Below are 72,089 nucleotides of genomic sequence, written 5' to 3' on the forward strand. Positions count from 1 at the left end.
AGTGATTAAAGGTACAACGTGGTCAAAGGTACAACAGGTTCCCCTACATATATATATATATATATATATATATATATATATATATATATATATATATATATATATATATATATATATATATATATATATATATATATATAATATAATTTAATATTAGTTTATGTATATAATGTTATTATGTAAAATGTTCTTTTTAATAAAATTAAAAAGAACATTTAAAATTTTGTTTTAAAAATGCGATAAAATGTATAAATTATTAAAATTAAAAAAGAGTCTATATATATATATATATATATATATATATATATATATATATATATATATATATATATATATATATATATATATATATATATATATATATAGTTTAATTTAATATTAGTTTATGTATATAATGTTATTATGTAAAATGTTCTTTTTAATAAAATTAAAAAATTATGTACAATTTTTTATTTAATCAAAAATTGATAAAAATTATATGTATGAAAATGTATAATATTATAATGTATATAAAATTATAATTTTGACTATTATTTTAATAATTTATTTGTTTATTCCTATAATTAATATTAATTTTACTTTAGATCATCTCCGTAAAAGCTTTGACTTTAAAGATTTCTATCATTTATTCATTTATTGTTTTTATGAAAGTCAATCATTACTTACTGCTGATATAAAATCAATAGCTGATAATTGAGAGTGGTAGAGTATTTTGATTGACGATAGAAAAACTTTTTACAAAACTTCTTGCGAAAATTTTTTCGTAAAATCTTGAAGAAATTTACTGTGGTGACGTGTTGATAAATGTATTTTAAGTGATGAAGAAAAAAAACCTTTAACACATAGTTTAACTAATGTTTGCGGTTTAACTAATTTTAGCGGTGTCTTCATTTATCGTCCAATTAATTTCGACAGATGGAAACCAAAGATAAGATTGAAAATTTGAAGATATGGATTTCAAATTATTCGATAACAAAAAAAGATTTTGAAGAAAACTTCCTTCCTTGGTTTAATCTTAGTGAAGAAATAAATCCTGATCTTGAGGACGACATTGATTTTCTTAAAAAAATTTATGAATGGATTCGTTGTTCGAATATCGAGAAGTTTGAGATCAAGTACCGTCAAAATAATTTTTATAATCTTGATGAAGTAAAAAAACTTTACAACACGATAAAATAATTAATACCTTAAATATATTAAATAAAAACAATAATTATAAATAACTAATAAAATATTTAATGTACTAGTTTATAATAAATACGTTCATAAATATACAAATTAATTTCACTAGTTAATTAGATTTATTATTTAAAAGTTTAAATTTTTATTAATAAAATATCATATAAATAATTCGTTTTCAAATATATTATTAGTTAAAATTATAATATAAATTATAATTTTAACTAATAATAGTTAAAATTATAATTTATTAATTTTCAGCTTTTACTAATTATGTTATTAATATATAATTTTTTAAATTATATCGTTAATAAATATTTGTTAAATATTTTATGTATACAGTCGACTCTCGGTATCTCGAACACTAAGGGGACCGGAAAAAAAGTTTGAGATATCGAGAGTTCGAGATATCAAGAGAAGGGTTAAAAAGAAATAAAATTGCCCGACTTTCATTAATATTATTATTTATATAGATGTATTATTAATATTAGTATTTCATTAATATTTCACAATCTTATTTTTCTGACAAAAATCATTAACAACTAAAACTACAACTTTTGGAAAAAATCTGTTATCTGATATTGCTTTAAATTATCCATCTTTTCCATCTTCATTAAATCCTCAAGTTTTAGTGCTAGGGATTGTATTTCATTTCCGTATTTTGAGCTGTATAGCGAAGCATTTTGAATTGTTTCAAAAGCAATTTCTAATTGAATATCAGATGGGCGTGGCGGGGCTTCGACGTCAATAGCTTCGTCAACGCTATCTTCAACTTCATTATCGTCGTTTTCAAAATTAGGGTCTAAAATCTGAGCAATGATTTCAGCATCAGTAGCAAGTGAACCGGTGGTTACTACATCGCAATCTAAACCAATGTAAGATTCCGCTGAGAGATCTTCTTGGACGGCACGAGGATCTAACTCTCGCAAACGGTTAAGTTCTTCTGTCAAAAATTTAAAAAAATGATCATCATCAGCTTCTTCAATACTCTTGTTTGTTTTGCTGATACCAGCTTTTTTAAAGCAGTTGATGATAGTCTCCTTCGACACAGCATTCCACGAAGAAACAAGATCTTTCATTGCTTGAAGTATAGAAATTTTTGGCATGGGTTCGTTATTATCGACAGCCTTGATACACAAACGCACAATTTTGTGACGATAATGAGCTTTAAGATTTCGTATTACGCCTTGATCCATGGGCTGAAGGACAGATGTGGTGTTAGGGGGGAAAAATATTAGGTTGATGTTGCTTAGCCCTTCAATGTGTGGGTGGGCAGTTATCCACTAGGAGTGCTACTTTCCTGTCTTGAGCACGAAAAAATGAGTCAAGTTTCATTACCCATTCTGTAAAAAAGTCTCCGGTCATCCAACTTTTTAGCTGATTTTTGTATGGGCAAGGAAGTTGTTTAATGTGCTTAAAATACCATGGGTTTTTAGATTTTCCAATAACAAACATAGGTAATTTTTCTCCCGTTGCACTCCCTGCTGCTATGCCTGTTAGTCTGACTTTACTATTTTTTCCCCCAAAACATTATTCTCGTGATAAATGGTATGTTTTGTTTGGTAGGCACTAGTAAAATAATCCAAACTCATCGACATTGAAAATGTTTTCAAGCTTGTAATTCAAAAGCAATGTTGGAAGTGTAGTTTCATTCCACGAAGCAGTCATATTATTCGTCACGGCGGCACTTTCGCCTGAGATTATTTTAAAGCTAATGCCGTTCCTAAAAATAGGAACAGAATAATTGAATTTTAATTACACGTTTAAAAAACTAAATAAATTAAATATAAACAGATACATGTTATTTGTTTATATTAAAATTGAACAAGATTTGACAAAATTTAACTGACCTTTTTTTCCAAATATGAAACCAATAATCAGATGCTTTAAAATCCAACTCTCCTAATGCTTTTGCGAATTTTAGTGCCTTTTCTTTTAGTATGGTACCATCAATTGGTACTTGTTGACTTTTTTTTCAACGAAGCACGTGTATATGGCCTTGTCTACATTTTTGAAATTACCACTACGAAGTTTCTTCCGTTTAGATTTTGTGCCATTTTTTTCCAGTAAGGTTAATAACTTGGTTTTATTTTTAATCCAGGTTGATAATGTGTTCTTTGGAACTCCATACTTTTTGGCAACCTTTTTGTTAGACATCCCAGTCTCTCGGTCTTTTAATGCCTTGCATTTTTCTATTATAGATTTGTTCGTGAGTTTTCGTTTAACGAGCGGCATGTTGCTACGTTTGACAAAAAGAATAAATTATATATTAAAGGAAAACTTTTCAGAAATTCGATTCTTAAAATAAATCGAATTTAAAAATCGAAATAAAAATTTTTTTTTTTAAAAATTGGAATTTGAAAAAATTAAATTTTATTAAAACATTTTTGAAAAAAAAAATGTTGAAAAGTTCGAGATAACGAGAGAAAATTGCCCTGTGGACCGAAAATATTGTTCGATATACCAAAAAGTTCGAGATAATAAGGTTCGAGATATCGAGAGGATTTTAGCCTAAACTAGTACGTTATGTCCATGGGACCGCTAAAAAAGTTCGAGATACTCAAAAGTTCGAGATATCAAGTATTCGAGATGTTGAGAGTCGACTGTACTTTTTATAATGTTTAAGAATTTTTAACAAATATGCAAATTAAATAAAATATTCAATTTTTTTATTTTATTATCAATTTCTTTTCAAATAATATCGTACTATATTTAGGATAAAGTCATAAATTTTTGATTTGATTGATTTTTGAAAAAACTTAATTTTATAATGTAAAAAATAAAATTATTTTTACATTAAATTTTCGTTTTTTAAACACTTTTTACACAAATTAATGTTTATAAAAAATAAGTTTTTTAGGTTCTCGCCATTGTTTCTTTAAGAAATATTCGTAGTCAACAAAATAAATAAACTCGATGGTTTAGAAGAATTTTTCTTAAAAACTTTTTAGTTCGAAATTTCACATTTCATCTGACGTTTTTGCTTAATCGATCAAAATGTTTAAAATATAAAATGTTAATAAATAGTAAATCAATTATTTTTTTTAATGGTTTGTAATTTTTTTGTAAAAAGTTTTCTTTTGAAACAATTTAAGCATTTTTTTTTTTTTACCACTAACAAATAGACTTTTCATAATGTTTACTTTAGTCACTGGTTTCTGTTACATTTAAAATATGCCTTCGTTTTCTCTCTTCTTAAGTAGCAGAATTGAACCGTCATTTTAACGTCAATAATAAATTACAAAAAAATAATTTAAATTATTTTTCTTATAATCAAATAAAAAATATAATAGCATTACTTATAAAAATTATTTATAAACTTTCTAAAACTTGTATAGCTCTCTTAAATATAAACGTCTGGATTATAAAGATTTTATTAAAGAAAAACATCAAGAAATTATGTAAGGTTGTCGTGACTTGTTTCTATTTAATTTAAACAGCTTTAGTAAAAAATTGGACTTTAGAAGTAGAGATTAGTAAAAATAATAAGAAAGTTTAACTTTAATAGTAGTGTGTAATAATAGAGTTTAATAGAAAAAGTTTTAGTATTTTAAGTTATTTGATATTCTGTTTTCCCTAAGTCAATCCTACAATTTACAACCTTTGTTACGGGGAGAATTGTATCTAAAGACAAAATTCGTAACATATTTTGTGCGCTTCAAATCTTAAATTTTGCGCTTTAATTTTCCATAATGAAAAAAAAAATGCTTGCTGCCTCAACCCAAATCATTAGTCGTTGTTGCGGTACTCTTTGTACTTTAATTTGTACTCACTATTTCAGTATGTAGTCGACAATTAGTTACTTTCCTATGTGAATTCAAATTAGTTAACTTTTAAATGTGTTTTAAAAGTTTGATATGGTTTTTTTTATTGTTTTTTCTTTTGATATGCAAAATAAGCAAGTTGTAGTAAATGTGTTTGCAACATGTTAATAAAGTTTGACTTTGTTACTCCTTAAGAACAAATTATTAGTAAGCATGGGCGTTAGACGGTCCGTAAAAATCCGTTAATTTCCGTTGCGTTAAAAAAAATTAACGAAATTTCCGTTAAAATCTGTTACGTTGAAATTTATTAACAGCAGTTAATATAAACTTATTTTAACAACCGTTAAACTCCGTTAACGGCCGTTAATTAAAAGATACAACAAAACACATATGTATGTTTTTAAATGTAAACAAAGAAACATTGAAAATTAAAGTAAATGCAAATCAGATGAAGTCTATATTTTTAAAAGCAAACAAATAATATTAAAACACCAAGACAGAGTTGTCCATTGTAAAATAATAAAAGCTATTACTCTTCTTCTTTTTATTTACAGAATCGTTCAATACTCTCAAAGTTGTCCTGGTAAAATACCTATTGTCTTATTGTGTCAGTGCCAATGTTTTCTCTGCTAAAAGTTACGATATTTCCTGACGAACTGAAAACCTTTTCAGACGGGGAACTTGATGCAGGAATGCAAAATATGGATCTGGAAATTTTAGCCAAGATGGGAAGAACCTTTGAACTGTCTTTCCACCAGGTTAAAACGTTTGTGTTGTTTCTGGTGACAGGCTTTGGCATTGAAAAAGAAGAGGAAATTTCCTCTTTAATTAAAGATATATTTCCCATTGTATTATCTTTAACATGTATACATACTAGCAACACAAAAGTCAATTGGCTCCATGAACTGAAAATTTTCTGTGCTTGCTACAGAAATAACTTTCCCAGGGTTGGGATTGTAGATGGCCACAATTTGCATTTTGGATGATTCAAAACACTAAAAAAATAGCACAATGTCGTAATACTTTTTAAGCTTTTACATTAAAATTTATAGTTAAACTTACTTCAAATTTTTCTAAAACAGCTTCTCGATAATATGGGTGTAAAAAATGTGAAAATCTGTTACTAAAATCCTCTGAACCGCATTTCGGCACTTTATTTTCAATTTCAGTAAGCAAAGATTCAATGAAAACTTTTATGCTCAGTAATAAAGTAACATCTTCATTTTTTTTATTTGCAAGGTGCACGGTAATGTTATAAAAAGCTGCTATAACACTTTGACTCGTCGGAACGTTATCAGCTTAAAGCAAATCACTTATTTTTTTAAATTTTGTCAAGATCGGTAAAAGTTGATTCAATATAACAAAGTGTCTAGCATCATGAATTATTCTTTGTAACTCTGAGACAACTTCTAAGTCTCTAATAGACTCAATATCGGTTTCACCATCATGCTGTGGTTGTTCCATCGCGTTTTTAACGGGAGCGATTACATTAACATAAGGCACTATAAAAGAAGCAAATATTATGTTATATTACAATTGATTTAATATTATGAATAGAAATTTAAGCACAAAGTAAGTTAAAAAAACCAACCATCAAGTTTATAGCGTTCTTTTTTATTTTCTTTAGAAGTTTAGAACGATTGATGAATTTTAGAAGAAAGTTTTATGCAGATGTCAAGAGCATCTTGAATTTAATTAACCTCTTCAATTAAAATTTTGTGTCATTGTTTTTAATGCTCTACCTAAACAAGTATTATTTCTTTGATCGTAACACAAATTAGCATAAGTTACATGCTTTGAAAGCGTCATTGCTTATATCATGTTGCTTGCAGCACCAGTTATCATCACTTTTTGTTTCGCTTTCAAGCCGACTACTGACTCAATCATTTTGTCTATTCCATTAGCAATATGTTAAGCAGTATGGCGTTCTGAAACTCTTCTCAGCTAATAACAAACTTTCTTAAAGTGTAATCATCAGCAATGTAATGCAGACTTAAAGTAATAAATGAATCTACTGCTTTAGAGGTCCAGCAGTCAGTGGTAAATCCTACCCATTTACATTTTTTAGTTCAATAGTCAACTTTTTATCTAACGTTGCTTTCATATTCCGATACATTATAGGTAACTTGTACTTAGAAAATGTTGTCCTACTTTTATATTAGCACGGGGATCAAAACTATGAACAAAATCTTTTAAACCTGAGGTTCAACTATACTGAAGGCTAGAGATTCGCAAACCAAAAACTTTGTAATATTACAATCAATAACCAGCTGTTTTTGTTCCTGACTTTTATATTTTGAAAGTAGAGAAACTATACTGTTTTGAGACTTAAATACTGTTGTATTGTTTTGTTTGCCAATATTTTTTGAACAACTAGAGCGAGCTGAATCTTCTTGCATAACTCTTTTTATATTTGCTCCCGGACCTTGTATTGATCTTTTGATATACTAATCTGAAATTAAAAAACAACTTTTCAATTAAACTGTTTAGTTAAAATAAAACCAGTGAAAAAGTTTTTATTATAATTTACCTTGTGTCTCTGTAGAATTATTTTCCTCACCATCATTTTGATCAAGTGAATTTTTTAATTCTCTTAAATTAATACTTTATACAAAGATGAATGAGTTATTTTCAAGTGGTATCTCATACTAAATGTAGAACCTTAAGCAAGTTCGTAAACTTGTCGACATTTTTTGCAAATTGCCTTGGCAACTACTTCTCCATCTTTATAAGTTGGTTCTTTTTCAAAATAATCCCGTATAACATGTTTTTGGCATTTTACATACAATAAAGAAACAAATATATAAAAAAATTTCATTCAACTTTTACAATACCGAAAATATGCTTTAATTATTATAATAAAAAAACGACATTCGGAAAATGAATTAAATTTAATAAAGTCAACTAACTGAAAATTATTAGTTAAAAACTCTGTTTTTATTTTCAATTATTTAAACTTTTAATTATATATATATACTCTCAAGTTATAGGTTTAACAAGTGTACAAAAAGTTATAAATTTTTCATTAAAGTTGTTAAATATTTTTATAAATTTAATTACCATATTTATTATATTTTCTTTAGCAAAAAATTTAAAAAAATTTTCTGCTATATAAAATTTTTGCTAAAAATTTCAAAACCTTTAGTTCGATAATCGAATTGAATATTTCGAAATTTTTTTGCTCCTTGTCGTTCATTCAACCAAACTTCAATTAAATGAAACTTATTTTTAAACAATTTAAAAAAAAAATTAATATAATCTTATGAAATTAACGGAAATTAACGGAATCAACGGAAATTCACGAACAAATATCGGTGTGTTAAAAAAATTTAAACGGAATTTTTCTGTTAATACCGTCCGTTAAAATTTTTTAACGTAACGGACGTTAACGGTAACAGACCAAAACGGACGAATTTACCGGACGGAAAAAATCAAACGCCCTTACTTAATTATTAGAGACTAAAGGTATTATAGATTAAAAAAATAAAAAAAACTAGATGTGTATCTATTAAACAGCTGTATATAATAGCACTATAAAAAATATAAATTTATATGCTTAAAAAAAAACAATTAAGCCCATTATCTTTTAGTGCGTCACGTACTGTCATCATACATTCGATATAAAATTTTAGAAAAGAATTTTTTTTTTTATTAATTTTTTTTTATAAAAAGATTTATGAGAATAAAAGTCATAACAGTTAAAACAAGTTTAAATGAGTCAACTTTATGCGTTAACATGGAAGTATTAAAGAAGGAGGAGCAATGCTTGAAAACATCAAAGGTTCCGTGCCGTCATAAAAATCATGCGTGAAATATAAATAATCGGCAAACGAACGATTCTTTAAACAAATGACGTTTTATTAACTCCGATGAATTTTTTGAAATTTGAGGTTAATGATGTTTTAAACAGATACTTCATGCTTATATAAATAAAAAATAGCATAGAAGAAAGCTGATTAGTTGTCAATTAATAAGTTCTATAGTTTAAATGAAGATTTTTATGAGCAAAAAGATTATTTAGCTGATCGCTGTTGCTTCAAAAGTATATTTCGTCACATACCTAAAAGCCATACATATTAGTGTTTCCATTTTATAAATAAACTTATTTGTTTTTTCAATGTTAAAAATACCTTTCAAAATACATATTAGCACCATTCATCCCTATTCATCTCTATTCATTAAACTTAAAGTTCCTGTCAAAAACAAACTTTTTGAACTTAGACGGCTCAATTTAATTTTATTTGTCTCGATAAACACGCATCAATAACCATAATAATATAGGTTCATTACTTTGAAAGAACTTGTTTATAAATATATATAAAATATATTAACGTAAAATCATGTTACAATTTATTTTTATATATTATATTTTAACTATATATTTTATTTATATATATATATATATATATATATATATATATATATATATATATATATATATATATATATATATATATAATATATAAATTAGTAAAAAACACTTATCTAACTTTTATCTTCTACTTAAAAATTCACCATTACTGGATCATTAGGAAGAGTTCTCTCCCTGATGATCCAACAATGGTGAAACTTCAAGTAGAAGATCATCAAGAAGAGTTCTCTTCCTGATGATCCAGCAATGGTGAAACTTCAAGTAGAAGATAAAAGTTAGATAAGTGTTTTTTACTAATTTATTATTGTTCTGTTCTTTAAGAGCATTGAACACTCTATTTGTAAAATACACTAACATAATTTACATATATATATATATATATATATATATATATATATATATATATATATATATATATATATATATATATATATATATATATATATATATATATATATATAATATATATATGTTCTTAAAAAAACAGAGCAATTATAAATTAGTAGAAAATCACTTAACAAATTTTTTTTTTATTTAACACTGTTTTTCATTGAAGACTCATTTGAAATGAATGATCAAATTAATAAAACTTCAATTTATACAAAAAATTAAGTTACAAAAAGTCGCAAATGTCTTAAATATTGTAAATTTTAACACATTTGTAGAATTCGCTGACATTATTATAAAAATGATTTTTTAGAAATGATTAGTTAGTAATGCTTTTTTAAAAAAATATTTTTAATAAAGGATGGGGGTGGGAATGAGGTGGGAAGGCAAATGTTATTTGAGCTCACTTATTTTTATATTTTTTTAGGAGTAACTTATTTTCGTGCATGCATTTAGTAATCAACTCCAATTTTTTGTTATATAAGCATTTTCGGTTTGCATGTGTAATTATTTTAAATTTTTCTTGTAGGCATAGTATGCACTTTTTGCAAATATTGGTATAAGTAGGCGCTTTTCTAAAGATCGACCAATTCAGTATAAAATCATCAATATTTTTCCATTTTAATTCCCATATATATTTTAACAGTAGGGTGTCTTTTAAATAATTTTTATTTTTAAAAGATTGCTTATGATTGGCAAAACGTTTTTTCCATTCACCCTCTGTGATGCCAATACATCGTTTATCAGATTTTTTTAAAATTGTTACTATAAATATTAAAATTAATACTTTGCTTTGTTCTTGAGTGTCTAAAGTAAAATCAAATAAACAGACATTAACCGGACCCTTACGGGTCCTTTAAGGGTTAAGGGTATATTAAGAAAAAATTTTTTTTTGTTGTCAATATGCATTTAAAATAATTTATCTTACTTTTTTGATAAATTTTAGTTTATATTAATCAATTTTAAACATAACGGTTTGTATAACATTAGGATCCCTAAAAGGGATTGGTTAGGACAAAATCAGGGATTGCCCTTAGTTGACTTGAATTCTACGGAATTTTAAAACTCGGAAGGAAAACATTTTATGGAAGGATTGTTCTAATGGCGTTGATTTTATTAGCATGGTTTTTTCTATCACGGCGTGGTAATTGTCAAATAACTTATTGATATTGTCGAGGTGATTATATGTAAGAAACAATAATTTTATACATGAGCCCTTTTGTCGAACCAAGTTTAATCAGTTTTGTATTGCATATCGGCATCACGAAAAAAGAAATTGATTTAAAGTTGCACGATTTTTTAATAACGCCAGAAATTGCTCTGGTGGTTGGCTGCGGCGATGTAGGATAATAGCCATTTCGATTGACGCGAAAGATACAGACAGTGACGAGAGAAGTGAGGAGGACAACAAAGATGACAACGCTCCTCGATAAAAGAAGCGAAAGACTTCTTTAAATAGATATCTTGTATTTTGAATAGAATTACTATGTAATTAATTTTAATATATAACAGTTTATGCAATATAAATCGTAATAAAAAATAAAATTTAAAATTTTTTTATATTATTTAAAAAAAAAAAAAAGAATTTAAAAAAACAACCACGCTTTACTACTCATCTTTTGAGTGGTAACGCGTGGTTTTTTTCTGGTCGCTTTAGGGCTAGTCTTTCAGAGACTCTTAAATTCTGAGGTTTTTGTCAGGGTCCCTTAAGGGCATACCCTTAAGGGACCCTGACGAAAAGAGTCTCTGAAAGACCTCGCTCCTCAGTCTTAAGAGTCTCTGAAAGACCTCGCTTTAGGGCTAGTCTTTCAGAGACTCTTAAGACTGAGGTTTTCGTCAGGGTCCCTTAAGGGCATACCCTTAAGGAACCCTTAAGTTATTTTAAGGCGGGAATAAAACGAGTTGCTATTATATGTTGCGAGTTTTTTTTACTTTTTTTAAGATGCTGCTTCGGAAACACTTTCTTTATCTCCCCCTCTCTCTTAGATGAGACAAATAACAATTAGAACAGGGAGCATTAATAAAACTGAGCTCTTACGTATTTCTTAATATCAAAATTACTATAATAATGACCATTTTTCAGAAATATTTTATGAGTTGCTTTCGATTTTATGATATAACTGTTCAAATTGTTCAACTATAATTGCCCCTCGGTTTTTCAAATATTGTAATAAATCAAATCTTTTTAGTTTAAGTATTTTATTTCAAAAATATTTTGTTAAGTTGTGGTGTTATCTGCCGGTGATATAACATTGTGTTGTCTAGCGTCTTTATTATGTTAAATTTTTTAGTTATTCTGACACGGATAAATTTGCGCTTACAAATATATTTTGCTATGTGCTATTGTAACAGTGTTTTGTGTTGATAGAACTAGGCTGTTGTGACTTTTTTTATTCTCCGTATTTTTTGTTATATTATTATGCTAATTCTACGAACAATAAAATGCAAATAATACTTTTGTAATATTAATTGTAATTTTTTATCATTTCTTTTTTAAGGTATTGGCAGGCTTTAGTTGACTTTCCTTTTCTGGTACTTGGTGTGTTGTGACAGACTTTAAAAAGAACTCAACTGATGTTAATGCAGTCTTTATGTCGTTAACTATAAGTAATGACAATGCTGATAGAGAGTCAAACTAAAAATACTAATTATAGATAAACTTGTATTTAATTTTTTAGGTAATTTATCAAGTTAATAATGTGTTTTTATTGTTATTAGGGATTTAATCACTAATAAACCGTATTACGGGTTGCTTACTGCTAGTAAGTATAAGTGTTGTATAATCCAGCAGTGGTATAGTGTTTGATAAAGTTGCAAACACGTCGACCGCATTAAGCTTTTACTTATTATATAAGCTACGATACGATACGATTAAAACTACGATATATAATTATTAAAACAAATATTATTAACTAAAGCAGTAACATGCGCAGAATTTTTATTGTTTTTTTATGTTTGTTCTTGGCGCAGACCAAGACGTATTGTAGCCATTTTTTTTTCATATCAGTAAAAAACAAGTTCTTGCATAAAATCATTTTGTCAATCATAATTTAGTTTACTTGTTTTTATTCTATTGAAATAATAAAGTATGTTTAACTTTTTATAAAACAAAGATAAACATTAACACCATAAAAGGTAAATATTTATATAAAACAAAAAATAACGAAAAGCAACACTTTGTAAAAACGCTGTGAAGATCAGGTTGCTAAATAGTTGCGGATATTATTTCTGTTTTTTTAAGTTGAAAACGAACGCTTCAAATAAATTCGACTGTTGAAAAAAGTTTTTACAAAGTTATTTTTCAATATTTTTTTACATTTTAAAAAAGAAAACCGACATATATATCACCTCGTGTGGTTCAGGTAACTTTTTTTTTTAATACTTTTTTTGAATATTCAGCATAACATTTATATATTTAGCATAAATTAACATTTATTTCTTTAGCATTTTTTTTAAATGTAGAACTATTATTTGTTTTTGTTTGATAATCAAAAACTTTTAAATCAATTTTATGTTTTCAAACGTGAAGCATGTTTGTTTTAATAAAAGCAAAACCTTCTAAAACTATAGTTTTGTTTGTCTGATATTGTATTAGTTTGTTTCTTGTTGTATTTTATTCATGTTGATAAAAAAACCATCTTTACTTGGTTTGTGGAAGTTTAGTTACTGAGCAAATGAATAATAATTAAGCAAACGTAATAATTAAGAACTAAATATAATTAACAACTAAGAGCAAAAATATATTTTAGAGTACTCCTTTTTAAAAAGTTACCTCTGATAAAAAACTATTAACTCTGATAAAAATCTAATAAAAATTCCTAATAAAAACTCTAATAAAAATCTGTTTACACAGTTAATCTGTTTTATAAAAACATAAATAAAAGTTCATATGAGTAGTTAAATCGGAATAATAAAAAAAAATCTTGCAAAATTGAAACGGTTATAAAGCCATTAGTTTTTGTTTACATGTAATTATAATTACGTGTTAAAAATATATTATTTAAAATAAAAATTTCAAAAAATGCAGTTTGCTTCAATTTGATAAAATTCGATTATAAACACTTTACCATAAAATTTGAGACTGGCCTTAAAGTTTAATAAAAACTTAAAAAAATAAGATAAAAAAGATTTTTGATAGGGTAGTTTAAGGTAATATGAGTTCCTTAAGCAAAAATTGAAATAATTTCATAAATAATTATGCGTGGTCCAAAATTTTTGCGAATAAAAAATATTTAGGGACCACTACTTATGATCCACTTAGATATTTGGGTATCCACAATTTTTTCTTAAAAACACAGAAACTTTAAAAATATAGCAAATGTTCTCATATTACCCAGACACGTCGTTATATAAGCACTTTAGCTCAAAAAAAATAACATAATTAAGTAAAAAAATACCAACCTGACGAATAGAACTAATTTTCGGAATTTAATTCGTTATTAACAAAACTTATCATTAAAAGATCAAATTTTAGGCCACTCTTTATTGAAACCATACTACTTTGTTTATACAAAAAAAAAAAAAAAAGTTTCTGGTAAGTTTGATGGATTGTACTTTTTTTAAAGAAATGACATCTTGTTGGTTTTCAGCCAATTTTATACCGAATCGACATAGTAAGATGTTGCCAAATTGACCAAAAGATGTTCTTGGTCTCACAAGAATATTTATTAATAAAAGGTTGCAAGGGCTTTTGTAAGCACTCTTTTAAATAGATCTCTTAGTTTATCGCTTAGCCAAAAGGAACAATGTAATTTGATAAGATCCCTCATGGGGAGATTTCCATTCATACATGTAATTTTCTTTAAAATTTTGCAAGATCATTTTACTTAACAATGTTTGGTGTCAAATTTTGATCATTTGAATAATATGTACTATTAGTATGTTATTAGTTATATTGTTTATAATATTCATAAATTAAACTTAGATAAACTATAAAAATTTTCTTCATTCATTTCTTTGTTTATTAATCAGCGATTTTAGCAGCTTTATTTGGTTTATTTAAATAATAGATTTATGCTTGACACAGTAGCCCTCACCAAATTTTAGATCAATAGAAATGTCCAGGGAAACAGTTTGCGGATTCTTTTATAATTTATGCCAAAGTTAGCCTTTTAAAGTTTTTTTTTTAAGTCGTTTATTCTAAAAAATTATTATAATATAATAAAAGCTAAAATATAAATTGCAAATTTTGATGAAGAAATAAAGTTATTATCAGTGGAAGGATACTTCAGTTTCCTGCAATATTTTTTAAAGTTGGTATAACCGATAATGAGCAATAAAACTACGCTTCTGCATAAATCACGCTTCTGCATAAATTAAGTCCACTGGGAGAAAAGAATAAAAAAAGTATTAAAATTAAAAAAATTTATTTCATCACAATTAAACTAAACTAAAAGCATTCATAAAACAATACTTTTATTATTGTCATAGTATATACCAAGGCTGTGGAGTTGGATTCGGAGTCGTAGGGTCGGAGTTGCGACATTTGTAGCGGAGTCGCAAAACAAGATCGCGACTCCGACTCTAATAGTAAAACTTCTCGGTATTGCACGTGCATGTGCAAAATAATGCGAAGAAAAATAATTGTAACAAAAATACCAGGTGGCTTTAAATACATACTTCTTTAATAAAATTGTTATTTTTAATTCACACTTGTAATATCTTCATTAGTAACAGCCATTTAAATATAATAACAAAAACTTTTGTTTGTTTTTCAGAAATTTTCTTTTAGAAAGGCCGTAGTAAAGCCTTATACAAAAAAGTTTATGCTTCCTTTGTTACCGATGTTACAAATATGACCGGTGTATGATGATATAATTGGTGTTTTACTTTGAACTTTCTTAAATCCGAAACAAGCGTCCGATGGCAAACTAGTTAAGTGTGATAAAAAAAGAAACATTCTCAAGTTGCGCACAGTAGAACCATAGCAACAATTAAAGACTTTCAATTTTAAGCCTTTGTCTTTTATGATAAATACATTGTACCAAATAAAAAAGCAAACCCAGATGTTAACCTTTTTCATAATATGTACAGACAGTCTGTATCATCATCCCAGCACAATAAAATTTTTAAAATATTATTTTCAAAAATGAAAATGATTAAAACAGTGATAAATCCATTATAAGTTGTATAACTTAAAATACTAAAAACATTTTGAATATTATATGTTTTTACGAAAATTGGTGGTCTTTAAACAAGCTAAAAATGTTTCATAACTTTTTCTATTTCAATTTTTTTTTGCCAAATAACCAGCAATATTTTGTCTTTTTCGTTTTATTTTTCCTAAAACACACTCTTTTCCCTATTATAAAACCTAAAAAAAGTATTTACATCTCTAAAGCAAAATAAAGCTGAAGTTGAAAATAATATATTTAGACAAAATCTTCTGCAAACAAACGTATATATTAAGAGTTAAAAAACATAGGTAAAGTCAAAATGTGATGTATTTAAATTATCTTCATTTTTAGATATATTGTAGGAAATATTGAATTTAGGAATTTGTTAAACTTTTTTTGGAAAACTCCTATTAATTTTATAAAATGAAAAAAAACATGTACATGTTTTTACTTTATTTTATAAAATCATTGTATGCCAGAGCCTGAAAAGAATAAGATGCCAAAAATTGATTTTTGCGGTTAATGAGCTTTGTTTATTATTTATCCATATCCATACATTAGAACGCAAAAAAACTGCGTTTTGCGTTTGCGTTCCAAAATAAAAACTCTCACACTAACTCAAACGCATTTGACGCAATTTATTGCGTTTACTTACGTAAACGTAAACGCAATTTACGTAAATAACTGCGTTTACGCACGCATTTAATACGCAACTTACGCATATAAAATGCGTTTATAAACATAACTTAAACGAAACTTACGCGAATAAATGGGTTTGCAAACTTGATTCAAACGCGACTTACCTAATCTATTTTAAAAAATGTCTTTTTAAGAAAAAGCGAATTATTAAGTAGATATCTTTTTACTTTTTAATTCAAAGATAACAAGTTCTTCCTCTTCGATTTGCTTAAAACAGTAAAGTTTTTCTTTTTCTATTTCAAGTAAATAAAGTTGTAAATTAGGCTGCCGAGCTTCTGGGCAATAGTTATCATCTAGCATAATCCGCTGAGCGAATCAGTTTGCTGATCATTTGAACTCAATCGTTCTTTCGCTTGTGTAAGCTCACATCCTGGTTGCAATTCTAAAGCACTTTGATAGATATTACGTGGTGTAAAGAATTTTAGAACTTCGTGTAGCTTTTCTACTGCTCCTAAACATTTTTGGGTTGTGATACAAAACTTAATATAATAATATAATATATAAAAGTAGTTATATTTATAAATTAGGTTTTGAAGAACTATTTTTTAAACTAAATTTTAACACTTTATATTTGTCTTAATTAAATAATATAATCTAATAACTAAATACCTTTAACAACAAATTGGCAATCAGGTCTAAAGAACCATAATTTAAGCTTTGAGATATTCAACAGTGATACTACTTGATAAATTCCTGAGTTAAGTTTGTACTGAAACTTATAAAAGAAGAAATTAACAAATTAGCAAATTCTTTTCCATTTCCTTGTAATTCCATTCTACTCCATTTTGAAATCATACAATGAAATCATGCAGGCAAAACATCAGCAATCGAGGAAAGATTCTTTTGTACAATTAAGTTGAACTGGTATTCGGGAAGAAGGATTTATAGGTATAGTTCAATCTTATCTAATTCGACTGGGCATTGATTTTCCGGATCGAATTCATTTCTTTTATAAGGACTTTGAAAACTCAGTAACATTAGGAAAGCAGCTGCCCAACGAATTCCATCACAACTTGTTTGTAATTTAGCCTCTTTTTTATGTGGTATTGAATGCTATTTATAGATTGATTTATGCTTCTTGCGTACTTTAAAAGCGTCGAAAGTAACCGACACATATATTTTTGTTTCTTAATAGCGATTCGTACAGCGATGTTTGTTTTATGAGCTGCGCAGGAAAACCGCGGTAGTTTCGATGTTCCCAATTCAATTTCAAGATCTTTAATTAGCTCAGCACTATGAAGATCGTATTCGTTATCTTCGTGAAAGTCATAAGTGATGTTTACTTCCTCAGCTGTTTTGGCTAACTGAATAACATTTGTAAAAGTAAGCTTCCTTGATTCAGTTAATAGCACTTCAAGAAGTTCATCAGAGGTTTAAATTTCAATATTTAAGACTTCATCTTCACATATTTTTAGCTGCTCATTTTCTGCTTCTTCAATATAAAGGGCAACCTCTTGGTTCAGCAGTGGATCATCTTCATATGCACTATCGCCACCTTTCGTCTCTTCAACTCTATCTTCTTAAGACTTTTCAAATAATTGCTTAAACAGTCTGACAACCGAGCTCCCTTCATCACATGTGATAGCTGTTAAACAAATAAAACTTAAGTAATCAATAAATTCATTGTGTTTACAGTAATTAAAGCTATAAAATTTTTAAAAAATTACCATTTATTTTTGATTTATTGAAGGTAAAGGTATTTATAATCTTTTCAATCCCTAGTTTAATATTTTCTGCATTGTGACGTCCCGTCATCTGTTCCATACCAATAATTTTTTAAATCAATGCTCGTTAATGTTGCACCAACTGCAATAAAGTCCAACATTTCAGGAGATGTCCATATATCACTAAATAAAGTGACAACCAGGGCATCGTTTAACTTTACGTTAATTATGTTTGATAATTTTGCCATCAAGTTTTCTCTAAAACGTTTTGCACAAGGAAGTAGAACTTTGACTAGTTTCCTGAAAAAAGGATTATTAAATGCATTAATGGAGCAGTTTGATGTAAAAAATATCTTGATAGCGTTCAAAGTATCGGCATCTAGCACGTTTCGCTTTTTATTTGATTTGATTAGTGTGTCGTATGAGTCAAACCACTTACCCAAAATATCATGATGTTTTCTTCGTAAATGCTTCTTAATGTTGGATGTTCGACCAATACGAGCAGTAAACTTTTGATTACACAATATGCAGAAAAACTCAACATCATTTTGTGATTTATTTATTTGAGTATCTGATGTAGTGAAATGAAAATATGAAGTATCCTCCTAAAATATATAAAAATCATACGCTAAATTGTTCCTAATAACATTTTAGATCTAAGAAAAAATAATTTAAATACCCGTTCTGTTAAATTTACAATAAACTTCTTTTTTGGAAAAATGTTTCTTTGACCAAAATCTTGCATTTTGTTTATCAAATTACACGAGTCTTCAGATAAATTTGCCAAAAGCTATAACCCTGAAACCTTAATCTTGGGTCTTGCTGAATAGGAGGAATAGAAATATTGGAAACTAAAGTATTATTCGAAAACTTTCCCGATAATGATGTCAACGCAGCACTTGTTGTCTGCATAGTAGATTTCGTTTTTTTTGTAGGATTTACAGATCTTGTTCTTTTTGAAATTGCTTCTCCAGATTTAGATGCAGACGAACTTTTTGATAAATAAGGTTGCAATTGCAACTGTTGTGATTGCAATATTTCTTCTTCATGTCGTTTTTTTGAACAAGTCTTTATGATATCCTCATGATAGATCTTACTCTTGCGAGATTGATTGTCATATTAAATTAGATATTTATGAAACGATTAAGTAAAACTTGGTTTTGTTTCCTAAACTAATTTTTTTTATACTTTTATGTATAAGCTGCATATCATAAGGAAATGCCTATAGGAACTACCTTATGCTATAAAAAAATGCCATTAGACATATCCCTTAAAACCAATTATTACGTGTTTAACATGTTTTTAGGTCATTTTATAACGAATTTAAAAAATAATTATTAATTAAATTTGTTAAAAATGATATTTAGTTTCTCATTATAATGACTCCTTTTAAAATGAGTGTATTATGTTTTTATATTGAGTGAATATAGCAAGATTTTTATAATAATTGAAATGAGCTTACTAGTTAAAGGTATTAAGCTATACTTTTTTCTAAAAATAGTTTTGGTTAAAATAGTAGCACCGTATACAACTGAGTATTATTGTGTTCAATTTGTGAGCGGAAAATGAGTTTGCCTTTGTTTTAAGCAATTTTTAAAGTGTGCGCGTGTGCTGACCAATCACATAATGTTTTTGTGGTTGATTGCCCGTTGCAAGCGATCTTTTTTATATATAAGATGAAAAAACATACAACGGGACAATTACTCAAAGGAATTAATTGCCCATAGCTGGAAAAAGATCTACAAAACAAAAAGAAATTAGAATCTAGAAAAAAATTATACAAATAGAATAACACAGTATTTAGTAAAAAGAGGAAAATGGCCTTTTATGTGTCAGGTAAAACGCCCTGTATATATTTAGTGATAATATTTATGCTTTGTTTTAAAAGAAATAAACTTACCTAAAAGTTTTAAACACTAAATAATCACAGAAAGTTTTGCCCCCCACATATAAAGGCATTTTTCTTCATCCAAAACTAGCTAATTGCAAATAAACTAGTTTTATTGATTGAATTTTAAAATTTTTATACTTGGAATAATGTGGAATAAATTACCCACAAAACAAATATTTCTTTATTATAATCACACAAATAATGCAACTAATTTTCTGTAACTTTTAGTGGAGCAAGATCTTTCTAAAGTTAAGTCCCTTAGGTATTTGTGAGACCTAGGTAAATTGAAACCACCTTATCCTAAACTTGAAAAAATAAGAAAGCAAAAGAAGAGAATAAAAACAGTTGTTAAAAAAAAATGAAATGAAAAAATTATATTGTAAGTTGCAACGAACGAAGGGGGAGAAGACTGAGTCAAAGTAAGTAACTGTATATCCTGTATACACACGATATACATATACAACATATATATGCATATATACACAATCTTTCTTATTGTATATATATATATATATATATATATATATATATATATATATATATATATATATATATATATATATATATATATATATATATATATATATATATGTATATATATATATATGTATATATATGTATATATATATATATATATATATATATATATATATATATATATATATATATATATATATATATATATATGTATATATATATATATATATATATATATATATATATATATATATATATATATATATATATATATATATATATATATATATATATATATGTATATGTATATATATGTATATATATCTTTTAATATTTCGCTGACCTTTTGCGGTCAGCATCATCAGGTGTAATAAAAAACGTTACAAAATTGTTACAAAACTACATAAATCAAACCGTCAAAAAAGAAGACATTACAGGCGTAAAATAAAAATAGTTTTTATTAAATGGTATAATGGCGTCAGTTTAAAATTTTTTTTGAACAAAATAAATGGGTCTCCAAGTTCTCTTGTTTTTATTCATTTTATTTTCACCTTTCAATTTTCTATTCTTTTTTGAAGAAGATTTTTCGTTTGCTTTTCGTATCTTCATGTTTTTTGTTTTTTTCTTCGTTTTTTTGTGATTCTCTTTGCCGTAAAGAGCAGTAATAAAATCTTTTAAAAATCATATTCTTGTTATACGATATTTATAATTGTTAAATTTGATTAAAACGGCTGCGTATAAACATTTTGTTTTAAATATATTTCGATGTAATTATATATTTATTTACACCTTTTTGTGTAAATAAATATATAATTACATCGAAATATATTTAAAACAAAATGTTTATACGCAGCCGTTTTAATCAAATTTAACAATTATAAATATCGTATAACAAGAATATGATTTTTAAAAGATGTATATATATGTATATATATGTATATATATATATGTATATAAATATATATATATATATATATATATATATATATATATATATATATATATATATATATATATATATATATATATATATATATATATATATATATAATATGCGTATGTTCCGTTTCAGTTACGTTTGTAACATTTGCAACTTACGCGTATAAATGCGTTACATTAACATGTAACGCATTTATACGCGTAAGTTGCGTTTGAGTTACGTTTATAAACGCATTTTATATGGGTAAGTTGCGTATTAAATGCGTGCGTACACGCAGTTATTTACGTAAATTGCGTTTACATTTACGTAAGTCAACGCAATAAATAGCGTCAAATGCGTTTGAATTTGCGTGTGAGTTTTTGTTTTAGAACGCAAACGCAAAACGCAGTTTTATTTGCGTTCCAATGTATGTCCATAACAGCAGTGGCGACAGGTCTTCCATGAAATGTATAAGTTATTTGGCTTCCTTATACATAATTCTTCTTATATCTGAAAAAAAAATTCATGTGCTCAAGAGATAAAATGTCTACAAATATCCAAGATGTAATCTTTTTTTGTCACATTTAGAACTTACAAAATACCTTAGTAACGGTATAGATTTGCTTAGCAACGGCTACTTTACAACAATAATTAGTACTCTAATTAACTAAAACTAAAATAAAAGACATTTTTATAACAAAACTCAACAAGAGTGCTCGATAAAAACTTTTTTTTAGATTTTTCTCATCTAATAAAATACTTAACCATAGATTTAAGTAATGCGATGATAAAAGTGCATTAAAAGTAAACATATAAGACTACCAAATAATAAATTTGCGAAATGTGTCATCAGGAGTTTTGTTAATGCTGGAAACAATTTAACGACTGCAGAAGATCTTTATGGGACTCTTCATAATGGTCAAGGAACTTATTTATCTTTTGATCTCTATTTTATCAGGACCCAATGTGACCCAAAAACTAAAAGGTATAATACCTGCTTAAAACTTGAACAAAAATTTAATATTTTAGCAGTATAAAATTTTATACTTTTTAGTTTTTTTTGATCACGTGATAATGTAGAATATAAAATGCTCTAAAAATAACCATACAACCGTGACATTCCATACTTCAGTTAAAATTTGTAAGGCCTTCAGTTCAACTTGCAAAAAATATACTGCACCAACAAAATTCAAAGAACTGGGTGTTGATAGATGTGTTAATACTCTTAGATTTTGAACATAAGTTGATTGCACCGAATCATTTTTGATAATGAATCATAAGATGAACGCATGCTATTAGAAAACCGCAATTTTCAATCTGTGAAAATCTATGATTTCTAAAATCTGTGAAAAATTCTATGGTAGAAAGGGCAGATCTCATATCAATAAAATGAAAATCTTGAACCTAAATTCTTCTGATTATCTGCTATTATTACATTCTTTTATTAAAATAAGGATTGAAATCTTCATGAGATTTCAATCCTTTAAACACTTAAGTTAAATATTTTGGTATTTCCTTCATGTATCGATCATAATTTTTTCAGATAGAATAAACAAAAAAGAACAGGAAAGCTGATAACCATTTTTTATGAAAAGTTTAAAATATAATAAAATTATAATTAGAATATTTACTATGTAAAATAAAGTAAAATATTTATTATTTACTGTAATGTATGTAAATTATTTTTAATTAAATGTATGTTTGTTTGTATTGTCTTAAACAGTTTAGTGGGTTGGTTTTAATTAGTTTATGTTGATTATAAAACTATTTTGAACAATCAACTGAAAACAAAGTTTTAAAAAAATAAATAAAAATCCCTATACATTGGACAACGTTGGGTTTAGATTGGAAAAACAATCATTTTGCGATGCTTCTACATATGTTGGATCAATGTATATTTCCTAACTACTTTTAATCACGCCGTTATTAAGCTTTTCATGAATATAATTATAATAAAACAAACATTGGATCAACGTTGTTTTTGCATCGGAGAAAACAGCTGACGTTCGCGATGTATTTCCATACGTTGGCCCAACGTAAGTGTGCTAGCTGGGCAAAAATGAAATGTAAATAAAAGTTTATTAGTTTATTATTTATTATTTATCAATAATTTCTTTTTCTAAAACCACACTTTAAAAATTTTTCTATATTTTTTTTTTTTTTTTGTTTTGGTAATAGATTTTGGTAATAGTGCTCCAAGAAGCCCAACTGGTATTATAAAAACCTCCGCGGAGGAGGATTTTTCGAGGAAGTTCACGCCACTTTCTTAAATTATTTTGATTTTAGGGCTAGAGTTGGCGTTGAAACACGAACTTCTCGGTTCTGAGTTAGAATTATAGTAACTGCGCAAAAGCACTTATTATTATTTATTTATTATTTAACAATAATTATTGATTATAATTATTTATTTTAGATTCTTAGCATCATTAGCAACATTAACGGCATTAACTTAATGGCATTAAATCAGGAAAATTGCCATAAGTCTGATTTTATTGAAGGTACTTTTTAATTCAAAAGCCTGATAATTTTTAATTTTATGTTTCAATAGTTTTTACATTTTTAAGTAATATGATATAATTAAAAAAATCTATTTTATTTCGTTTATATGTATTTACTTTTAAAACCCATTAAAATAGGTTTTGGTGTCGTTTCAAACATCTGAATGAGCAGGTTTTTTTAACATTCGATTCAGCAGGTTTTTTTGCTTTTGTCACTTGATGGGTGTTGATGACTATATTTTGTGAGTGAAATATAGTGTGTAATATTGGTTGTAGTACAGGTTGTAGTAAGGGTTGTAGTAAGGGTTGTATTGTTTGATTAATAATTTGTTAGTGTTTTTTAACACAAAACATGGAATAGATCAAAATAATATTGTTGCTGGAAAATAGTAACAAGAGTACCTAATCTGCTTCATGACATATTCACGTTACCACTTTGCCTGCAATTAAGCTGTCTTAATAGGTTTGCAAGATTTGCAAAAAGTGGCAGCATGACCTATAGACATCCAAATAGGAACATTAAAAGCAAAAAAAAATTAAAATCATGACCTTTATTTACGAGTTTTGCTTATAGCTAGTCCACTGAGAAACGGGATTTGGATATAAGCCTGTAGAAGTTGAATTTGTTTGATTGTTCACTAAGAACAACAAAAGCTGTAGCGTTTAAAGTTAACACAAATTTGAAAAATGATGCAAAACTTTTTGATTATTTTAAAATGGTCACTAAGAATTCTTTAATATTCAATGACATTGAATGTAATCATTATTTACTTGCATTACATCTAATCAGCTAAACAATTTTAATTTTTCCAGCATTGCTTCTAAAATCTATTTTAGGAATTTTGTTTTAAAAAGCAATGTTGAGTAACTTTTCAACGTAATTAAAAACTCTATTCGTCACTATTTAAAAAGCAAACTCCAAAGAGTTTGTATAAGTTTTTGTATTTATTCATAACGACCTAACCCAGTAAGCACGCAATGTCAATCCAGTGTTGGATTGATGTTGGTTCATGTTGAGCGACGTCGACCAACTAAACCTAAAGTTGTATTAACGTTGGCTACACTGGTATTATTTTTCATCAAAATTACAAAATGTTAATAATGTTGAGCCGTATCTAGGCTCACCCACACCCCCTAATTAGTGGAGCCAAGCCATTTAAAATGACAATTTTGCAAACTTTTTGCGCTTTTTACAAATGTAAGTAGCAGTTTTTTTTAGTAATATTTAGCGGTGACTGAGACCCAGTACCCTGAGCAATTTATATATATGCAAATAAATAAATTAGGGGTGCACCAATGCCTACTTTTAACCAATTCCCATTGTTACTAGCCGATCCCGGTATATATTCTAATCTAAAATTTGTACTTATTTATTTTTTACTACCAGGTAAAGTAGGATTTTGTTTAAGTATGCTGTTAACAGTCATTTGAAATGCTAACTAATTTTGCAAAGTTGTTAAACTTTAATGCTTGCTGATTGCTAAAATTAATGCTTAGTTGCTAAGCTCATTGTTTTTTATCCTTTTTTTGATTTAGTTCTAAGTTTAATTCCTAGAAGTTTCATTTACCTATATTTTTATATATAAATTTTTTATATATATATTTTTATATATATATATATATTTCTATATATATATATATATATATATATATATAAAGATATATATATATATATATATATATATATATATATATATATATATATAAATAGATGTATATATATATATATATACATATATATATATATATATATATATATATATGTATATATATATATATTTATATTTATATATATATATATATATATATATATATATATATATATATATATATATATATATATATATATATAAATTAGTAAAAAACACTTATCTAACTTTTATCTTCGACTTGAAGTTTCACCATTGCTGGATCATCAGGAAGAGTATATATATATATATATATATATATATATATATATATATATATATATATATATATATATATATATATATATATATATATATATATATATATATATATATATATATATATATGTATATATATATTTATACACATATATATATGTAAATTATGTTAGTGTATTTTACAAATAGAGTGCTCAGTGTTCTTAAAGAACAGAGCAATAATAAATTAAAAAAAAACCACTTATCTAACTTTTTTCTACTACTTGAAATTTCACCATTGCTGGATCATTATGAAAAGTTCCTGACTCTTCCTGATGATCGAGCAATAATGAAACTTCAAGTAAAAGAAAAAATTTTGATAAGTGTTTTTTACTAATTTATATATATATATATATATATATATATATATATATATATATATATATATATATATATATATATATATATATATATATATATATATGTATATATATATATATATGTACTACTCCTGTTACAAAGGGAACTCATCCGAACTCGATTAGCCGGAACTCGTCCGAACTCGAATAAATGTATATATATATATATATATATATATATATATATATATATATATATATATATATATATATATATATATATATATATATATATATATATATATATATATATATATATATATATATATATATATATATATATATATATATATATATATATATATGTATATATATATATATATTAAATTTGGAATATTAAAAGTCGCATTACTTGTAATAGCAAAAATGTTATTTATTATTTAAAGTGTTTATCATGTAATGGTTTATCTACTTACACTGGAAAAACAAATAATTTAAGAAGCCGTACTAATGGTCATATTTCCAGTTGCAGAACAGGAAATTATACAGACCAATTTGACAATCATGTATTTGAATGCCAGAGATTGCACAACAAAACTATAGAACCTTTTTTCCAACTCTTTGTTTTCCTCGAATTAAAAAGTGAAAAAAATTTGTTGTCATATGAAAGTCATTTACATAAACAAAAACATGACACATTTAAATAAGACTTCCTTTTTAAAGAAATGTTACAATGGTAACTCATAGTTACAATATAGCAATTTAATTTTTCTATTATCTAACTTTCTACAGTAATATAAAAAAATTTGATAAAGCATTAAACATAGCACTATTGATAAAAATAGTAAAAGGCCTCTAGTGCTTTTTTATTATTTATATATTTATTTATAAGAAAAAAATCTTTTTTCAAATTTCTAAAATTCAATTATTGTTTTTTTTTGCTTGGCATACCTTTTTCCATTATATTGTTTATTATCAATTTTGTAGTTATATATATATATATATATATATATATATATATATATATATATATATATATATATATATATAAATATATATATATATATATATATATATATATATATATATATATATATATACATATATGTACTAGGCGCATGAGCGTACAAAGGGATTTCATCCGAACTCGATTATATATATATATATATATATATATATATATATATATATATATATATATATATATATATATATATATATATATATATATTTATATATATATAAATATATATATATATATATATATATATATATATATATATTCATATATATATATATATATATATATATATATATATATATATATATATATGTATATATATATATATATATATATCTATCTATATATATATATGTATATATATATATATATATATATATATATATATATATTTATATATATATGTATGTATATATATATATATATATATATATATATATATATATATATATATATACATATATATATATATATATATATATATATATATATATACATATATATATATATATATATATATATATATATATATATATATATATATATATATATATATATATATGTACTAGGCGCATGAGGGTTGTACCAGGGTACTCCTGGTACGAAGGGAACTCATCCGAACTCGATTAGGCGGAGTTCGTCCGAACTCGATTATGTATATATATATATATATATATATATATATATATATATATATATATATATATATATATATATAAATCGAGTTCGGACGAGTTCCCTTTGTACCAGGAGTATCCTGGTACAACGCTTCTGCGCCTAGTACATATATATATATATATATATATATATATATATATATATATATATATATATATATATATATATATATATATATATATATATATATATATATATATATATATATATATATATATATATATATATATGTATATATATATATATATATACTTTTTTTTTCTAAAAAACCAATGCTTTTAATGGGTTAGTGTCACATGCCCATAAATTTTTGACATAATGACAAAAAACTTTAGCTTGTCAACTTAAATTAAACCGAGAGTTAAATATAATGGGAAATAGACTGTAGCAACTGTAGTAAAAGTCCTTTTGTCATGTTTTGAAGCAACTCTATACATACCCCGTATAGTTTATTATATGTTTAGGCTATTTAGCTGCAATCCTTATATTAACAAGAAGGTATTACATTGTGACTAAAAGTTATTGACTAAGCGAGAACCTGTAGCAAAAAAAAAGTTGTGTAGCAAAGACAGAAATTCTGTTGTAATTCCCCTCACCGCTTTTAAAACTTTTTTTAATGAAGTGGATAGCAATCATTATAGGAAGAGGTTTTATAATAATAAAGACATAAATAGCACCATCTATTGCTTTCTTTATTTGGTCTATTATGAAAATGATGAAATTTGTTTATGTTTATAAAAAATAGTGAAATGTGTTTATTGCTGTTCTACAAGTTATTTATCATTGAAGAAGTCAAACCGTTATAAAACCGTTTTAAAAAATTTATAGATTTTTTTTTTGTGTGTAATTTATTTCGCCGTTAAAGAAAGTTAACATTGCTTATATATATATATTGAAATTAATGGTTGGAGCAAGAAGAAGACACAGTTTGCCTTATGGTCAAGCCCCATATAATAAAAAATTTCTACATAACCGTAACATACAAATATATATATAAACATTAATCAGAATTAGAACAGAAAATAACTAAGAAAATAAAGAATTTCAAAACAGCAAATAATTAAGAATTGTAAAGATGCTTACAACTTTTGAATGTTTAAGAATTACTTAAACAAAAAATTTTGAATAAAAAATTAATAATATAAAATTTCATAACTAACATAATCACAAAATGACTTTTTAATATCATCACATAAATTTCATTAATAAATTAATTTGTTTTTATTTGATAAAGCTTTCTTTTAAAGAAAAATTTAAAGTCGGATAAATTAAGATTCCTGAACAGTAATAATCGTTTTGATTCACTTTTTAAATTGCACTAATGTAGTCTTGTTTTTGTTGACAATCTTTGGGAATTTTTTCCATAGATAAGACCCGCGGTATTTAAATGTATAGGAGTTTAATTTTAAATTATATTTGAGAAGAACAAAGTTGTTATTAGAAAACTTTGTTGCATATTTATGATTAATTTAAAACAAGTTTGAAAAATTACGATTAAATTAAAATAAGTTTGAAAAGTTTTGAGTGACAATCTCATTTTTGTTTTAAAAATAATCAATAAAACTTGGTTAAATTGAGTTTACACATTTAAAGCACCAAGCGCACGTTGAAGTGGTTCGTAAAGAGTATTTCTGTAGGCTCCAAAATCTATTCTGCACGCAAGTTTTTTATTTGATGTACATTTTCTTAAGTTTTGTATAGCCAGTACTAGCCCACACAATATTACAGTAAGACAAATATCTGTGAATAAAGACAAAATACAATATTTTCAGGGATGTTACATTTAAAAAAGGTTTAACCTTAAACATCATCGCGATTTTTTTTTAGAGTGTTGATTCAAAACTATTTATATGTGAATACCACAGTAAATATTCTTCCAGATTTACTCCTAAAAAGTTTACGTATTTTTCCTCTAAATAAAAGTAATATTAGTTATAAAATTTGGTAATTTTAGAAAAATGTTTTCTGATTTATTTACTTTATGGAAAAGTATATATTTTGTTCTATCCACATTTAGTGAAAGTTTGTTACTCACGAACCATTCATTAACATTGCATAACTGTTCGTTAACTATTTTCAAAAGTGTTTTAATATCTCTGTGAAAAAAAAAAAGATTGGAATCATCAGCAAACAAAATTTGGTCTGAAAGATTTTCTGCTATCTTTAAGTCATTTATGTACTATAGAAATAAGAGTGGTCCAAAAATAGAGCCCGGAAGTTATAGAATATGGAAATGTGTTTCTTCGATCATAATATAAATATTGCTTCTGGTTTGTTAAATTCACCCTTTGAACCAAAGTTAATTTTTCTTTTTCACTCTGTAGTTTTCAAGTTTTTTTATTAGTATATTGTGATTTACGGAAATAAATACTTTTGACAGATCAATAAAAAACCCTAATGTAAAACAGTCATTATCAAAGGCGTTAGATATTTGATTTGAAAGTTGTTTAATTTTTTTAATTTTTGATAATAAAAATTAAAAAAAAAATCAACTATCTCATGTTCAGTGGAATATTATTTTTAAAAACCAAATTTACTTGCAACACAATATGTCGTTCTCAATTAGATATTTATGAAGCTTATTATTCAGTATTCTCTCTAGCATTTTCGAAAAACAAGGTAGTATAGATATAGGGCTGTAATTTAAAATATTTGACTTATCTCCAGATTTAAAAATTGGTGTTTTACGGGCAATTTTTAGTTTGTCATGAACGATACCTGTCGTAAATGAAAGATCAAAAACATGAGTTAAAGAAGGTTCAACAATATCAAATGATTTGACAATATCAATACTAACTTTCTCAAAACCTTCACTTTTTATACTTTTGAGACTCCTAAATGTAGCTAAGTTTTAAACTGGTTTCGTCCATTAGTTTATTGTAAGTCTTTAAATATAAATCAAAAGGAGTGGAGTTAGGTGGAATTTTAGAAGCCAATTTTGAACTAATATTAACAAAGTAGTTGTTTAGTTCTTTAGCTATAATAAATTTATCATCAACTAATTTTCCATAAATTAAAAGACTTTTTGGCAGAGTGTTTTTTTTTCTAATTATTTTTTTCCAATTAAATCCTTAATGACATTCCATAGTTTTTCCGTTGGTTTTTTTTAATAACTGAGCATAATAGAGCTTTTTTGAGTATCTTTTTGTTATTTCGATTATATTTTAATAGCTTTTAAAATGCTTTGAGGTGTTTTCATTGATCTGTCGCCGAAATATTGTGGATTTTTTGACAATTTTGTTATTTAAAATGTTATTGGTAGCTAAGAATGAAGGAAAATGTTCCGATATATCAGTCTGTCAGGGTTGTAAAATAAACCAGTCTGTCAGGGGTACCTGTGTAAAGAGGACTATTATAAAAACTGTTAGTTATGACGTCATCAAGTAGAGTAGAAAACTTTCTTTTAACTCTTGTTGATTGGTTTATTGTTTGAATAAAGTTATTTTCTAAAAGAGTATTTATAAAATTCTTAGCATTATTATTAGAAGCATAGTTGATTAGGATTATGTTAAAATCACCGACCAAATAAATATGTTTTCTGGAATTTTTAATTTTGTTTAGAAATGTTTTAAGACTAAACTTTAAACTTTTTCATATCAGCTGATGGTGGTCTCTAAATACTATTTATAATTATGTTTTTTTCAGTTTTATTTACTAATTTAATACATAATGGTTCTCAACCTGTTTCAACAACACAGTGGTCGTTACGTAAAATATAATTAAGTGAATTGTGGATAAAAAACACCTGCATTAAATTCACATAATTGATGAGCTGATATGTAATTAGCTAGTTCAAATTCATAATTTGTTTCACCACTTTTAAACCAAGTTTCTGTCAGACATACAACTTTTAAAATCTTGTTTAAGTTCATTTAATAATATTTTTAAACTTCCAATGTTTTTATTTAAACTTCGAATATTTAAAATTGAATAAGTGTTTTTATTTTGTTTAAGATGATGCGAACATTCAGAAACGGAGAAATATTTAGGGGTCGTCCATAAAGTACGTACGATCATAATGGGAAGGGGAAGGGGGAGGTCTTTGAAAAGCGTACGAAAGCGTATGAGGAAGGGGGGGGGGGTTCATTTTAAAAGTACGTACTTTGATTTCTAATTTATCACAATTAAACAGCTAATCAATAAAAAGTTAAAATTCTAACTAAAGATCCAATAAGTATATATCCAATAAGTAGATTCTATACTCTATAAGTATCTATAAGTTTGCCAACATAAAAAGATGTATGATATAGGGAGTAGAGAGTTATATATATATACAGTTTCTTACTATGCACACACTTGCATGAGTGCCCGCAGGAAGATACAAATTTTCTGGTCCCCCAAAGTTAGGGTGGAGGGAGTGTAAATTTTGAATTGTCACAAATTTTGTAAGTTATAATATTTTTCTAAGAAATTTAAAATCTGTCGACAAATTTAAATTTAGTTTTAGATAGTAAAGTTAAAAATTTTACTACATTACACAGTGTGTAGTTAACACAGTGTGGTCAAATTAATGTAGTTACATTACGCAGTGTGGTCAAAGTGTGGCAAAACCATACAAAAAAAATTTCAAATTTTTAAATTTAAAAAAATGGCAAGAATCGTATAACATATTATTAAGCCAGAAATAATACTTTATCGGAAAATATATTTACGATAAAATATCATATTTGTTATTTAAATATCACCTTAAAAACTTTTCATCAAAAAAAAAAAAAAAAAAGTTCAAAAAATTATCTTTTTTTACATTTTTTTAAAACTTTCATTTTTTATTTTAAGGAACTTTAAGTTTATTTCTTTATCATATTAATAACTTATATATTATTATGTTAATATTTAAATAAATTACAAAAATTGTTTTATTTGCACTTTATATAAATATTTTTAACAAAGAAAACATCGTTCATTTTGAGTGAAAAAGTAAAAAAAACTTTCAAACATACCATTTAAAACCAACAGGTCAACCTGTATAAACCACTTAAAGTTGTACATCATAAAACACCACTACTGTACTGATCTCGTGGTTCAAAAACCAGCTGTTTATAGCTGCCTAAACAAATAAACTTTTAAATTCAATTAACTACGTCCACGTATCTCGTTATTGCGATTTTATCGATAATAATAAATTTAAGAGAAATTAAAACAAAAAAACTGCGGTTTGAATTCATAATAATTTTTTTTATAGACTTAAGTTTTAAAAAAAATATTTTTTTATTTTTTTTAATTCTAGTTATCGCATATTATTCGCTCAATAAACATTTAGATCGCATTGAAACCATTATTTGTCATTTTTTTATGCTATCGATTTAAAGAAATAAAATGCGAAATTATGAACTTGTACTTTGAACAAGTTCATAGTTTCATATTTTACTTGTATCTATTGGTAATGTCTCAAACTTGTACAAAGTACAAGTTTGAGACATTACCAATATTATTGAGATATTACCAATATTATTTATTTGTAACTTATTTCAAAATTTCGAAAACAATAAAACTATTTGATATTTGATAAAAAAAACTAATTCGATACGTATTCGATAAAGTTCGCGACAACAACCAATAAGAAATAAAAGGGAAGGCAGTGAATTTACTTAGTTACGCCTCATGAAAAACCTTAAAAACCTTTTTACTAGCTTATTACAATATATTAATTTAATTTACTTTAATGCAAAACAACTAAAAGTTGTTAAATTGATAGACGGTCATATGAAAATAGATAGAAGATGTCTTATGAATTATATAATGGAAAATAATTTGCTGCAAAATGATGAAATACATGCGAAAGTTTTAGATTTTGTTTCTGAAAGCAATTTTGAAGAATCTAGTAATGGTTTGTCACTTTTTACGAAATTCATTTATTAAGCCATAAAAAAGTAGAAAAATAAAATAGAACGAGTGCAGTTTTTAAAAAACGAAACAAAATTTGGTTAGACGAAATTATATTTGACTATAAAAAACAAAAACTTGAAACGAAGATCAGTGGTATGCTTACTTTAACTTTAAATAAAATTTATTATAGTTTATACAATTTATTTCTTTCGTTATTATGATAGTTAAGTTATTGTTAAGTTATTGTTATAGTTTAAGGTGGACGCCCTTCAGATATGTTTGAAGATGCGTCTGTGCGAACAAAAGATCTCATAGTTTCCGAGCTTTTTGATAAATACAATTCGAATGAGCCTTTATATGCTGCAAGTAAAGCTGCTTTTATTTGCGCAGGTAAAATTTTGAAAAAAGGTAAAAAGTTAATAGAAGTAAAAGTTGTTTAAGAAATATGCAACATAGAATTATCGACAACATCACTTACGTCAGAACAGTCCTTAGCGTTATTCTTAGATGCAAATTTATCCAAAGAAACTCATTAGCATTTAAGAAAAAAATGCTCTTCAATTTAACACTCTATACCCATCATATCATGTAATAAAAAAGGCTAATAATAAATGTTACCGTGAAAACATTCAGGTCAGTGACTACTCTGCAGAGCTACCAATACAAGATCTTCTTTTTCATACTGCATCAAGATTATGTTCAGCATATTGTGTTGTGTTAAACTCGCCTGTGCTTAAAGATTGTACTAGAATAATTGGATTATACAAAGCTTGTTTTATTGGTGCAACAGGGCAATCTGTTTACAAACAACAGTCAGATGATACGAGTGACCTTAATACTGACTTATCGCTTTTCATAATTTGCTTTGATCCTCTAGAATTATATTCTTTTTAAAGATGAAAAAAAAACAGGTTGCTTGGAGAAATCCGAAATCATCGTCAACTAGTTACTGTAGGCCTTTCAGATTTAAATATAAAGAAGAATCAAAAGAATTAGTTCTTGCAGAATATGAGTCAATAATGGCTTCTATTAAAAATAAAACATTATCCAATGTATGTGTGTTATCGGAGGACGGTACAATGAAATGAGTTTAGTATAACATATTGTAAATATAACAATGATAGTTGAAAAAATTCAATCTATTTTTTCCACAGCTACCAACTCTAACCAATGTTGTTGAGTGTGTGGGGCATCTCCAACCCAAATAAACAATCTATTTTTTATAATTAAAAAAAAAAACATTTTAAAAGGCAACATAAGGTTTTTAGAATGTATGTTCCATATCTCTTACAGGATGCCAATAATAAACTGGAGGCTAGGACTGAAGAATAAAAAAGTAAAGATAAACTGAGAAATATTCAAACTCAAGCTGATTTTCGAAAAAGGATGGGTCTTGTCATAGACCAACAAAGAGTTGGTGGGGCAGGTACATCAAACAATGGTAACTCAGCTAGGCGATTTTTTCAGCAATACGATGTCTCAGCGAATATAATGAACATAGATGCAAATCTTATGAAAGGGATTCATATTATTCATACCACAATGTTATGTGATTATGACATTAGCTCATCAAAATTCAAAACATTCTTTGGGGAAACTGCTTCGCTATATGTACACTTGATATACTATGACTCAAACATTTCATAACATTTTGATTCATGGCAATGAATTCATTGAATTACTTACTCTTCCATTAAGTATATTTTCTAAAGAGGCTCAAGAAACTACCAATAAGAACTTTAAGATCTTACGTGAAAATTTGACAAGAAAATGCGTTCGGAAAAAAAAAAATTTAAACCATTTTCACCGTCTTTAATGTGCGTCTGATTCTTTAGCTTGCATATTTAGAAAAAAAATAACAAAAAAAGTCTACCATTTGGTGTCATTGAATTATTGCGTGAGCCAACAACAAAATAACCTACTTAAAGTATAAATTTAAATAATATTCTTAAGGTTAATTTCTTGGGCGATTTAACGAAATTTGTTAAAAATGGAAAAAGTTGAAGTTTTTTAATAATTTGCGTAATTATATAATAAAATTTAAAGTTTTTTTAAAACAAATGTTATTTTTTCCGCAGATTTTATTTTTCAATGTATTAAACTGTTACTAATAAAAAAAGTTAATAAAATTTTTGTTTTAGGGGTTTTGTGCATTAGTGCCCACACGTATGGGCAGAAGGAGGGGGTGGGCAAGTGTTTTAGGGTCTTTTTTTTCCAGGCCTCTACCATCCCATTCATTGCAAGGCCTCCTCATTTGGAATAGGTATAAACATACTTAAGTTTGGAGTTTGCACAATGTGTGAAAGTGTCCTATCTGGAACCTCAAAAAATCCAGCGGGTGCCCATGCACACCTGCCACCTCTTATATAATGGCCCTGAGTAAGACGTATTTCAGGCAACGTATTTTTGAGTCAACAAAAAACAGGTTATAGCAGTGCTGTGGCTAATGGTTTAGATCACCCTTTCCCCCACACACAAAAAAAAAAAACTTGTTATCTGGCTCTCAAAATGTTACAATTTTTACCGCAAGGTTTTGATAAAATAAAATGCTCCTTAAATTAGCAAAAGGGCACAAAATGTACTGCTTCTCTTCTTCCCTCTCCCCAATAATGGGATATGGGTAGCCTACCCTTGGTATTGGTTTTAGGCTATGTTTTTAATATTATTGATTACGACTCGTTTTTTACGGACTTTCCTCTTAAGTATATTTTATTTTTATTTGATTAGTCATTACAGCAAAAGAAAGTAGAATATGGCGTCAAACTGGGCATCGAACTCCGGTCCCGCTATTTAGAGTTATAACATTATACTCTTGTCCAAGGACACACATCAATATGGAATTAATTTTATTAGAATTAATACTTGTTTATATACTTAAAGACATTTTTTAAATTAGGACCCTGTCTCGCAAACAAAGAGCTTTGGGATCGTATAAAGTATCTTTATACAAGTAGGTACCTCCTCCATCTTTTTTTTCTTCAACGAACTTCTTTGTTGAAAAAATTATGGTGGTTAGGGTGGGGGGTATTTGAAATACGTACGTAATTTTAAAGGAGGCTGGGTACTTAAAAGTACGCATGGCAACAGGGAGAGAGGGGTAGTCAAATTTCAAAATTTTTGGCGTACATACTTAATGGACGACCTTTTACTTAATATGTAACAATTAAAACTTCTAACATTATTTTGATTAAAATAATTTGTCTCGATGTCATTATGACCGATAATGTCATTTTCATTTGAAAATTTAATTATGAAGTTTTCCTTCATTTTAAAAACAGTTTAATTTAAATTTAGTAATTGTAAAAAAAAAATTCCGCTAATTGATGACAAATATGATGAATTTTTGTTTTTCTTTGCAACCCAAACGCCAATTATCAGTTTATTATAAAAAATGTATGCAAACTTAACAGCCGCTCGTTTGATTTTCTTTTACTCCCTCAAACTTTTCCTGATTTGCGTTGTTTCAAAACAGAAATCCTCGTTTATATAAATATTTTTCTCTTTTGATTTGATTGCTTGACTTGCTTAAATTACCATTTTATCTTTAAAATCTAAAAGTTTTATCACTATTGTTCTCGGTTTATTTGATTCTTTCTTTCCAGTTCTATGGGCCCGTTCAATTTGGACATTTTTAAGAGATAACAGTTCTTCAAAAAAGTTTTTTTACCTTAAGTTTGCTTTTCTTCCAGCTTTTACATTCATTTTCATTAATCCAATCTACTCTTAAATTATTGCGTCGCGATTGATTTTCCATCTCCATTAACTTTTTTGGTATGCGTGTAATTTCTGATTTATCTTCCTTACTGAAAATATTTGCTTTTTAAACTTTTGCATCGATTAGTTCTTCATGAAAATTTAGGCTTTATTTCAAATCTTCTATGTCTTTTTTGACTTTTTCCAATGTGTCACTAAATATTTTTAAGTTCCCACTATTATTATCGATAAAAACTTTTTCCTGTTGATTTAACATCAATCTAAAATTTTTTTATAGCCCTTTTATAGTTTTGCTATTTCTGATAATGAAACAGCCATAAAAAATGAATTATTTTTTCAATTAATTGAGTTAGCATGCGGTAATTGGATTTGCCAGAGACAAAGAGAAGTTAACACGTTAGATAGAATGTTTACCTAACGCCAGTTTTAAAACGTCGAGCAGCGCTTTATTATATGATCTGATTGGCATCAATACTTCAAAAAAGTTAAACTAAAATAAAATTTTACACAATTTTCCTCTAAGGTAGACTTTTAGTTTATTCTAAAAATGTTAGGAACTTTCTTTTTCTTTTTTAATTTGAAAATTTCTACTAGGAAGTTTTATTTTCTGTGACAAGGTGTATGTTACAAAAATGTTATTGTATTAAGAAGTGACTGGTTTTGGAAAACTAATGATATGAATTCTGTTTCGAAAAGTGTTTTAGATGTTATGATAATTTGTAAGACAAGTTATAAGTTTGATGGTTTTAAATTTCTAGCTAATTAAAACTCTATTAAGAGAAAACTTTTGTTACAAATTTTTTATGTGAGGAAAATTTGTTACAGAACTACTTGAAACAGAATTTAGAAATTTAAGAAAAGTATCTTTAGACATATTTTTTAAATGTTCTTTGAAACCAAAGAAGTCTCTTGTTTACATAAACATGTATTTTGAAGTTATGATTTGCTGAACAAATATGACTCTTTGATCAGTATAATGTTTTATTTTTTTAAACTTTGGTCAATATCCAAAATCATTGTAAATAGGTGGATTAAAACGTCCTTTTGACAATACTCTTCAATTTGATTAGAGATAAAGTTTTTTTGTCTTCCATATTCAATACTTTTATGCTTTACTTCCATATTCAATACTTTTATGCATTCCATATTTTTATATTCCATACTTCCATATTCAAACTTTTATGCCCTACTTAATTGAAATTGAGTGTTATTATCACATCATACTTTTTATATTAGTTTATAAAAAGCCACTGAAAACTTTCTACACCAAAATCAAACTAAGAACTATGTTGTATTAAGCAAAGAACGACGATATTAAGTTAATCTTGTTAGGTTGACATTAATTCATTGACAGCTTTGTTTTTGTTATTTGCTGAGATTTATTAATTTTAATATATCTGATGTTTGCTGTTTTGGGAATTTAAAAGCAATTCTTATTTATTTAAAACAATATATTTTTTATTGAAAAAGTTTACTTTAGTTCTACTTTTTATTTAACTTGAAATCTTTTTTTTTTTTTTTCATTTTTGACAAAAAGTTTATTGTAATGAAGTAATGTAGTTTATTATTAAAAATATGAAAATTTTTATAAAATGTTTTTGTAAATTTATATAAATCGTTACAGTATTTATTTTAATTTTCGCATATTTTATAAAGTAAGCCATTAAATAAAGCATTATTCGTTTTATAACAAATTTTAATTAATTAAAAAAAATGAATTATAACCAAATTTAGAATAAATTTGTCTTTTTTTATTTTTAAATATCCACCTACCTCTACCTTTTTGCGCACCAAAACATTTAAACAACCACAAATATTTTGGTTGATTTAATTATAAAGATAAATTTATATTATTTAACCTAATATTTGGTTTTATATTTGTCCTATTCATATAGGCTTGAAATGGAAAAAAAAATTCATTTACATTGCTTTAATTTTAGAGCACTGTTTTGTAAAATAAAACAAAAATTTGAAAAATATTATATGCTTTGAATAATATTACCTCCACAGTATATCCAATATTCCATTGTTTTTCATATACAATAGCAATCCAATCATTCACTTTCCATACAAGACAAATTTCTTTTTCAAGGTAGGTGATGTCTTTCTTATATTGATTACTATTTTTATTGTCCCCTGTCTGGTTACAGTCATAGTTTTTGACATGAAATTCTATGTTATTGTTAATCTGACTATTTTCATCATTTTCTGCTGTCGGTTTCACCAGCATACCTTTTCTCTTCAGGTTACTAAATCTACAACAATATGTAAAACCAAATACTTTTGCCTAAAAGCGTTGGCTTTAACCAACAAATCCATAAAATTAGATTGTTCTGCTTGAATGTTACAATGTTCAAGTTTTACGTTTAGGGTTACATTACACGATTGAATATCTTTTTTTCTATTTCTAACACCATTAATTTCTTCAGTAATAAGCTATTTTTATGAGGTTTTATTTTTTCTTCTTTCTAAGTAAAAACATTTTCTTTTTTACTTTTATCCAAACATTAATACAGTGGAAATACTAAATAACTTGTAAAAAAATATAATAAGGCTAAAACTTGGTACAGAGATCCAAAATAATGTCAAGAATTATTAAAACGCCCTGTAAAATTAATAAATTATTTAATTTATATTATTTAGTCTAATATTTTGTAATAGGAACACCAAGAACTAAATTATAAGAAGTATATATATATATATATATATATATATATATATATATATATATATATATATATATATATATATATATATATATATATATATATATATATATATATATATATATATATATATATATATATATACTTCTTATAATACTAACACTTTTATAGAAACAATTATTTGGAACATTGAAAATTAAACAGAAATAATTATTTTATCCATAGAATATTACAATATACACAAAAATACCTATGCAGTTGTAAAATTAGATTTAAGAAAATAAATTACAAGCAGAAAAAATAATTAACTAACAAAAATAAAAAAAGTGAGATCGCAACTTTTTTTAAATCAAGCAGTTTTCTAACCATGTTTATGACTTTTTTCATTTTTAAAATGTTTAATTTATACTTTAATATGACTGCAATATTTGAATATATTTTTAATAATTCATAAATATCGATAAGTTTTTAGATATGTTGTTATTTGCTTTGTTTTATCAAAAAACAATTTAATTCATAAAAAAAAAAAAAAAAAAAAAAATTTTGTTAAAAATTGATATTTTTTTTTTTTTTAATAGCAATTTTTATAAAAGCTGATTGTAAAACAGAAATTTAAGCTCAAAAACAAAAATTAAGTTAAGCTAATATTAGCATTCTCAAAAAAAACAATGATTAATTTATGTTTTACTGAAAATCGTGTTTTTTAAATCCGTAATATTATTTTCTTTTATATAATATTTTTCGACATTTATAAAATTGTTTTAGTATTCTAATAAAGTTTATGGTAAAACCTTATTTTAAATAGCTAATTTGATTTTATAGCTTTTTTAAAATTTCGTTTTAAAATTTTCTAAAATATGAAAGATAATAAAATAAATTTTAATATAAGATTTTCTTAAATATAGCAAAAGTCGTTGCATTTTCAAAAGCTTTACTTAAAACATTTAAATAAACTTGATTTATTTAAACTTAGATCAAGGAATACAAATTTGATTGAGATATCATAATTAATTTTCAAATAAGTAAACGAACGTTTGCTCTTAGATGTTCAACGTGAAAAATTACTTAGTGAAGTTCATCGCTATTTTTTACATGATACAAAAAAGTCGACGTTAGTATTATATGGAATGTCGGGTGTTGGCAAAACACAAATCGCCAGAAGATATCGTGAAATATACCATACCTTTTACAAAAACATTGTTTGGATAGACGCTGCATTCGGAAAGTTACAAACTTCGGTTAAAAATCACTGTCAAATAATAAATCTTATCATTCATGATTCGAAAGGGGATTACTTTAATATTGAGGTTATTGTTGAAAAATTGCACAACTATTATAAAAATGGAAAAACTTTGTATATTTTTGACAATGTCGACGATGAAAGTGTTAAAAGTTTAGAGATGTACATTTCAACGAAACCGAATTCATTTACATTAATTACCTCTCAATGGAGAACGTGGTCAAACAAAGTAAATAAAGTGTTTATTGATGTTTTTTCTATTGAAGATGCATTTGCTTACGTAAAAAATAATATTAAAGAATACACGGATAAAAACATAAAAAACTTAATCAAAGAACTTGGTTATCATCCGTTTGCAATTACACAGGCAATAAAATATATAAATATACATAAAATTTCGATAGAAAAGTATATAGATCGATATAGAAGCAATCCCTTAGAAATATTAAACACTGATATCTTTCCATCCGAAAAAGAATCAAAGTCTGCAATAAAAGCAATCAATTTAGTTTTAATAAAATTAGAAAAAACTAAAGTTATTCCATTTAAAATACTAAACTGTTTATCTCATTGCGACGGACAAAATATCAATAAAAAGTTTATAATCCAAATCTTAAATCAAATGAAAATAGGCGGAGAACATTTAGTTGATGAAACAATTGGATTACTAATTAGTTATTCTTTACTAAATTGTTATAATAATGAAAAATATTCAATGCACGAACTGACGCAGTTGTCGTGTAGATGTTTTCAAAATAGAAATTCAAGTACAAATACCTACCTTGAATTAATCGAAAATTGTTTTAAATTTAAGTTAAACAAAATAAAAGATCACGTGGATTACGGAAATCATTTTGTTTTTCATTTTCTTCATATGTTTCGTATTAATAAAAAGTTTATGTCAGAAACCTTCCATCATATGACAACTTCTATTAAAAAATTGTTAGTATGTAAAGGTTTATTTGATGAAGCAATCGAAATATTAAAAGCAATTCAAAACTTTAACGTAGAAACTTATGGAGAAAAAAATAAACTTACGACTAATACAGAATATAATATCGCAGACTGTTTTTATGAAATGGGAGAATATAACAAAGCTTTAGAAATTTTTAATTTTGTTGTTAAGATACAAACTGAAAGTTTAGGTATTAATCATTCATCAACAATGGAAACAAAATATAATATAGCTAGATGTTTATGTAATATAGGAAATTTCATCGAAGCGTCAAAACTTTTTAAACTTCTTGATAAATCACAAACGGAAGTTTTAGGTAATAATCATCCAGATACAATGAAAACAAAAAATAGTATAGCAAACTGTTTGATTAAAATGGGAAAATATAACGATGCTTTAGAAGTTAATTATTCTGTTGAGAAAATACGAACTGAAATTTTAGGTATCAACCACCCAGATACAATGATAACAAAACATAATATTGCAATCTGTTTGAATGCTCTGGGAAAATATAACGAAGCTTTAGAAATTTATTATTCTGTTGAGAAAATAGAAACTGAAATTTTAGGTAATAACCATCCAGGTACAACGAAAACAAAAATTAGTATCGCAAACTGTTTGAACGATATGGGAAAATATAACAAAGCTTTAGAAATTTATTATTCGGTTGAGAAAATACGAACTGAAATTTTAGGTATCAACCATCCAGATACAATGATAACAAAACATAATATCGCAAACTGTTTGAAAGCTATGAGAAAATATAACGAAGCTTTAGAAATTTATTATTTTGTTGAGAAAATACGAACTGAAATTTTAGGTATCAACCATCCAGATACAATGAGAACAAAGTATAATATAGCAGTTTGTTTGTACAATATGGGAAAATATAACGAAGCTTTAGAAATTTTTTATTCAGTTGAGAAAATACAAACTGAAATTTTAGGTATCAACCATCCAGATACAATAAGTACAAAAGATAATATCGCACTCTGTTTGGACAATATGGGAAAATATAACGAAGCTTTAGAAATTTATTATTCTGTTGAGGAAATACAAACTGAAATTTTAGGTATAAACCATCCAGATACAATGAGAACAAAACATAATATTGCAATCTGTCTGGACGATATGGGAAAATATAACGAAGCTTTAGAAATTTATTATTCTGTTGAGAAAATACAAATTGAAATTTTAGGTATCGACCATCCGGATACAATGAGAACAAAAAAAAATATTGCAATCTGTTTGAACAAATTAGATAAGAGGCTAACAAAATTATTTAAATTAATAAAAGTTTGTATTTTAGTTTTGTTACTTATTTTTAATTTAAGTTTTACTTTTCTGTTGTTACAACATATAAAGACTAAATTTATTAAATAAAAGTAAAAGAGAGCCGTATATAATTTATTTCATTATGTTGATTAAATTCTTGTTTTTTATTAGAATTTTAATTGCGGATATTTAAGTATGAAGGAATTACTAAGTTATCTTATATTAAATAAACATAAAATCTTTAAATTCAATTGTATGTATTATTGATTAAAAAAAAAGGTTAAAAATGGTTTATAGTTTTACATATATGTTATAATTTAGTTAGTTATAACTAGTATATCTAAAAGCAAAAGATTAAGTGTTTTACTAGGCGTTGTATATGTATATATATATATATATGAATATTCATAAATATATATATATATATATATATATATATATATATATATAAATAAATATATATAAATATATATATATATATATTTATTTATTTATATATATATATATATATATATATAAATACCGGATAGTTAATTACTGTAATGAGATATGATATATATATATATATATATATATATATATATATATATATATTTATTTATATATATATATATATATATATATATATATATATATATATATATATATATATATATATATATATATATATATATATATATATATATATATATATATATAAATACCGGATAGTTAATTACTGTAATGAGATATGATATATATATATAATATATATATATATATATATATATATATATATATATATATATATATAAATATCTCATATCTCATTACAGTAATTAACTATCTGGTAGTGATGACGATATAAATCGTTTATTCTTGTTCATGAATTTTTTGAAAAACTTTTCAAAAATGTTTAATTAATGTATTTAGTTATATTATTGAAATTATACAATTCAGAATTACTGATCCTTATTGACTTATTTAATAAAGCATTAATCAAAATCAAACATATTTTTATTTTGCTTAAGATTGTTTTGTTTTTATTGTAGTGCTAAATGAGTAAAAAAAATAGTCTCTAAATTAAATTATGCGTGTAAAAAAATTTTTAAAAAATTGAAATAAGTTTCGTTTTTCTCTCTACCTTTTAAATGGTTTAATATAAACTACGGCAAGTCCTAATATTTAAAATTATTACGATTGAACTTAAAACTTAACCCTGAGTTTTTAGAGCTTAATTGCAAAAAATATAAATTGATGAGATTCGGCAATCAAAATTTTTTTGAGGAATTAATAAAACATACTTAATGAAAATTAATGGAGTTATTTATGAGCGCTCAAACAGTGTATTAGAGAAAGATCTAGGTATTTTTGTACAACCGGATATGGGCTGAACACATTAAACACAAGTATGTGTTACCAGAGTATCAAAACTACTAAGTTTACTAAAAAATGCATTTGAATGTAAAGGAGTTCTCAAACTTAAAATTTTTGTGCTTGAAAGATTTTAAAAAAGGACCACAAAAATATTATACTCAAATCGACTGCTTAGAGACGAAAAGCGACTAGTTAAAATGGGTCTAACGACTTAAAATCTAAGAAGAGAATGAGGAGACTTAATTCATTTATACAAGATATTGAACCATTAAAAGTTAGTCAAACCAGTCTTTAATTCAAGTATTGAATTAGATGGCCCATGTTCTAAAACTAAAATATTTATATAGGGTACATCGTACTTTATAATAATTTGTAATTTTTTATATAAAATATAAAGGGGAGGTTAGGATAATATGAGCACCTTAAGCAAAAATTGGAATAATTTAAAAAAAATCTAAGCTGGATCCAAAATTTTTGCGAATAAACAATATTTAGGGATCCCTTCTCATGATCCACTTAGATATTTGAGCTCCCGAAATTTTTTCTTAAAAACACAGAGGTTTTAAAAAAGTTACAAAAATGCTCATATTACCCAGACCACAGATCACAATATAAAAAAGGTAAAATTTCCGTATTCAAAGAGATCACAATATAAAAAAGGTAAAATTTCTGTATTAAAAAGCAAAAGGAGGTTTAAAATGATGTAAAAACGGAATCAAAGCTGATACCTTCTGAAAGCAATTTTTGTTAATAAAGACTAGCCACTAGGTCTTGAGCTATATAATTTACTTGACTATTGGTTAATTTTTGATAGTCTATGTAATAGTTGGAAAAATCCCTATGGATGAGACTCCCTCAGACTTTTTGGATAATACAGCGGAAAAAGCAAAATTAGCCTCACCTTTATTTTTCGTTCTAATTTAACAAAAACGGCAGTGAAACAGTTATTAAGTCTACTTTATTTCTTATTATCTTCTACAACAGCTAAAAAGTTTATGAATTGGTATGTTTGATTAATTACAAATGGAAAAGAAATTAAAAGTATTCAATTTGTGGAGTAAATAGAATTAGTCTCGTTTACATAACATACAAGAAAATACAGAAAACGTTTTGTTTTTACAATTATTTAATATTTACTATTGCTTCCTGAATTTTAAATGACTTCAAATATGCAGCTTGACATACTAGTCACGAGAGTTTGGATAGTTTTTATAGATATTGAAATATCAATAATTCTTTCCAAGCTTCTCTGATACGAGTTTTTAGCTCCAAGGTAAATTTAAAATGCTTACTATTTTCCAGGCTTGGTCGGCAAAGGCGTGCCATTGTACTCTAATCTTGACTACGCACACAATATTTAATTGCGACAACCTGCCCACGGCTTCATTAGATGTTGTGAGAAAATTCAAGTTTAAGTATGTTTCCATGTTTGTCCGCATAACAATAAGTTTTTAACACGTTCGCTGCCAACAACGAGTATAGTCGTAGTAAGTTAGCGTCATTTATTTGCCAACTACGAGTATACTCGTAGTTAGCGGAACTTTGATATTTCCCAACTACGAGAATACTCGTAGTAAGCCGGCATCATGAGTTTACCAACTACGAGTAAACTCGTAGTTATGCTAACTTATTTCAAATAATATTTGTACATGACTGGCTTTGTCTATTCACTTTTTTTTTTTTTTTTTTAGCCTCACATTTGATTTCTTAAATATAACATTAAATTTTTTATTTTAAAAACTTAAAGAACCTAATTTAAATGCGGATAAAACAGAAATAGCTTAAAATAGATAAAAGTAAAATATTAATAATGCTTTAATTTTATTTCATGAAAATTAAAGTGTAAACCTATTCTTTTGAATGATACATTCTGAAATATTCGCAAATACATAACAGAGGTCTATTTTTACAAACAGCACATTCATATCGTGTTTCTTTACGTTTTATTTTAGAGCAGACTCGACATGGTTTTGTTGGGAATTTTTTTTTTACGTGGTGGTATTGAAGACAAGAAGTGAAAGCTATTCTTTGTAATTCGAGGCACAATTTCATTCAAACGTTCACCCAATAAATCCGTAACAAATAATTCTCTAAACTTAAGTAAGGAAATTGTTTTATCTTGTCCATAACTGCTGTTTAGACAGTAAGCATTAAACAAAAAAGGTATCAAAGAGATGAAGTGCTACATTTTTATACTATCTAATTGTCTTTTTCAGGCAATCATAATATATTAATATTTTTTCCTCCATATCTACTCCTGACATACATTGATTGCAATCTTTAATAATATTGGGTTTCATTTTATTCTCTCCTCTCCTGTTTGTCACTTCAATCATTTGCAACAAATGCAAGTTTCTAATCATTAGCACGTCTCTTTTGTCTTTCCATTTAGCAACCACTACACCCTCTCTGCTTCTGCTTATAATGTCTCCCTGTTTTTGTTTTGCTTTTGTACATTCTATTGGATTTGACTTTCTATCAGTTCTTAATGTACCACAAATGTATGTTTTTTAATTAATCAAGTGCTTTGTTAACTCAAAGGAATTGTAAAAGTTATCGGTGTACAGGTGATAACCTTTTTCCAGAATCTTTTCCATAAAGTCTACAACAATAGCTCCCGTTTGACCCAACAAATATTGACCGAGAGTTGTCTCGCTAGAGTAGATTTTTACTTTTAGTACAATACCATCTGATTCGCAAAGCTCATAAAACTTGATACCATACTTTTACGTCTTATTTTTCACATACAGCCTGAATACAAGACGTCCCTTCCAAATAATCATTGACTCATCGATTAATACATTTTTATTAGGACAGTAGATGTTATCCATAGTATTATTTAAGTGACCGAGAAGTCCAATAATTTTACACAAGCGTCCACTGCCTGAATCTTCGTTGTTAAAAAAATGTAAAAACCGTAACAATAGTTGGAATTATAGAGACTGTTCTTAGACCAATAGTGTTCAAAAGTTGTCATTTTGACACACCCCATATGAAGAAGAATTCAAAGAAACTACCACATATCTTCTGATTTTATTGAAATCCAATCTTTAAAACGTGAGCTTCTTCTGAGGTGATGCTGCTTATTTATATCTTGCGTTGCGTAGCGATTACTTTCAACCACCATAGTATTTATAAGCTCTTCTGTAACAAAAAGTCTAAAGAAATCTAACGGTTTCTTACTCACCATATTTATCTTCAAACCAGGATCGGCAGTAAGTTGAATTTGTTCTACAATATTCGGCTCATCTTTCCATTAGTTTAAATTTCTTCATAGATTTGTTTCAGAAGTTATTTTGTCAGGCAAAATATAACTTATAAGATAAACCAGTTGAGCTTTGTTTTGATTTTGTCAAGACCACTCGCTGTTCTAGCTCTTTTTGACGGAATTAAAAAATCATCTACAGTGGTAGCTAGATGAACGTCTGTAAACTGATTGCCATCATTTTCTTCAGTGTTATTATCTTCTGAACCTGATTCTGATACAGTTAAGCTCGAAGACGTAGTAGTATAAGCGGAAAATGATTCCGAATCTTCATAGAATCATCTTCACTATCCTCACAATCTTCCATATGTGCTGATCTAATTGTGGAATATCTGTGCTGAGCTAATATGAGATAGATAAATTTGTAAATTATCTATTTATAAAAAAGAAATTAATTACCTATAAAACATATTAATTAGTATACTGTGTGAAAAAATTCGAAGTGCACACTAAAGTGTTTTTTAATAAATTAAAAAACATTTTGTAAACGTTGTGTTAGTCAAATTTTTTTCACATTTTTAATAACATGGAGTATAATGTAGTTATCAAATATATTTTAGCTTCTAGTCTAAAAAACACAACAATTTTAAGAATTAAGAAAACAAAAATTAAATTACCTTTTTTACTCATGATAACTTGCAATATGCATGCGCATGTACAAAAAAATTGAAACACTATTTATAATAATATTGGATCAAATAAGCTACATTACTATACCTTTTCAAGACGTAATTGAGAACTTGAAAGTTTTAATTAAGAAAAGTAAGATGCAATTGTGAAATACAACATGAAATTTAAAAGTCACAATATGCAATCAAGGAACATAAACTGTAATTAAAAAATTTTAAAATGTAATTGAGAAATCCAACATGTCAATAAGAAATCGCAATATGTAATTGGAAAAACAAAATTTCTAATTAAGAAATCGTAATATGGAAATGAGAATACATTATTTATAATTGCTAATTCACAATGTAAGCTTAAAGGTCATAATAAAAAATCTTCTTGTACATGCATTTTAACAAGTTAATTATATCAAATTTAGCATTTGTATGCACCAGCAATATATTCAGTAATGGAATTGAAAGGTCATTGTGTTATTTGTCAATACACGATAAACAGAAAATCTGTTATTAAATTGAATCCGTGCATTTATTTCACTAAATTTGTTAACACCCACTCTTGGAACAACCAGAACCACCTTGTCCAACTTGTTGACATGAAATACATACAACCAAATAAGTTGAAAGAAAACATTAAATTTTATCGTCTTCGAATGAGTTATTGAATGTGCGTAGCGAGAGGAAGACCCAATCGTCATTTTGCGACTCTGGTGCAAACTTTAGGTGTCAAATATAAGACCTCATACAATTAGGTCCTTAGCGGAAATATAAATTTCCTTGGAAGATTTGAAGTTACAGCCAACCGCAAATCCCATTTTCATCATTTTTTTATTTTATCAAAAACCCGCCGAATCTACGAACAAATAAATTCTATTGGTTCAAAAAATACGCTGACTTGGTGAATTAAATGTTCAGAATATTCCGAAGAATCTTTTTATGAAAGTTGTAATAATAGAGTTTTGATAAGTTTTTGCTGATATTTCAAGTGTAAATTGTTATAAGCATATACTATCACTGTCCACTCCGTCCACAATTATTAAAAGTATATATTATCATTGTTCAATCAGTCCACTCCGGACATTGACCGGAGATAAACTATAAAGTTTGCGCTGCTCAGTTTTGGCTGAGTGGCAACTAAACCCTTAAGTGGGCCATACTAAACCCATTAATGGCCAAAAAACCCTTAAATGGGCTAAAATATGCAGTCTCGGCTCATAAATAACATCGACTTCTAGGGCCCTGTGTAAGTCTGGTTTCAGCTGCAGGTAACTCTAGTAGGTTGGTAAAAATAATGAAAAATAAAGAATTTTATTTCAATACGTTGACTTATTGTCGGAGCTACACAAACACACACAGATATATAAAAGATTTAATAAAATGGCAGTGAATAAACTTTTTAATAACATATTTTGATCTATATTGTTAAAAAGTTTTATATATTCATCGTAAAATATACACATATATTACCTAATACGCTGCCTTTTTATCAAATTCAACTTATATAATCCTTTAACAAGAATATGCAATTAATTATTCGATACTCCTTTAACTAAAGCTTCCGTTAAAGTTTCAGTTTTGTGGATCCGATAATTGATTCTTTCCGCCTCTAAAAAAAAGTATTTAAGATCAAAACCCATGCTCCATTTCAAATTAAGGTATCAAAAACTAAATCTTAAAAATTTTATAAGCATTTATTTCACAGTCTTTGTTTAACATGCGTCACAAATGTGTATCACCAGATCAAAATGTACAACTGAAAATAAATATTGATGAAGCTAATTCTATTTGTTACCGCAAATATCAAGTATTATACACTTTATGGTTTTATCAAATGTACCGCAATTTAATTATACTATATCATAATCTAAAAAGTTGTTGCTTGTAACAATAACTAAGCATATAACTATATACAAAAGATTCTCCCCACGAACTTGCTTATAGATTTACATTATTGTATATTTAATATTTTACAATATTGGATCAGCACAAAGTGAGACCATTTCTATTTTCTCCACTGTATTTATTTCAAATCTTTTAAAATCCTCCAAGGTTGCTAACAACTCATCAGAACTTACAGCAAAATCATAAATCTTTTGATCATAGTTTAAGAAATTTTTTCTCAAAACAAGAAGAATACTTCTTATTTTTAGAAATTATTGCAGGGAAGGTTATTTAGAGTAAAGTCCTTTACCCAATCTTTTAAGGAAACCATTTTGTATTTGGATTCGAATTTGTTTGATTCAAGGCTACAGTTACAGTATTTGAAAAAAACATTGTTTGATACCAAAATGAGGTGAATATTATAAAGATTATCGCTTGACTGGAAATGACCACTAAGATCAACAAAAAATCACATTTAAATAGCCAAAGTGTTAATTTATCTATTGTAATCAAAAAATAAGTACAACATATTTCTTAAATTAATAAACACAGTGTTTTGTTTGATACAAAAACACATTGAGAAAATATCGTTGAAAAAATTAACTGGATTCAACATCAAAATCTATTCGCGTCGATGCTTAAAAATTGCTGTAAATTTAGTCAAACATCGCAAAAAACGTAATTTTGAACAATCGGTGCAAATACTTCTAACAAGATAAAATAAAAAATAAAGAAACTTTTCTTATAAATATGACCCTACGCTACTCGTTAGCCACTCCGCATAAAAGTTGTCAAAAAAAAGGTCATGCGACTGGCTACTTGACAACAACAATTTTATGTCAGAAATAAAAAAAATTACATAAAAACAGTTATAATGACTTATATTATATTAAAAAAAAAGATTTTCCAATGCATGTAACTGACTAAATGAGGACCCCATTAGCAAAACACGCTCGAGTAAATTAAATGTAAGAAATCGACAATAAACTAAACAACGTATAAATGTATCACTTAAAATGAGATTATTATCTTGAATAAACCAAATTAGATTTAGACATGCCTATAATCGTATTGAGTACGTTAATGGTCGCAACTTTAATTCCAAATTAAAATTATTTTGTCAAGGAATAAAAAGAAACTCGATGTTGTTTAGCTTTTTGCTCTCAAATACCGCATAAACACTTGTTAAAGAATGTATCGTATTAGATGCACCATTTAAACTAGAATTATAAAACATAAATTAGGAAAAATAAAAAAGATTTTAAATATTAAAGTAAATCTTTATTAATTTTTACAGTTTAAAATTACATTTAAATAAAAATTTCACTTTGAAGAAGTTTTAGAAACAAACTTGTGCAAATAAGTAATAATCAGTTAAAATAATGTTCAAATGTAAAAAGATGTCATTATAACTTGTTCGTTGGCAGTGAAATACATCAGAACTTATATGTCATTTAAAATACATTTAAAAAAATTAAAAAAAACTTTATTACTGATGACAAAAAGAAAATTTTATCAAGATTAGATCTGTGGTGTAGTCATTGAAACTTTAGGAGCGGGAGTTTTTGGAAATTGAAAACGAGCAGAAATGAGAAAATATAACCAATTCAGAAGATGAATCAAGGTATACATAAAACAAAAAACTCTTGTCATTATTAAATAATAATAATAATGACAAGAATATATTAACATAATGGCTAGACTAAATGAAAGTGCTAAATTTTAGCACAATACAAATTTGTTTTTTGTTTTTTCTATCTCTCGCTCGGAAGGGGTAACAACCCGTTAGCTTCTTGTCAGTAGACGATAAGCTGCAGAAGTATTTTAATAGATAATTATAATGCTAGAAGTATTTTAATAGATAATTAATGCAAACTAAAGTGTTTGTCAATACAATTTTTGAATTCATTAAGATGACGAAAGTCAATCTTAATAAATTTAAAAATTGTCGATGAACTCTAACAGTTTGAAGGAGTCAAGTTTTTCGTCTGACTACTCTGTAAGGTAAGAAATTAAGTCAAGTAAAAATGGCTCACATGTTAACTTTAGCAGTAATTTGTCATGACCGACAAGATCAAATGCCTTTTCAAAATTTAAGAGTATTATTTAAATTGTTTGGTTATTATCTTTAGCTCCAGTCCTCTTTAACTTTAATAATAGTAATTCTCAAAAGTTATTGTTTTTTTATGTTACATATAAAAAAGTATAATGTTTCAGATTACGACTTTTGCTTTTGAATGGATTGTTAAGTGATATTATCAGTTGACAAATTTATTAACACACCATATATAAATAAGTATACGAATCAGATACTTCATTGGTTTATTATTAACAAAAAATTTGTCAGTGTTTTTCAACTATAATAAAAGATATTATTGTTATTATCTGTTTTTACTTCGATTGTATACTTCTTTAACTGGACTATTATTTAAATCATCATACTATATACTAGCATGCCTTATGCTTACTTATTGTTTAGACCCTACCAAATAGGGGAGAGTCGCCGATTATGGACCACTTTTGTTGCGGAGTGTATAATTCACTCATTTTTGCTTAAATAGTTAACTTTTATATTGTAAACCACTTCTTACCTTCAGCTGAACATATTATATGAAGCTTGTAGTGGTTGATTTATTGATAATTATAAAATGTGTCAAAAACGTAAGTGGTCCATATTGGGGGTACTTTAAGCTTGTGCTCCAAATATGGACCATTGAGGTTCCTATTATGGACTAGTTATAAACGGTTTAACTTGGTCATTTAAACAAATTATATACACACTAAAGATAGAATTATTAGAATATAAATACTCAAGAGTATGTAAGCCTCTAATTTTTAACAGGTTTTTAGATGTCGTTTTTGTAAAAAAAAAAAAAAAGTTATTAGGTTTAAGCCAGCCACCATTTATTTGATTCTAAATCTACCAGTCTCATGCACATGTATGCATACACTCAGTTTTATTTATAAAGTGTTTTACTATTTTAACATTTAGCACACACAAAAACATGAATACTGATGTGTAATAATATTTCAAAATTTATTTACAAAGTTCACAAATAAAGTCACAATCTGAAGTTCCTGCACATTCTTCATGTGCCCATCTTTTGCAGGATCGACAGCATATCATATTTTCTATGTTACGTTCCCTACACATAAAACAAAGTCATGAACTTTCATATTAAATACTGGTACTAGTTGTTGAATTCATTTTGGGTTTCTTACATTTCTTTACTACTTTTTCTTTAATTATTTTTGTGTTTTTGGACTTTTTAACTTTTGTGTTTGTTTTTGGACTTTCCTGTAGAAACAGCTTTTTATATGGACTTGAAGTAAGAATTTCTAACTGTTCTTTGCGGCACTTCCTTTTGCCTGCACCCTTTGGGGGAAGAACAGGGACCAGTCTCTGAATTGGAGACAAAGCCCGGATGTAAGAAATTAGTGCCTCATAGTGCCCAGAGTTATTTTCAAACATGGTGTACTTTACTGTGATGGGGTTACCACTATGTTCTTTACCATACATCAGCACAATCCTGTTTGCATTGTGAATCACAATTTTTGTTTTCAGAAGACAGGAGATCTGATTTATCTCCCATTCTCCCACAAACGAGTCTGGTTTGGCAATGTGAGCAATACGCTCTTCTAACAAGTTAAAGCGAAGATGCTAGGGTTGGTCAGCATTTAAGGCATTCCCGTTCATGTCAACAGACAATATTTCTAAATTAGATATCATATAGCAAACAAGCTGATTACGAAGTGAGTCAGCCATAGCAGTTTCCTTCAGGTGAAGCAGTGGACTGACCAGCTTGCCGTTTAATCGCTGAGCTGACTGAAGATCTGGTGTTGTGGAGGCAGAGGTCAGGGAACCTGAAAATTAAAAATTTGTAATACCACTTTTTCCCAGCTTGACCTTTATCCTTATTGAATGGGTGATTTAAACCCTTGTGTTCTGCAACTTCAAATGCCAGAATCATTAAATCTTTCCTCGACATTCCGAAAAACATGGCCTCCAATTTTAAAACTAGGTTGTGTATTTCTAGCTCAACATCCGCAGGAAGGATAGTACTTCTGCCAAGCTTTTTAAATCCTATAGCAAACTTGTTAGCATTATCAAAATGCCTCTTTAGAGTTGCTTTGGGGATGCCGTATGTGGCTGCACATTTGTTCAAGCCAATATAACCATTTCTGTACGCCTCAATAGCACGTTGAAGATCATCATTAGTCCAGCAGCCCCTGATTAAAAAAAAAGGTTGAAATAAATTGTAAGGACAGGGCAAAATTTTAAAAATTAATTTGTCTAAATTTACCCACTTCAATCTACCACTACAAATATAATAATTAATAAATATTTATCATTATTTATAATTATTAATAGGCTATTATTATTATTATTATTAATTTAATTTTAATCATCAGGCCTATAGCCTATAACTATAATAATACTATAATATTAATAATAATTCCTAATTATTTTTAGACCCTTAGCCTTATAATTATATCTTAACTTATATTTTTATATAATTATCTAATTTAAATTTAATAGGTCAATTATAGTAATAGTAAATACTTAGTAGATCTATAATTACTATAATTAAATAATTATAATCTATTATAGATTCTATAGCCTGGCTATAGTCTAGTCAAATTTCAAATACTAATAATAATCAAAGATTAAAATAAAACATAAGATTAAGATAATTTAATTTATTAATGGCTTATGATAAAATAATAACATCCAAGAAAATAAGAACTTATGTTCCCCAATATGGACTCCCGTTTCCCATCTTGAACCACTGGTCCATTTTAGGTACAGTAGTTGGTCCATATTGGGAGAACCACATGGGCATCTAATTTTACTAAATAAAACCAAAACGATGTCATTTGGAGCAATACGCTTGTATTTAGTAAGAAATGAAATGAAAAAGCTTTCCATTTAGTATAAAAGCATTGTCCCGGTTCATTTATTTGTAGAATGACACACAAAAAAAAGCGAGTAAACTTTTAGAAAAAAATAACCAAATAAAATACTAACTTACCTTTTTAAAGAAATCTTGCTAACCGCCATCATTGAAATGCGATTTAACTGAACGGAAGTCACTCTTTAATGCTACGTTTCCAAAGTTTAGAAATAAAATCGCATTTATTTGTTTCATCGGTGGTCCATAAAAAGGGACTCTCCCCTATTATTATATATATATATATATATATATATATATATATATATATATATATATATATATATATATGTATTTATATATATATATATATATATATATATATATATATATATATATATATATATATATATATAAATTAGTAAAAACGCTTTTCTAATTTTTGATTATTTCAACACAGTGTTTCACCATCAGTAGGTTTATCCGGGAAAATCTACAAAATCTATAAAAATCTAATCAATAAGATTCTATAAAATATATAATCAATGCTTCAAAGTTCAAAGAAAGATTCTTCCTGATGAAACTAAGGATGGTGAAACACAGTGTTGAAGTAATAAAAAATTAGATAAGTGTTTTTACTAATTTATTATTGCTTTGTTCTTTTAAAACATTGAGCCCTCTGTTTGTAGAATACACTAACTTAATTTATATATATATATATATATATATATATATATATATATATATATATATATATATATATATATATATATATATATATATATACATATATATATATATATACATATATATATATATATGCATCTATATATATATATATATATATATATATATATATATATATATATATATATATATATATATATATATATATATATATATATATATATATATATATACATATATATATATATATATGTATATATATATATATATATATAAATATATATATATATATATATAAATATATATATATATATGCATGTATATATATATATATATATATATATATATATATATATATATATAATATATATATATATATATATATATATATATATATATATATATATATGTTAATAATCTTGATAGCTGTTTGCAACAACTATCAAAATTTGTTTACCTAGGCAACTTGACCGTTACTTTGGCAATTTTAAGTTGATCAGGGAAAACTCCTTTGCTAACGCAAGACGGAAAGATTTTAAAGAGAATATTGTATGAATTTATATAAACATTGTCGTTGATACCGGTGAATCCTATTGCTTTATTTGGTTTAATTGTTTTGAAAGGAGCTTCAAATTCCTTAAAGGATTTTTTAATGCAATTAAGATTTGTTGTTTTTTTGAGGTAAAAATTCAAAAGAATTACCAATATATGGAATAGTTTTTGCTTAGTTAGGCCCTGCTACAAATAAAATGCTTATTTAATTCAACTGAAATATAAAAATATAAAATTTTATCATTAACTTTAACATCGTTAGGCAAAGCGCCTGATTTAGTTTTAGCTTTACCAGTGGTTTCTCTTAAAACTTACCAAGTGCGTTTTGAGTTTTTTTTTTTTTCAAGTAAGTCAAGATAGTACTTTTTTTTGAAATTTTTTCTTTGTTTTTCGAATTCTCTAGCATAATTTTTGTAAATGGTTTTATTTTCAACTGATTTGGATTTCATGTACTTAATATTTAATTTTTGTGCAATTGTGGAAGACTTTCTTAGAACATTGGTTATCCATGGGGATGTTATTTTTTTAAGCTTTTGGTTTATTTCAATTTTAGGAAAATTTGCGTCATAAATATCATAGAATGTTTTAAGAATATTGCTATAAGCTAAGTTGGCGTCCTGAAAATGATCAATATGGTGCCAATGAAGCATTGATAATTAATCATTAATTGATGCTAAATTTGCTTTGCTATAAATGCGTTTACAAAATTTTACTTTTTTATCTAGTCTTGATTTAGTATCTGTATTTATAGAGAAAAAAATCGGAAAATGATCTATGATATCGCATTTAATGATTCCTTTTTTAAGAGAAACGCTCCGTTTTTAAATAAGTCATTGTAAAACTCTTTAATGTTGTATTTGACGTGATATTGTAAACAATCAAAATTAAAGTCACCAATTAAATAGTTTAATTTCTTTTCTTAACTACTTTTTTTTTAAATAACTTTTTTTTCGATTTGGGTACGGTTTCATTTACGGTTCTACTGAACTGAAATTAACAAGCTAGTTGTAATAAAAACTTTATTAAAAACTCTCTGGGAAAAGGTTTTTGAATACTCCTTAAATTACTTAGATATACATTATAAGGCTCTTAAAATAACTTTTTTTTATAAGGAAAGATATTAAAATTTTAGTTTGAACTAGTATTAAAATTGTAATTGAACATCATTTTGAAGAATGCCAAGGCCAAGGACCGAAGTTTGGAATCACTTTGATGAAGAGGTCAGTACTACACCTGATGAAGAGCGACTTGTTACTGCAAAATGCAAGTATTGTTTTGAAATTTGCAAGTTGACGGACAGAAATACATCTGGCATGAGATCACATTTGACAAGGAAGCATCCTGTTCTGTTTGCAACCCTGGAGAAAAAGCGCCATATTCCTTTTGATGAATTTTGATGAGCAGGTGCAGTAAAGTATAGAAACGTTTTTACTTTTTTAATTTAAAAATTAACTTTTATTTTCATATGTGTTAGTTATTGTTACTATTAAAATACCATTTAACAATAAATATCAATAACTTTCAATAAACGCTGATGAATTAATTTTTAGACTTACAATAAAGACGAGGCTTATAAGCAGGTCCGAGATGATAAGACGCCATTAGTGTTAAGCAGTAAAGTTAAACAAGGAAAACTTTACGGACCATCAGCAGAAAAGGTCCAAAATCTAATCCATTGGGTAAAATACAAGCCACAAGACCGTAAACTGCTTAGAGGAGACATTGAAAATGTCAAGTTTTTTGCCCGTATAAATTTGCCATTCTCTTTAGTTGAACATGAAGCTTTTAATGGATTTGTTCACTACTGGAACCCAAAATTAAATGTAAAGGCTGCAACAACATACTCCCGGTTCAAAAATGCAAAATTTTAATTGTTTTAAATAAACTTTAATTTGGGGTGGAGAGTCAATTCAATGGGAGTTCCAAGAGAACTAAATTTTTTAAAAAGCTGCTTTTTTAAGACCAATCCACACCAATTATTTTTTGGTTTTCTTAGTAGGTAACCTAATTGATATGTAACGAGAAATCCCAATAATAACTAATTTTTATTTTAATTTTAGGTTGCCGGTGTTGTACAAAAATGTGAAAATCTGTGTGGATGGCATTCTAAAGGAGGAATTGCCAAAGACCGCTGGATATGCAATCTCAACTGACCTCTGGCAAAGTTGAAATAATGATGTATGCTGAGCCAGTACATTGCACTACCCTCTAAAAAATGAAGCGTTGGTTTGATGTTGATGAACGTTGATTTTGCGTTGACGATCTACGGCGATCAAATATAAATGGATGTTTAGCAACGGCAATATTATCAACAGCAAATCATTGTTTATTTACAAACACTGAGCGTTCGTTGATTTTCTGTTGAGAAAAAACAAATTTATCGAGCCGTTTACTAAGGTTAGCCCTAGAGAAGATGCATCAAAAGTAGGTTTAGATTTTTTGAAAAAACGCAGACCTAGAATGCGCGTCACAAGTTTAGCGGATGCGTTGTTGCTTAAATGTTGCGTCGTAAAAACCTCGTGGATACAAAGTCACTGTATTTTTTATTTAAAGCAAGTTTACTATTTATTTTGAGGATCAAGATGATCGTAAATAACGTTCACCAAGATATATATATATATATATATATATATATATATATATATATATATATATATATATATATATATATATATATATATATATATATATATATATATATATATATATATATATATATATATATATATATATATATATATATATATATATATATATATATATATATATATATATACAACCCGTAGATGTTGTCCGAAAGTTTTTTCCATATTTTGTTGACAAAAAGTAAAAATTAAAATGCAAGACCGGAATTTTTTTTTTAATAATGATAGACTGCCTGCCCCAACCAAACCCTCAGTCGATGTAGCAGCACTCCCTTGCGGGTCAGGCTCTTTGTCAGTCGATGTAGCAGCACTCCCTTGCGAGTCAGGCTATTTGTCAGTCGATGTAGCAACACTCCCTTGCGAGTCAGGCTATTTGTCAGTCGATGTAGCAGCACTCCCTTGCGAGTCAGGCTATAAGATAGTCGATGTAGCAACACTCCGCGCATGATTTACAGTAAAAAAAATAAAAATAAAAACATTGTTTATATTGTTAAAAACATTCACAATGTTTTTAAAACATTCTGGTCAATTAAATTTGCGTTTTTGTGGTTTTTTTAAAAAGCGATTTATTTGTAATTAAATTAATGGTTTTTACTTTTGTCCAACACGCAAATGTTGGACGAAAGTAATTAAATGAAAGTCAAAAGTAATTAAAAGTGACGTATGTGTTGGCGTAAGAATCACTTTTTTCCTTCCGCTCTTCCCAAAGCCAACAAACTATAGATCTATAAATATATATATACAGTGCCGTAACTAGGCAGGTGCAACAGGTGCACTTGCACAGGGCCCGTAGATTAGACGGCCGTGAAATGGAACTTTAAACTGACAAAAAATTATTTGTTCTATTAATAAATACTTCTATTAATTTTTTTTTTAATTTTTTTAAATTTTTTTTTCCTATTAAGTAGCACTGTATTGAATTTCAATACAGTGCTGCTTAATTCTATACTGCAATTTTAAAATTTCTATATTCATTTCCAATTCCAAATTGTAATATTTTGGCGTGAATTCAATCAACGATATCTGGTGGGCAATAGAATAAAACGTATTGTGTGTGTAGTAATGTGGTGAATTTAAAAAATGTGTGAAGCAATTTTCATTTTTAATCAAAGCAACATAAAAAAAATTATTGTCATTATTAATGACACATTATTACAATTTATAATTTCCAATTAGATATTAAAATATACTCGTTTATAAAAACATCGTAAGTTTGTTTTATTTAAATATAGATTGGTTAAAAATAGCTATAAAAAAAACTAATTATTAAACCACATCAAGTCAATTATTCTATTAATTACATTAAACTAAATCATCAGGTAAGCTTTTTAAAATAATAAAAACTTAATAAAACACTTGAATCGTAAGATAGCGTTGGCAAGCACATATTTCAATTTACCGATAAATTTTTTTTTACAATTTTTTATTTTCGATATATCTGGTAATCTAGTAGCTCCAGAGATAAATCATAAATTTATATTTAATAATATTATTTTTATCTAGTCAAACAATGTCAAAGCAATTATCGGGCGCTCAAAAAAGAAAAATTAACAAGCAAAAACAAGAAGAATGCAAATCAATGTCGCAGCAATTTACTAAATGGCTTAAAAAAAATCCACAAATTGAAGAAACTAATATATCTAGACCTAGTTCTGATTTACAAGATGAAGATGCTGTGCTACAATTGCAACCTATAAGTTTAATTGATCATAATGATATTATTACAAATGTCGAAAACAAAAATGTCGAAAGTACAAATGTCGAAAGTACATGTACTACTGATGTTGAAATTGAAAATATTGTTATAAATTTGCCATCTATTACACCAACCGTCAATATTATTCCACAAGAAATAATGCTAAATTACAACGACCCAAATTCTTGGCCTGCTATTTCAAATAATGTAATATATTCCCTTGTCAAGCATGGTCCAGAACAAGGCAATAATGTAAACGTTAATACCATTATATCAGCAGACAATACAGGGCGAAAATTTACAAAGGATTGGTTTTATGTGAAACATATTAATGGAGAAATGGTTATAAGAAAATGGCTGTTATATTCTGTTAATCAAAACGCAATATTTTGTTTCCCTTGTATTCTATTTGGCCACAAATCTCATAATATTACAGACCCCCATAAAGGATTCCGTGATTGGCGACATCTTCATCCTGTTATTCCACAACATGAAAATTCATCTGATCACAGAAACAATTATGTTAAATGGAAAGTGATGGAAACAAATATAAGATCAGGTAACACACTCGATGATTATTTAATTAATTCAATTAATAAAGAAAAAATGGTATGGCGTGAAATAATAAAAATCGTTGTAGATGCTCTTCTATTCTGCGCCAAAAATAATATTGCTCTTAGAGGTTCAAATGAAAAAATTGGAGATCCAAATTGTGGAATTTTTTTAAATTTGATAGAATTTGCTAGCCATTATAATAGAACTTTAAAAGAACGTATTGAAAAACATAAAAAAGGTTCTGTTTCATATTTTTCACCCATTATTCAAAATGAAATAATAAAATTAATTAGTGATAAAACTAGAAACGAAATCATATCTAGAATTAAAAAATCAAAATACTACACAATTTTATTCGACTGCACTCCTGATATATCAAAAAAAGAACAAATGAGTCAGATGATACGATACGTCCATGTTGATTCTAATGGTAAGGTAATGATCGAAGAAAGCTTCATCGACTTCATTCACTCACATGAAAAAACAGGAGAAGGTTTAACGACTGAAATTTTAAATAAACTAGAAGGTGATAAACTGAATATTAATGATGCCAGAGGACAAGGATATGACAACGGTGCTAATATGGCGGGAAAATACAAAGGAGTCAGAGCGTGTATTTTGGAAATTAATAGTTTGGCAATATTTATACCGTGTGCAGCTCATAACTTAAATTTAGCTGGTGTCCATGCTGGCTCTACATCACCAGAAATGATAACTTTTTTTGGTACTGTGCAAAGATTATTCAATTTTTTCTCGTCATCAACAACACGATGGGAAATTTTAATGAAGTCTTTAAAATTGACACTTAAAAGTTTTTCGGACACAAGATGGTCATCAAAAGCCAATACAATAACATCACTAAGTTTGCATCTATCAGAAGTAAAAAAATGATTGGAATCGATTTTAAATGGCTTATCAAATCCAGAAGCTGTATCAAATGCAAAAAGTTTATTGTTACTAATTAATTATAGATTTATCTGTACCCTGTCTATGTAGAATAAAATTCTACAATACATTGACAGAACAAATAAGGCATTACTACGAAAAGATATATCAATAGACCATGCAGCAAAATTAATTGATGCACTACGTTGTACATTACAAGGACTACGCTGTATATATATATATATATATATATATATATATATATATATATATATATATATATATATATATATATATATATATATATATATATATATATATATATATATATATATATATATATATATATCTTGGTGAACGTTATTTACGATCATCTTGATCCTCAAAATAAATAGTAAACTTGCTTTAAATAAAAAATATAGTGACTTTGTATCCACGAGGTTTTTACGACGGAACATTTAAGCAACAACGCATGCGCTAAACTTGTGACGCGCATTCTAGGTCTGCGTTTTTTCAAAAAATCTAAACCTACTTTTGATGCATCTTCTCTAGGGCTAACCTAATAGAACATCGTAATATAAATATTTTTAAAATTTAACATGAAAAAGTCACAACTTAGCAGCAATTTAACTTATTAATGCTTATTATAATAACATTACTATTGTCATAGCAAATAAGTAATGTTTATGACTGCAAGAATTTGCCTGATAAATTCTGACTGCAAACTTAAATCATATAGTAAAAAATGCAATTTAAATTGGTTTTTTCTGTATAAGAATAATAATTCTATTTTTTTCTTTTCTTCTGTGATGTGATAAAAAAAAGATAATAATGCCTAAATGTGACAGAAGCCTATACATGACAGTTTTTATGAAAGAAAAACGAGATACTGAAAAAAGAATAAAATATCTTCTTGAAGAGTGCAGTATTGTTGGTAGAGGGAATTGTGTTCATCTAGATTCAGACATTCAAAAGATTTTTGAAGTTTCCAAAGATGTGCATAGCGATATATTGATGTTTTCAATTACTTCACTTGAAAATAAATTTTGTTTAAGTAAAGTTGAATCTAATTATGGTGATGTTGGCGACGTTGCTGTTGAAAATTGTTTATACAGTAGTATTGATACTCTAATTTCAGCAAAAGATTTTTTATATGAATTGTCCTTAAAATACTGTATAAAAGTAGATGCTTTAAATGCACTTTTATTTCACTTAAAAAAATTTACTCCATCTATACCTAAATGCACGCAGACATTACAAAAATCTCTTCAAAAAGTTTTATGTGTCAGTGGAGGCGATTATATATATCTTGGAGTTGAAAGTGCAATTGATTGTTGTATATCAACAGTTGGAAATAAGGAAAAGCTTGATCTAATTGTATTTATCAAGTCTTTTTACTATTGTACATAGGTGCACCATCAAAATATTGATGGTGCACCTATGTACAATAGTGAAAAGACTTCCATTTGGCCCATACTTAATTCAAATAACAGAAAAGGACCATACGTTGTTGCAACTTGGTATGGTCAGGGAAAACCAAACAACTTGAATGAGTACTTTGAAGGTTTTATTCTTGAAATAAAAAAATTGCAAACTAATGGGTATAAACAGCTGCAGGTGACTATTAAAGTTTTTGTTTGTGATGCGCCTGCAAGAACATTTGTTAAATGCATTATAAGGCATAGTGGCTACCATAGCTGTGAAAGATGTATGGCAGTTGGCACACAAAAACATGGCGTAAGATTATTGGAAACAACTACTTTACTTTGTACTGAAATGGCTTTAAAAAATAATTTGTATAAAGAAGAAGGTCACCAACTTGAGAGTCTTTCAGTTAAATTTCCGCTTGTTCAGTTAAATTTCCCAATGGTAACTGATTTCCCATTGGACTATATTCCTCTATATGTCTTGGGGTAGTTAAAAAACTTCTAATGAACTAGTGTAAAGGTCTCCGATGTATTAGAATAAGTCAATCTGTTAAAGACAGTATTTCAAATGAACTCATAAATTTACGAAGTTATACACCATCCAATCTTCAACTTAGACCACGCTCTTTAAATGAATTTGAGAAGTGGAAAGCAACAGAGTTTCGATTCTTTTTGCTTAAAGCTGGACCCGTTGTTTTAAAAAGGAAAAATAAATAAAACTAACTATGAATTATTTATTTCTCTTTCCATTGCTATGCACATACTGCTTTCTGATAAAATGGTGAAAAATGAATTGTTAGTGGCTTGTGCTAAACAGTTGCTTATATGGTTTGTTAGAGAAGTACAAGTTTTGTATTTGGTAACATACAATGTTCATGGCATGATTCGTTTAGCTGATGATTGTGTTAACTTTGGGGAGAGTCTTGATCATCTATCCGCTTTTCCTTTTGAAAACTTTTTGGGTCGAATTAAAAAAATGGCCCGAATATCAAATCAGACTGTTGCCCAAATAGTGAATCAACTAGATGAGAGAAAAAGTTGGATATTTTTCTTAGAGAAAGGAATAAAGAAATAAATGGTAAATAAATTTCTGTCCAATTGGTAAAGAAAAAGATCACATCAAATCTACGAGACAGAGTTTATTTCATTCAAGACAAAGAGTTTATTTTAGTAGAAGAGGTTTTGGAAGATCTTGTACGATGCAAGGCTCTAAATCCTCATTAAGTTCGAAAGTTTTTTCCTGATTGTTCTGAAACATCTTATTTAGAAGTTTGTTATGTAAATTCATTAGCAACCTAAAAACAATTTTTCTGAAAAAAAAAAAACTTTTGAAAAAAGGCTTGATGATACCTGTTCAAAAAGGTGGTTATGCTTTTTTTCTGCTTAGACATAGTGATATTGCTTATGATCACTGATTTCTTGAATTAAAAACACAAATTTTAATGATACTTGCTCACCATCAATTTTTAAAGAATGTCTGTCATGTGTCATTTTGTAAAATTTGTCATTTGTTAAATGTCAGTTTGTAAAATTTGTTATAAATTTGTCAAATATATAGCTCATTGAATATTTTTAAAGTGAGTTTAATGCATTTTAATTTATAAATTTTTTGTGTGAAACAAATACCTGGTATGTTTATAGAAATAATAAAACATTTATGGTGGTGTTTTAAATCAACAAATCTAAAAAGCGTTTTACAAAGTTCATTGTTTTTAATCTCTAATCTATTTTTAGTTTTATTTTGTAACTTTTATAAGGTTGTTTAAAATTAAATTGCATCAGAATATTGAAATGTCATTTGCCATTGCTGAATTTTTAAATGAAAAAAATAATGAAATGGAAGTGATTGCTAAAAGTTAGATGAAAAATGATGGGAAATGCTTCTGGCCGCCATTAAAAAGTTCCACTGCGATTTGTAAAGCTGTGACAACCTTGCAGGTTCCAACCTCTGATTGGAAGATATACCCAGCAAGTATTTTATACACTACAAGTTTGCATATTACTATTAGAAAAATGTAAATTAATTGAAGTAGATACTGAACTGCATGTTTTGACCAGGGCAGTGGAGAGGATAAACATGTGCTGATGCAAATTTATTTGGGGCCCCCTTTACAGTGACTATTCTCTCATTTAATAGCACTTATTTTAAATCCAATGTTCCAATGGGCATTTGTTTAAATTATATGTCCTGAATGTCTTTAGAATGTTTAAAAAAGATTTCCAATGATTAAAATAGTTTTTTTAATCGTTGACAAAAACATTTTTATTTTGGAGTCTTTATAAAAAAAAGGTTTTTTTTACAATGTTTTTAGTTTTTTTTTAAACTTTTAGTGTTTTTTTACAAACTAAAAAATTCATTAATTTTCAAGGGTTTTTCATTAAAGTTCATTAATTTTTATGCTGTGCACCAACTGCACCCCGTTCTCAGAGGGCCTGCTTTTGCCACAAACATTTCAACTACATTTTCATTAGAAATTGATAAATGATTTTAAGTACATAGATTTGTGTTTAGATTTTTGTGAAGAAGCTCAGTCACGTTTAGAGAAAGCAGCTGATTTTTCAAATATTGAAACTGATACCGAAGAAAAAAAAGGGACAAAGCAAAAGTAAATTTTACTAAAATTAGTTTTTAATAAATAAAAAACTTTGCAATAAAGAATTACACATGTCATGTACTTTTTTTGTTCAAAAAGTAAAGTTTATATTAAAGGAGAAACGGCAATGACATTCTGTGAAAGTGATGAAGATATTGTGGTTGGTGATGAAGAACTATACGGAAGGCATTATTTTGATAGTTCAAATAGCCAAAGAACATCTAACGTGATTACTTATATGGAAGGTTAGCTATTTTTGTAAAATTAAAATAATGGTTTGTTAAAATTAACATGCTTATTTTTTTACTGAATTATAGAGGTTTTTAAATCGATATCAACTCTCCATTTACACAGTGAAATAGCAAGCTTTTCAGTTGCTGAAAATAACATTGATTTCTCGAAAGAAACTTATCTATCTCAAGGGAAAATGATGTTGTCTTTAAATATATTGGTAAAAAAAAGTCCTAATGTTGCTTTTGCTCTAATTGAAATCTGTGTGCGTGTGCAGTAAAAAAATTAATAGAAGTCAGAACTATATGTTATAGAATATAAATTTGTTGACAAATATTTTATAAATATGTTTGTTAACAAGTTTAAATAAAAATCACTATATTATGTTAAAAAGTTTTGTTTGATTTTTGTATCTATAATTTATCTATACCTAGGTAGAAAATGGCTCTAAAAATTGTGTTTTGGATAAAGAGTTTAGCAGAGAAAGATATTTGATTATTAGATGCGTTTTTTTTTTCTTAGGCTTTTGTTTTTGGAAAGTTGTTGATGAGCGAGGACGCTGTAGGCCGTTTTAATGTCTCTGGTGGTTCATTGAAGATAAATTTTAAAACATGGACCCTGTATCATATGATAGTGGGTAAGAATGGTTTTATGTATTTTTTTAGATTTGTTTTTTTACAGAAAATATATTTTGTTTATTATGTTTGCAACTACATGACAGCATCATAATGCAAAAATTTGCGAATGTTATTCAGGCATTTCGAAATTTTTAAGGCAATCAGAAACACGACTCAAAAAAAAAAGAAAAGTTTTAAAAATGAACAATGCTGCAAACACTAAATAAATTGTTTGAAAATGTAAATTTTGTGTTAAATTCAATAAAAAACTTTCTTACTTCACGCAATGCCTACTTTCTTTCATTATTCTTTTGAATTAGCTTTGAATTGCTCTATCAATAATTTTTTTGCTAAACCCTTTATTTACAGCCTGTTTTTTACAAAAGAAATAAAGGTTTGAGCAATACGTATAAATTTTAAATACAAATATTTCACATATATAAATACATAATATATATACATATAAATTATAAATTAGTTGAAAATCACTTAACAAAAACTTTTTAATTTAACACTATAGTTCATCAATAAAAGTTTCTTTATTAAAAAGAGTTTCTTTATTGATGAGAGCATTTCTGATGAGTCTTTTTATTGATAAAACACAGCGTTAAATAAAAAAAACTTTTGTTAAGTGATTTCCTACTAATTTATAATTGCTCAGTTCTTTTAAGAACATTGAGCACTCTATTTTGTTGAATATATTTTAAAGTTGTTTAAATATACACACACACATGTATATATATGTATGTAAATAAAGGTATATATATGTATATATATATATATATATATATATATATATATATATATATATACATATATATCTATATATATATATATATATATATATATATATATATATATATATATATATATATATATATATATATATATATATATATATATATATATATATATATATATATATATATATATATATATATATATATATATATATATATATATGTATATTTATGTATATATATATATATTTCGTAAACTGTTGATACATTTTTTTTTGATATATGCATCAAAAAGCGATATCAAAATGCCGTCAGCTATTATAAAAATCAGTGCTGAATCACCAGAATAAATGTTTGTTGATTAAACGTTGAAAAGCAACATTCGATCAACGTTTTTTGTAAACACCAAATCAACGTTGATAAGTGGCTAACATTTTGGACAAAAAATCAATATGGAATCAATGTTGACGAAAAACATTGAATGAACATCAAATCAACGCCTCATTTTTTAGCGGGTATGTGAGTGAAGACTTTCGGTTAAAGATGTTTGTAATTGGAGTTTTCCGTTTTCCGGACAACATACAGCTGAAGCCATTGCGCTTTGTCTGGATAAGTATGCTTTAGTATTTTATTTTTATTAGGTTAAAATTTCTATAAATTAAGTTAACCGTTTGAATTATTTAACTTTTTGTTACAAAAAAGCAAAACCCACCATATAGTTTAAAACTAATGGCACAAATTATTACTTTTATTTATATCTCAAATAACAACAAAAGTATTAATTTGTATTTTAAAATATCAAAAAGCAATTAACTAATATTACTTTGCCTTTCAGGAATGTCTCAGAGTTGGCCGGAAATATTGGAGTTTTATCCGTTGTGTGTGTCTATGATTCAGCCGCAAATATGAAGGCGGCATGTGACAAGTGCATTTTTGTAGATGCATCTCTTTTGTGTGCTGAACATCTTTTGAATTTGGCAGTGGAAGCAATCTAAAGAGCAACTGAATTAAATTCAAGATGCCACAAGTCATCTTTGTCTAAGAAAAGAATTGAAAAATAGGTAACTAATTTTTAGTTTAACATTCTTTTTAGCTTTTAAAGCAATTTAGTTTATAGTTTAATACAATACAAGCGCAATTTAAACTTCTCAGTACACTTTGCGTGACAAAATTTTTCTAATGATAGGTATCATTAATAACTGATAAAATGTTAACACTTGAAAAGTAAAAACATATAACATAGTTAATATCAGTTTTTAATAATAGTAAATTTTTAACCAAAGCTATTGCTTGATGACAGTGATGTTGTTGGCAAGGATAAGTTGAAATTTGTAAAAATCATTACTGCCGTGAAAACACGCTGAAATTCAACTTTAATGATGTCGGAAAGCATTGTAAAAATGCGTCTTATCCTCAGTTTCATTAAAGGCATTGCTGGAAAAATTGACACAAAACAAGCTCCAGTCATTCCTTCAGAAGATGAGTGCAATCTTTATGATGAAATTTTGTCTATTCTGAGGAGAGTTGCTGAGATTTCAGAATGTTACTCTGCTGAGAAAGTAGTAAGCATTCACCACGTTATCTCAAACGTTTACACACTGAGGCACAAATGACTGGATTTTATCCAGGCTGGTGGGGCATCACCAACAGCACAAATGTTTCACCAAGAATTGGTGTAAAATTGGATGTTCGTTTTCCGAACACTGTCTGTCAAACCCTTTTTAATCTGTTGCCAACTTGCTTAACTCCTTGTATAAGGGAAGAGCTCTGAAAAAACTGGGTGAATGTGATGAAGCCTATGAGGCACTGATTACTCAATCCAATGCTTATCAGGAATGGATCACAACAAGATTATTTAATGAACGGTTACATGCTAAACCAAATGTCATGTTTCAGAAGATGATACTTTCTATAATGTTGGAATCGAAGAAGCTCCTGCACTTATGACTTCCTATTCTGATCCGGCTCCACCTTCAAAGTCGGACATTGTCACTGAATGGGAAATATTTCAAAAACTCCCAGGGGTTGTTGGTGTAGACGTGCTGGAATTTTGGAGAGCAAACATGTTCAAATTCCCTCTCCTTGCTCAAGCTGCTAAAAAATGGCTATGTGTACTTGCTTCCTTAACATCTTCAGAAAGAGCCTTTAGTGCCGGTGGTGGAATCGTTTTTTATAAAAGCAGCCTGAACAAGTTGCAGCCTGAACAAGTTGATAAATTGTTGTACATTCAGCAAAACTACCCTAAGATCCAGATCAAAAGATGGTTTCTAACCAGTCAGGATGAAAAAGAAACATTGTTTGGAGAGGCCTCTACCAATGACTCTGAGAATTCAGCTGCTTCCAGTCAGGTACATTCTACTTCAACTCTTTCATCAGCAGTTGAAATGTATGACTAAATTAAAAAGGTTCATTGCCTAAGTGGCGTCATTGGTCTATTTCACTGCTTAGAATTTATAAAAATTGCCATATAGTGATTTAGTGATTTCAATGAACCTTGTCTTTGAGATTAAATTTTATTATTTTTCTTATATTAAGTCACAAGCACAAACCTTAACATATTAAACATGTCAAGCCAACAATATATCAAGTAAAACATTGTTACTTTTTGTTTTTAGTTGTTTTTTGCTTCAGCTTAAGTCTGAAATAAATTAAAAAGTCGAAATTACAAATAAAGGTTTGTCTATTTCTTTTTTTACATTAAATAGTGCACTTTTCAGTAGTGATCGACCGAAACTGAAATTTGAGCCAAACCGAAAGTACCGAAATTTCGGTTCAGTGAAGCCGTAGCCAAAACCGAAGCCGAAATTTCGGCCGAAATATGAAAAAGAATGTTTAAAATCCCTGAACCTTTTATGATCACCGAATTAAAGCAAAAAAAACTATTTTACATATATCTAAGCAATCACTATGTAACATAGTTTGATAATAACTATAATATGAAAATAATTCCTCATTCACATCTGTTTCTCAACAATAGTTCTCTGAAACTTTTTGTAAAAGAAAAAGGTTTTTGTCAGAACTTTAAACTGAGAGGAACTGTTAATCTACAATAAAAAAAAGTACTATATCGTACAAATACTGTAAACACATAAAATGAAAAATAATCGATTAAAAATAGTGGTTTGAAAATGCAGTTGAATAATACCTCAGTATGTTATAAAATTAGTATGACTTAAGTACATACATCCTTTTATCATACTGTAATAGTTTTTTTGCATACTAAAGCATGCCAAACAATTTTTAAAGTAAAAATTTGTACTTCATAAAAAAATTTGTACTTTGTAAAAAAAGAATATCTTTTAAGGTATTTATAAACCTTAAAAAACATTCTTTTTTTATGAAATATAAGTTAAGACAACACCTACGGCACAAAAACTCTACGCTGCAAAAAAAAAAAAAAAAATTATATATGCATTTGTGTTTTTTTTTGCGCCACTAACGTTTTGAAGGTAGGTTGATTTATTTTTCTACATCCGTTTTCGATTTACCTTTCTATAGAAAAAAATTCACTCTTTCAAACTCCATTATCGTACTTCCAAAACACTGCTCATTTTTAGAGGTTTTAAGTTGAAGTTATTATTAAAAACGAACTAAATAAATAGTGACCGTTAAAAACGAAGTAAAAACCGCATCTTATTTTCACTTTTTGACCATTTTTCAAAATATTTGAAACCTTCAAAAAACAAGGGGGTCCTAAATTTTATGTTGCTGTATCTTTTGAGCGTCAAAATATTTTTTCATAAAATTTACAACCTAATTAAAATCTTTGAATTCAATTTAAAGAACTTTTTTTCTTTAATAACTTCCCTCAACCAGCGGGATGCAGGGTTCATTTTTCAAGGATATTCCTGCCCCTA

General features: G+C 26.9%; 1 protein-coding gene and 3 long non-coding RNA genes across 6 annotated transcripts in view; 2 read left to right on the forward strand and 2 right to left on the reverse strand.

The window, feature by feature from the left end:
* Positions 1–5,381: 5,381 nt before the first annotated feature.
* On the reverse strand, positions 5,382–8,156 carry LOC136082180 (uncharacterized). Its single transcript, XR_010639473.1, has 4 exons — positions 7,474–8,156; positions 6,535–7,395; positions 6,006–6,445; positions 5,382–5,938 (listed from the first exon to the last, which is right to left on the reverse strand). It is a non-coding gene; the product is annotated as an uncharacterized LOC136082180 (long non-coding RNA).
* A 3,743-nt stretch (positions 8,157–11,899) lies between these two features.
* On the reverse strand, positions 11,900–17,243 carry LOC136082475 (uncharacterized). The gene is made up of 2 exons (XR_010639716.1): positions 17,127–17,243; positions 11,900–16,968 (listed from the first exon to the last, which is right to left on the reverse strand). It is a non-coding gene; the product is annotated as an uncharacterized LOC136082475 (long non-coding RNA).
* LOC136082474 (uncharacterized) lies at positions 12,847–43,888 on the forward strand. Of its 3 annotated transcripts, none has more exons than XM_065801857.1 (4): positions 12,874–13,064; positions 23,313–23,534; positions 23,882–23,966; positions 41,161–43,888. In XM_065801857.1, exons 3-4 carry the CDS (start codon positions 23,921–23,923, stop codon positions 43,692–43,694), a joined length of 2,580 nt encoding a protein of 859 aa, XP_065657929.1. In that variant the 5' UTR covers positions 12,874–13,064; positions 23,313–23,534; positions 23,882–23,920; the 3' UTR covers positions 43,695–43,888. The 3 variants fall into 3 exon arrangements, with proteins under 3 accessions (XP_065657928.1, XP_065657929.1, XP_065657930.1); XM_065801858.1 differs by having other exon boundaries at positions 12,877–13,064; positions 23,313–23,504; XM_065801856.1 differs by lacking the exon at positions 23,313–23,534 and having other exon boundaries at positions 12,847–13,064.
* A 24,621-nt stretch (positions 43,889–68,509) lies between these two features.
* Positions 68,510–72,089, forward strand: part of LOC136082478 (uncharacterized) — a 12,983-nt gene continuing 9,403 nt past the window's right edge. The window contains exons 1-2 of the long non-coding RNA XR_010639717.1: positions 68,510–68,845; positions 69,068–69,293. This is a non-coding gene — a long non-coding RNA (uncharacterized LOC136082478). The remainder of the gene's footprint in view (positions 68,846–69,067; positions 69,294–72,089) is intronic.

This window comes from Hydra vulgaris, chromosome 07 (assembly GCF_038396675.1).
Source record: "Hydra vulgaris chromosome 07, alternate assembly HydraT2T_AEP".
Taxonomy (NCBI): Eukaryota; Metazoa; Cnidaria; class Hydrozoa; order Anthoathecata; family Hydridae; genus Hydra; species Hydra vulgaris.

Coding starts and splice junctions, on each gene's coding strand:
- LOC136082474 (XM_065801856.1), top strand. CDS start 23,921: ATGGCATTAAATCAGGAAAATTGCCATAAGTCTGATTTTATTGAAG. Junction 23,967..41,160: donor TAAGTCTGATTTTATTGAAG/GTACTTTTTAAT, acceptor GTTTGCTCTTAG/ATGTTCAACGTGAAAAATTA.